This window comes from Rosa rugosa, chromosome 2, assembly GCF_958449725.1.
Source record: "Rosa rugosa chromosome 2, drRosRugo1.1, whole genome shotgun sequence".
Classification (NCBI taxonomy): domain Eukaryota; kingdom Viridiplantae; phylum Streptophyta; class Magnoliopsida; order Rosales; family Rosaceae; genus Rosa; species Rosa rugosa.
In genome coordinates this window covers 70,498,514-70,570,602 of record NC_084821.1, presented here as the reverse complement: position 1 = coordinate 70,570,602, position 72,089 = coordinate 70,498,514, and the positions used below count along the sequence as shown (strand labels likewise).

General features: G+C 38.1%; 2 protein-coding genes, 5 long non-coding RNA genes and 2 pseudogenes across 8 annotated transcripts in view; 7 read left to right on the top strand and 2 right to left on the bottom strand.

The window, feature by feature from the left end:
* The window catches only part of LOC133731432 (uncharacterized), a 2,849-nt gene extending 2,527 nt beyond the window's left edge, over positions 1-322 (top strand). The window contains exons 4-5 of the mRNA XM_062158805.1: positions 1-69; positions 140-322. The exon at positions 1-69 is cut by the window's left edge and continues 9 nt beyond it. Of these exons, the coding sequence (XP_062014789.1) occupies positions 1-69; positions 140-322 (252 nt within the window). The remainder of the gene's footprint in view (positions 70-139) is intronic.
* Positions 323-3,917: 3,595 nt separating this feature from the next.
* Positions 3,918-6,949, top strand: LOC133729830 (cysteine-rich receptor-like protein kinase 25). Its single transcript, XM_062157403.1, has 7 exons — positions 3,918-4,884; positions 4,987-5,118; positions 5,205-5,326; positions 5,438-5,648; positions 5,778-6,015; positions 6,121-6,271; positions 6,395-6,949. The coding sequence occupies exons 1-7, from the start codon at positions 4,053-4,055 to the stop codon at positions 6,728-6,730; spliced, it is 2,022 nt and encodes a 673-aa protein (XP_062013387.1). The 5' UTR covers positions 3,918-4,052; the 3' UTR covers positions 6,731-6,949.
* A 9,963-nt stretch (positions 6,950-16,912) lies between these two features.
* Positions 16,913-17,568, bottom strand: LOC133729829 (uncharacterized). The gene is made up of 3 exons (XR_009856516.1): positions 17,317-17,568; positions 17,165-17,196; positions 16,913-17,094 (listed from the first exon to the last, which is right to left on the bottom strand). It is a non-coding gene; the product is annotated as an uncharacterized LOC133729829 (long non-coding RNA).
* An 8,368-nt stretch (positions 17,569-25,936) lies between these two features.
* Positions 25,937-29,319, bottom strand: LOC133729826 (uncharacterized). Of its 2 annotated transcripts, XR_009856513.1 has the most exons (4): positions 29,035-29,319; positions 27,365-28,180; positions 26,644-27,042; positions 25,937-26,549 (listed from the first exon to the last, which is right to left on the bottom strand). It is a non-coding gene; the product is annotated as an uncharacterized LOC133729826 (long non-coding RNA). The 2 variants fall into 2 exon arrangements; XR_009856512.1 differs by having other exon boundaries at positions 27,365-29,314.
* Positions 29,320-29,655: 336 nt separating this feature from the next.
* On the top strand, positions 29,656-32,602 carry LOC133729824 (cysteine-rich receptor-like protein kinase 25; annotated as a pseudogene).
* A 5,681-nt stretch (positions 32,603-38,283) lies between these two features.
* Positions 38,284-41,133, top strand: LOC133729828 (uncharacterized). Its single transcript, XR_009856515.1, has 3 exons — positions 38,284-39,055; positions 39,730-39,805; positions 40,852-41,133. It is a non-coding gene; the product is annotated as an uncharacterized LOC133729828 (long non-coding RNA).
* Positions 41,134-45,511: 4,378 nt separating this feature from the next.
* LOC133729827 (uncharacterized) lies at positions 45,512-48,507 on the top strand. The gene is made up of 3 exons (XR_009856514.1): positions 45,512-46,283; positions 46,958-47,033; positions 48,230-48,507. It is a non-coding gene; the product is annotated as an uncharacterized LOC133729827 (long non-coding RNA).
* A 1,355-nt stretch (positions 48,508-49,862) lies between these two features.
* On the top strand, positions 49,863-63,447 carry LOC133731431 (cysteine-rich receptor-like protein kinase 25; annotated as a pseudogene).
* Positions 63,448-70,123: 6,676 nt separating this feature from the next.
* The window catches only part of LOC133733636 (uncharacterized), a 2,260-nt gene continuing 294 nt past the window's right edge, over positions 70,124-72,089 (top strand). Inside the window, exons 1-4 of the long non-coding RNA XR_009857809.1 lie at positions 70,124-70,947; positions 71,248-71,300; positions 71,433-71,597; positions 71,727-72,089. The exon at positions 71,727-72,089 is cut by the window's right edge and continues 294 nt beyond it. This is a non-coding gene — a long non-coding RNA (uncharacterized LOC133733636). The remainder of the gene's footprint in view (positions 70,948-71,247; positions 71,301-71,432; positions 71,598-71,726) is intronic.

Below are 72,089 nucleotides of genomic sequence, written 5' to 3'. Positions count from 1 at the left end.
AGCAAAAAGCAGCCGAATACCAAAAATGAGCTTAGACAATCGGCAAAGAGAAGAGCTGAACAACAGAAGGTAAACTTATGCAACTAGTCATTTGGTTATTCATTGGTTTTCTAAGTTATTTTTCTTCTCATTATTGTAGAAAACGAGGGATGAAAAGAGGGCAGCAGCAAGGGCATCAAAAGCATCAACAACTACAGCTGCTTCAAGCAAGGCCAGACCTCCAAAAGCTCCTTCAAGCAAGGGAAGACCAGCTGCTTCTTCACAAGCTTCATCAAGGTCATCTGCAAGGATCCGGGCAAATGCAAACAATGGTGGAAAATAGAACAGGAGCTGTATGGGTTAGCAACCAAGGTTAAGTTATTATTTAGAGATGCATGTTGCAATTTTTTGTGCAACCTTGTGCTATGGCAGAAGGTTGCTAGGTCTAATATTTTGTTTAGATTATTAGACCTATGATTTTGTGCAACAGAGGATCCAAGCTTTATTTTTTGTTGGTTTGGATGTAAAACACTTTGATGCATCTATTTGGTTGCTACAACAATTTCTGGCAATTTATGCATTCCATTTTATGCTCAGTTTCAGGTTTTGGTAATTTTCTAGCCATTTTCTAGTCTTCTTCATGTGTTGGTAGTTTTATAGTCATTTTCTGGTCTTGTTCATGTTTTGGTAATTTTCTGGTCTTGTTCATGTGTTGGTTGAGGTTTTGGTACTTTTCTGGTCATGTTCATTATTTGTTGTTAAGCAGGTATATTTGGAGGTTTGGACCTCATTTTGGAACCCTTTTTTTGGTTAAAAAGGGATTAGATTATGTAAATTATATTTTGGAGGGAAAATATTGTGAAATGTCCGTTATGCCCTTTTAGGGGTGATTAAATCTGACAAATGGGGCCATGCTGTCTGGTCCAGCTCAGCCAATGACGTCACATTTCGAGCCATTTTTGAATTTTGGAGGCTTGTGATGAAAAATAGAAGTACGAGGACCATCATGATTAAAAAAAAAGGTCAGGGACCAAACTGATGTTTGCCCCAAAGTTTGAGGGGGCAAACTGAATTTAGTCCTATTACACAGTATGTCAGTACATATTAATACGCGTTAAATACATGTGTAATGTCAAATCTATCAATTTTCAATTTTTTTGACGATTGCTAGGAAAGTAGGAATACCTATTAGTGTTGTGTAACTTGTACATTGCTTACATAGTGATGCACACTTATCAAAAATGACAAGAATGAGGAAATTGAATTTTGACAAACCAACCGTTGGATGAGATGATTGAAATATTATATTTTTATTATAAAAAAGCAACAAATTTCATCATTGTTTTGACTTCGATCCATATGGTCAACCAATGATACATTTACAACACTATATTTATTAAATTTATTAGGGGAAATGATCATTTACCCAATTTCAGCTTAAAAATTGTCCACTTGCTCCACTAACAGTTTTTTAACCCCATTTACCCAAAACACTCTAAGAGATTATTTCCCTAATACCCAATTAATTATTTTTTTATTCTTTTTATTTATTTTTGGGACTTTTTTGCCCTCTCCTTCTTTCTCACTTAGAGAGAGAAGTCATCCTCCACCTTGATGTGCTCCGGTGACCAGTGGCCGGCCGCGGTCTCCGGCGACCGGTGACCGGACTCCGGCGTCCAGTGACCGGAATCCGACAACCAGTCATCGGAATTCCGAATCCGACTGCCGGACTGGTGACCGGATTCCGGCGTCTGATTTTATTACCCCCCAATAATCATATTATTGCTCCCCAATAAACTTGTTATTGGGGATCAATAATTAATGAAAAATGAAGATGTTTTGAATTTTGAAAGCTTTCGAAGGTTTATCCAAATAAATAATTTTATTATTGCCCCCCAATAATCTTATTATTGCCCCAATAAACATTTTATTGCCCCTCAGTAATCTTATTATTGCCCTCCAATAATCATATTATTTGCCCTCAAGTGAATTGCATAAACTCCCAAAATCAAAATGAATACACTACAGACACAATTGATCAATTTATATGTTCAATTGTACAAGTTCACTTTTTTTTTTCTTCCCCATTCTCGGAACTCAAAGTATATAAAAAAAAAAAAAAAGCTCTGGGCACCAGATCGGATCGACCAGGGACGAAGACACCGGCGATTGCTCTCGGATCGACCAGATTTGTGAAATTGCAGGTCCGAAATCGCCAGACCTTGAAGCTGCAGAATCGATTGGGTTTGGGACAAGAGGTAGATGGTGGAGTCGGGTTCACATGCACTCGGTGTTCGGATTCGGATTGTCCTCATTCTTCCCTCTCTTCTTCGCCACCACGAATTTCCTCTCCCGGATCTTCTTTCGAGGCGACTGAAAAACCGGGTTTGGGTTGTTCAGATTCTTGGAACCTGATTTCTGGGACTTCACCGATTTCAAGCCAGGAGAGACGTTGGGGTTCAAATTCTCAGAGCTTGGATTGGCAGCCGTGTTGTTCTTTGATCGGAGTCGCCGCTCTGGCGCTCTTGCCGACCGAGTCCATCGGAAAGTGACTACAATTGGGTTTTGATTAAGAAATTGGGTTTTTCAGATTTGGGTGTTTTGATTAAGAAATCGAAGAGGGGAGGAGGAGGAGAGAGAGAAGAGATCGAAGAGGAGAGAGAGAGATATGATTGTAATTTATAAATTAAAATGAGGGCAATACTGTCAAACACTGTTAGATTGGGTAAATGGGGTTAAAAAACTCTTGCTGGAGTAAGTGGGCAATTCTTAGGCTAAAATTGGGTAAGTGGTCACGGCCCCAATTTATTAAATACATTCCTCCAAGGGCAACCCCATTAAGTCATAAGACTATGGGGAAACCGACCGTTGGATGAAATTGTCGATATATTTTATGCTCATTTTCAAAATATTATCCGCTTTTGACTTCGTTTCAACAAAGATTCACTCGGTCAACCACAATATCTTTATTATTACTAACACTAAAGCACCATTTGTCAATCCGTCATCAAAACTATTAGAGCAATTTTCATGACCATTTCTCATATGGTATACCCCTACTACTCATGTATAAAAACTCGAGGACTTGATATTCGCGATTAGTTTTTCTAAACACTTAAATTGTATAATTAAAATGTAATCAAGTCAGAGTCTACTAGAAAATTTAATTTAATTTTACTTTCAAATTTTTTCTTTCCAATTCATTTTTAGGTTATAACAATCCAAATTTAAAAAAAAAAAAAAACGTTAAACAAATTAAATTGCCTTTTGACAATAAACACCAAATAAATTTGTAACAAAATATTAAAAACAAAATAAAATTGTAATCCACATGGCTTGAAGCTTTGCTGCCAACGCAACTGCTACTCTGCTACGCCAACCAATCTTAATTAACATTTCTTGTTCCCTTTATAAAAAAAAAAAAAGAAAAAAAAAAAAAGAGAAACATCTCGTTTAATTGAGATACATTCATATATGCACTATGCCAACCAATCTTAATTAACATTTCTTGCACAAACGACACCTCGTCTTGGTCGAAGGCGGCGGAGGAGGGCGAGTATCTGATCAGTTACCCAAATATGTGAGCAATTACTCATAACGGCTTGGTTTTGACTTTTAATGATAGTTAAGTGAGCAATTACTACTGTACCCTTCTCATCCAAATATGTGGACGAGATGCTGGCCCCACTGGGGACGCACGGTACACAGGGCGTGTATTCCAGATTTCCAGCCGCCCCCCATAATACACCCATAATATGCAGTATGAGCCCTGTGAGGATAGTCTAGTCCTAACTAATGCAGAAAACGTATCAAGTATGGTGATGCTTTTTCTCCAGAACTGTGTGTCTGAAAATTGCGACCGAGTCTAAATCGTCCTCCTCTGTCCCACATTTCATCAATCAATGACTTTATTACCTTCACACGACTCTTAGTGGAGTCATCTTCCAACAGTTGACCGCCGAGTCTGAGACGATTGCAACCTCACAACTCCTGCCAATTTATAGCAACATCTCAAACAGGGCAGCTGTACCTTCCTTATGCATATGTAAGAGGAAGCGATCATCAGAAAGGAGATGATTATCATAATGTCTTCTAATCTGTTCACGGCCCTTGTGGTGCTCTCCATTCTTGGCTTCCTTAGCGCTAGCGTTGAAGCTCAAGCACCAACTTACCGGTATCATTTCTGTTCAAACACAACCAATTTCACTCCCAACGGCTCCTACCAGTCTAATCTCAATCTCCTCCTCTCTTCTCTCACATCCAACGCCACACGTGATATTGGATTTTACTACACCACCGCGGGCGTGCAAGGCTCCACTGCAGAAGTAGTTTACGGTTCTTTCCTATGCCGTGGAGATCTCACCCCCAAGTTGTGCCAAGAATGTGTTACTACTGTAGCCAAAGATGTTGTCCAACAGTACTGCCCCTTGGGAAAAATCGCAATAATATGGTACGACGAGTGCATGTTGCGCTACGCAAACCAGTCTTACTTGAACAGAATGGACGAAGCTCCTCGAGTTTCCATGTGGAACACTGGGAATATCACTGACCCTACCCGCTTTACGCAGCTGGTGGCAGAAACAATCAATGGCTTGGTGGCTCCGGCTTCAAATGAACCCTCCGGTGCTAAAAAGTATGCAACAAAAGAAGCAGCTTTCAATGGGTTTCAGCAGTTGTACAGCCTTGTGCAGTGCACACCAGACCTATCAAGCACAAGTTGTGTTACATGTCTTCGAGGAGCTATTGCGCAACTTCCAGGTTGTTGTACTGGAAAGCAAGGCGGTAGAGTTTTATATCCTAGTTGTAATGTTCGATATGAAGTTTATCCATTTTATACAGCTGAAGCAGCCACACCTTCACCACCGCCACAACCTTTGACTCTTCCTCCCCCACCTCCACCTCCAGGTTCAGTATTGAGATATTGAGACTTAGTAGCAGGGCATATATTATGTACTTGGTCTTATTAATTTTTACTGTTACATAAACCTTATTATTGACTCTATGCAGGAAACGACAAAATCTCATCCCTAATCATAGTGGCCATTGTTGTTCCAATTGCCATAGTGCTTTTCTTGGTAGGCTGCTTTTTTCTAAGAAGAAATGCAAGAAAAACGTATGATGCTTTACAAGAACAAAATGGTAATATTCATGTTTTTTCTTTGCTCTTGCACGGTATAAGTTTTAGTTGTGCATATTATTAATTTACTACATTTGTTGATGTGTAGTGGGGAATGAAATTTCTACTGTGGAGTCATTGCAGTTTGATTTTGCTACAATTGAAGCAGCCACAAACCAGTTCTCTCTTAATAATAGATTAGGGGAAGGTGGCTTTGGAGAGGTTTACAAGGTAATAATGACGTACGTTTGATTCATAAACGTGCTGTATATAAAATATATATGAGAGAGTTCATGATGGTTAATTAATTAGGTCTTTGTTTGTTTCTATATTAATTTTCAGGGAACACTTCCTAATGGGCAAGAAATAGCTGTGAAGAGGTTATCTAGAAGCTCCGGGCAAGGTGTTGAGGAGTTTAAAAATGAGGTGGTTTTGGTCGCCAAGCTTCAGCACAGAAATTTAGTGAGGCTACTGGGATTTTGCTCTGAAGGAGTAGAAAAGATACTTATCTATGAATTTGTGCAGAACAAAAGCCTTGACCACTTTTTATTTGGTATGTGCCTTCTAACATTTGCATACATAAACATGATGGGGGAATTGATGAAATGAGTTATTATGTAAGCAAACCAAGTAACTTATTCAAACTTGTATGTATACTTTCTTTTGACAAACATGTAAGCAGACTCGGATATTCAAGTAAAGTTGGATTGGTCAAGCAGATACAAGATTATAGGTGGGATTGCTAGAGGCATTCTCTATCTCCATCAAGATTCTCGGGTTAAAATCATACATCGCGATCTCAAAGCAAGCAACATATTGTTAGATGGAGAAATGAACCCAAAAATATCAGATTTTGGAATGGCAAGAATATTTGGAGTTGATCAAACTCAAGGAAGCACCAGAAGGATTGTCGGAACTTAGTAAGTGCAGAACTTTGTTTAATTATTTTTGTATATGCAAGTGATACCAATATTCTCACACCATATTTGTACTAACATAGCCTTATTGATGCTGCCGGTTTAAAGTGGTTACATGTCCCCAGAGTATGCAATGCATGGACAGTTCTCAGAGAAGTCTGATGTGTACAGTCTTGGTGTCTTAATCTTAGAGATTGTAACAGGCAATAAAAACACTAGTTTCTATCAATCAGACCGTGGCGAAGATCTCTTAACATATGTAAGTAAAAGACTATAAGTTAGACATTCTAAATAATTTTATGCATTTATGGGTTAATTCTTTTAATGATATTACATTCGAATGGCTACAACAACTTGAGGGATTTATACAAAACAATTGCAGGCTTGGAAACATTGGAGAGAAGGGACGGTGGAAGAATTGTTGGATTCAAATCTGAGATGTTCTTATTCAAGAAATGAAGTAATCAGATGTATCCATATTGGTTTACTGTGTGTTCAGGAAGATGCAAAGGAGAGACCTACTATGCAAACCATTGTTCTCATGCTAAGCAGTTACTCAGTTACTATGCCTTTGCCTGAAAAGCCAGCGTTTTTCCTGCATAGTAAGGCAGAGTTGAACATGCCATCAGTAGCCTCTGGATCATCATATCAACCCACTAGCAGCTCAGTCTCATATTCTGTTAACGAAGTTTCAATTACTGAATTATTCCCTCGATAATGTGAGTAATATATAGCACTACAAACTGTGGAGAAGGGACAGCTTTCGTACTGTTGGCTTCGAGTCTCAGAGATTCTTATTCCATAAGTGAAGATTATCAAACTCTTGTCACTGTTAGGCCTTATTTAGTAGTTTTCTGATGTTTAAGGTGAGGTTTTGATGTATGAAATTTCCAACTTTAGATAATCAATAAACAATCTTTTCTTGCAAAAAAATGTATCCATACTGGCTCACTTGCTGCTCAAGAAGATCCATTTGTTAAGGGTATAATAGGTATTAGATAAGAGTGGCTATTTTGGAATAGTATAAAAGTCTTCACTCTGTAATATTCATGATCAGTTCAGTAAAAATGTAGCCCTCACAAGTTTCTCTCCCTTTCTCTTCTCTCTTCACCTTCCTTCTTCAATGTTTTTCATGTTTTGCTTTCATGGTATTAGAGCCAGGTTGACATGTGACCAAGATGTTCTTGCTTCCTCTATCTCCTGCTTCCGCGTTATCTGTTTCATTCAATTCAATTTTGATTTTCCCGAATTCCAAACCCTAACCCCCAAATGCACTTTCTCCCTCTGCCATGGATCCTTGCTTCAAGCTCGAGCGCTTGTTTTTCACACAGATATGTTGCTCCAATTGCTTACACTTTCGGTAATTTGGCTTTTACACTTTCGGTAATTGTTATTCACACAGATATGTTGATTCAATCCTTGTTGTAAAATGCATAATTATGTGTTTGGAAATATGGTTTCTGGCGATTGAGCTACCATCTATCATGGAATCTTGACTAATTTACTTGGTTGTTAAGTCATTTCTTTCGTCCATTTTGAATGTTATCATGAAGTATATTGAATGAATTTTTTTAAGAAGAGAATTGTTTGGATTTGAACAAGTAGAAGAATTAGTTGTAAATATATTTGTGGAGAAGTCAATTTTGAAGAAGAAGAAGAATTAGTTGAATACTGCAGTTTGTTGGTTGAATTTTGAACAAGTAGGTGAATTAGTTGTATATAGTTTGAAGAACATGAATTGAATGAAGTCATAACTATGACGGAATTGTCCGAATTTTGAACTTTAAGCCTAAAATAATGTACTTGTCACATCTAAAAGTTGATTTTCCAAGTATACAATCGATAACGCCCTTGCCCTTTGAAGCTTGTAGTGAAAAAAAAAAAAAAGATTTTTATGCCTTAGTCGGTTGACCGGGTAGATCGAAATCATAGCTACGACGAAATTGTCCGAATTTTGAACCTGAATCCTAAAATAATGTACTTGGCATATCTAACAGATGGTGTCTCAAGTGTACGATATGATGAAGCCCTTGCCTTTTAAAGCTTGTGGTGAAAAAAAATAGGGTTACTAAGCCTTAATCGGTTTCTCGAGTGGATCGAAGTCATAACTATATGGAATTGTCCAAATTTTAAATCCGAAGCGTAAAATACTATACATGTGACATCTAACGGACGGTATCTCAAGTGTACGATCCGATGACGCCCTTACCCTTTGAAGCTTGTAGTGGAAAAAAAAAAAGTTATTAAACCTTAATCGGTTGTCTGATTGGATCGAAGTCATAACTATGGTGGAATTGTCCGAGTTTTGAACCTGAGCCTAAAATAATATACCTGTCACATCTAAAAGTCGGTGTCTCAAGTGTGCGATTCGATGACGTCTTTACTCTTTGACACTTGTAGTGAACTAAAATAGGCGAAATTGGAAATTGATAAATTTGACATTAACCATCTATTTATAGCATATTAACAGGTAGGATAAAATTTAACTTGATTTGCCGTCATTTCGACATCAAACAAAGCGGTCAACCCTTTATATACTTATACTTCCCTAAGGGAAGCTAAACCATAAGGAGATAAACTTCCTGAAATTTTTACATATGTTGATATAACTCATGTTCACGAGAGTGTGAGAGCTGACAAGTCAAAAAAAAGTTAATTGATATAGCTCATACTCACGAGAGTGTGAGAACTAACAGATCAAAAAAAATAAGTTGCGAATGAGCGGTTATTAGCATATTAGTTTTATGTGGTATTTAGGATTTAGGGTTGACCTAGTAGATCGAAACCTAAACGACGACGAAAATAGCTGAAATTTTGACCACACCCATTTCTTATTGTCATGATAACATCCAATGGTCGGTTTTGATAAATTCTATTTCCTCCACCTTGTTGGTTATGGAAGATATACTTTTTCATATAACTAATAAACAAGTTAGACTACATTAGTAAGCATATAGAGATTTTGTGCGATCCAAATAATCAAAATTGGGAACCGATAAATTTGACATTACCAAAATATTTACCATCTAGTCTTAGATACTATGTAAAAATTAACCCTGTTTGCCGTTGTTTTGACATAGGTTAAAACGGTCAACCCTATATATGCATATACACCTTCTATTTGTGGATTTTGATAAACTACGCGATGCGCGGAGTCCGTGAGAATTTGGGGAGAATTTTTCGGACACCTGAACTATTTATTACAATTTTTTGAATGTTTCAGAATTTTGAAAATTGTTTTAAGGAAATAGAAAATCCACACGGGGTAAGCCGTCTATTTGTCCATTGCTTGATCATGGCGGAAATTTTTATCTTATGTCCATGCACATCTATCGATTGAGTATTTATAGACGTGGTGTGAAAAAATAAGCACGTTTCGCGGTCGTCACTTCATCGGTCAACCAAGAGGGCATACAAGTTACTACGGTTGACCAATCTGATCGGGTTCGTAACTACAATGAAATTAACTAAATTTTGTACCACACGCATAATTTATTGTAATAATCTCATCCAACAGTTAGCTTCCCCAATTTCTTTGAATTGATAGAGGCTACCCTTTGGAGTCCATGGTATATAAATATAAGGTTATAAAAGTAACTATGTTTGACTTAGGTGATCGAATTCGAAACGAGACCGAATCGGCTGAATTTGTGACAACCATCATAAAATGTTATAATCTTTCCATCGAGCGGTTGCTTTCTCCAAATTCGTTTTCCACCTCATCATTGCTTTAGAATGGACCTCAACAACTTAAATAGAATGTATATATAAGTCATACAACCTTAGTGGGCAAATTGGTATAAGTCAAGGTCTTTATAATTAAAATTAAATTTTTTATCTTATGTCCACGCATATCTACTGACGGAGTATTTATAGACGTGGTGTGAAAAAATAAGCACGTTTCGCGATCGTCACACTATCGATCAACCAAGAGGATGTATAAGTGACTACGGTTTACCAATCCGATCAGGTTCGAAACTACGGTGAAATTGACTAAATTTTTTGACCACACGCATAATTTATCATATTCTCATCTAAAGTAGGTTTCCCCCATTTCTTTGAATTGATAGAGATTGCCCTTTGGAGTCTACGGTATATAAATATATGTTTATAAAAGTAATCCACTTTAAGATTTAGACTAAAATAACTCTAAATATCTCATAATTAAACTCAATAACCTGTCATTGTTCAATTCCCTTATACAACTCTAATAAATTATTAGTAACAAGGATGAAAATTTAGATTTCGGTATCTAAAGTTGAAGGTTTAATATCTTCAAGTCAAATCTAATTTGAGTTTAAATGAAATTTTGGTGTAAAACAAACACCTGACAATAAATTAATAAAATGCTCATATTATTGTCGTTACATTGTTACAAGCTCAATATAGTGTTCAAAGAAAACAACTATATCCGTAACTCATCATTGATTTCCATAGAGTTTTTCTATTGAAACCTCCAAATATACTCACTTGACCTCTTATGCTTTTTACATCTTCTATCAAATTTTCAAATACTAAATTTACTTACTTAACCTCACTAAAGTTCTTCAAATAACCGCACTCATATAATTTGCAAAAAAACTATTATCTTTAAAATAAAAAACTTAGTCATTTCAATGATTTAATTACTCTATAAATCTTAATTGCATATTCATTCCTTAATCAGACAACATAAATCTCTTTTTCAATTAAAAAAAATTCAAATACAAGGTATTGAGTTTCAAAAATTAATTTGGGCTAATGATAAAAAAGGTCATTTTAAAGTGTCTTATTATAATTCAGGACACATAAATGTCCTCATGATAATTAAGGTCACCTGTTTACAACCTGACACTGAATATATGAATAATTACAAAACCTGCCACTGGCAGTCATGTTATAAAACCTCTCTCTGTCTCTCTCACTCTCCAACTCCGATCTATCTCCTCACGCTCCTCCCATCTAGTGCTCTCCGCCTTTCCACCCAACACCCTCGCCGTCTCCAGAGTCGGCGTCGTGTTGCCCGACCTTTTCTACTCTCGCCGCGTCGCCATGCCCGGCCTCGGAGGCATCGTCAGCCTCAACTCTCTCGTTCCCTACGGTTCTCATCATCGTCAGGCCAATCCTCCCGTTGCAAGCATCGGTGCCGATAAGGTTGCGCCCTTGAAAACTGTGTCCAACTGCACAGATTTCTCTTTGGCTGCATCGATGCCCTCATCAACAATGTCAGCGTTAGTGGTTGGTTACCTTTCATCTCTATCTAATTTTTTGCTTTTTTTTTTTTTTTAGCTTTACTCTTTGTTTACAGTTTCTAGAAAACTAATTGGCATCATTAATATTCATAATTTAGCTGCAGTTGCATGTTAGTTTTGATTCCGAGTGTTCTGCGGGTATGATTTTGGTTATCTTTCTGCATAAAGTGTATTGAGTACACGAGGTTTGATTAGTCTAAAATCTATGTTGGTTATAGATGTATAGTTGTTCTCCATTTTATTTTTTATTCTTTAGAAAGATCTTTATATTTTGAAGAGCTTGCTGATTCTTCTACCGTTGTTCCTTTTCAATTGTAACAAACGGTGCTAGATAACTATTTAAACTTGAATGCATTGCTTCCAACTCATGTAACATTATTTGGTGTAATATATATTTGTCATAGGGATGATTTTGCAACTCATATGGCAGAAGCCAGTTTCTTCAAGCCACTAGTGCAGTACCTTAAAGAAGGTAAATCACAGCTTTCTAACTCTCACTTTTGCATTTCTTTTGTTTTATGAATGTGTTTTTCATGATTAAATATGAGCTTTCTAATATTATTTAATAGCAAACTTGTGTAACCATAGCTAATTATCAATACAGCTTACAAGGCTTCCATACAAATTAATGGCAGGGACCAATGTAATCTAAAACCATAACATTGACATTTGATTTAATTTGTAACTTAATCATAGGTAAAGGAACTTTGTGTTGTTTTTAAGCATAACTTCAATCAATTATGTTCCCCATCATTTTACCTTTTAACTTGCATTTGGCCTTTGATTTATATTAATTTTTAGCATTTAGAAATATGTACAGTTAAACCTGAACTAACAGATTCAATACATTACAGTTTCATTAGGCTATCGTACAACTGAGCCATTTAGCAGATAACTAAGGGTCTTGGCAGATATAGATCAGTTGTCATTGGTCAATTATACCTATGATTATTTGAGTATTTATATAAGTTTCTTTTGAATTCCAGAACAGTTGCTAAATCAAGTGTGACTTAGTAAGAATTGCTAGCTCTGTTTTGGGTGACATAAAGCCTACAATGACATAGTTGGTTTTGTAGATGTCATATAACTTGTAAATTTTAGTTGGTTTTGGTTGGATTAAGTCACAGTTTGAAGTCATGGCCACTGGCCAGTGACATTGGCATTTGAGGTCACCTTTTAGGTGACAGTTAATGTTTAGTTTTTATGCTTTGAGCAAAGTAGATGTGATGGTGTTTATATTGGTGACGCTGTCTTATGCTTTGGTAAATTAGATGTGATGGTGTTGAGGTCCAATATATGCTGAACATGTTTCATATAATGTCACTAGCCAAGTCATTGTTAACCTCAAGTCACTAGCTATGTCACTGGCCAGGTCATTGTTAACCTTAAATCACTGGCCATGTCACTGTCTAGTGAAGTCACTGACCAGATCACTGTTAATCTCAAGTCAATAGCCATGTCACAGTCATGAATATGTCACTGATGATGATCTTATTTCACAACTTTGTACAGGATTTACAAACAGAAGACGTGCCGGGATAAAAAAAAACATATGGAATAAAGTGAGAAGAAGAAGAAGTTCCAGCAATGATAAAAGAAAAAATTAGGAAGAAAGTGATGAAGAACATTACTAAATTAATTAGTTTTTTTTTTGTATCTTTTTATGGCGTCACTGTTATATTTAGTTTTCCTTAATGAAAAATTCCTTTATAGATCTTTTGTAACAATTCAAGTTTTAGGCATCTTATAAATTGGCCAAGTCACTGGCCATTTCCAATGTTAATCACTAGTAAGTAGAAAAGTCACTATTAACCTCAAGTAACTAGTCGAGTCACTGACCAGGTAACTGTTAACCTCAATCTCCGACCAAGTCACTGGCTAGTGAAGTCAGTAGTCAGGTCAAGTCCCTAGTTAGTGAGGTCACTAATGTGGTGACCCGAGAGGGGGGGGTCCCACAGTGCCGCGACTCCGGGCCAATGAGAAACCGACATGTCACGAATGACATCCCGATAACTCATCAACCCGAAATCGCAAGGCCTTTTGGGTTTGGACTGTTGGTTCACAAAACACTTTCTTGGACAAATCATTCTAGAAACCTAACAACATATTTTCAAAAGCGGAATTTAAAGTGGGCTAAAGGATTTGGGCTTACAATAGGAGCCCAATTTGGAAAATAACAAATCACCAAGTAAATACAAGTATGAGAGACGCGCCCCAGGGTTACGGGTCTCTCGAAATTTTGGTAAACGATTAGGAAATAGATAAAAAGTAAATAAACAAGCTACTTCAAAATCCGATTAAGGACCAAAACCTTCTTTTGATAAAGTCAAGAAGAATATGCCAAGCCGAGCCATGTGCCTCCCCTGTACGCTCCCTAACTGAAGGAATGGATGGATTTCAAAACTTTTTAATTAGTGCGGAATAAGTTTAACAATTAAACTACTAACTAAACATAAAATCCATTCCTTTAACCCATGATCTTGGCTTATTGTGATATGTATATAAACATAGCATGCATGGTAAGGAAGAACAAAGAGGGAGTTTATGTTCTACTCACCCTTGGAGCGTGATTTTAATCCGATCCAAGTGAACCACCAAAGTTCCTCTCCTTGATCTCTCCTTGTGTGTGTTTCCTCCACCTTGAAGCACCTTGAATTAAGAACTCCTTCTTATACTCCTTCTTGTGCTTGTAATCTCCTCCTTGATGTAACAAGTAAAGCCACAAAAATATATGGCCTCTAAGGATCTTCACCAAGTGAATCAAGAGATGAAGAAAGATGAAAGAAAAGAAGAAATTATGCAAGTGTTCTTCTTTCCTTTAATTTCTGAAAAATGGACCAAGAGAGAACTCTCTTTCTCTCTCTCTAATCTGAAAATAATAGTGTGGAGACACACACTTTTCTTTGTCCATGCTTTCCCTTTTATATAATAGGAAATAACTCCAATTACTAAAAGAAAAATATTGACTTTCATAAAGCCAATATTTTGGCTGGTCCATACATGTTATTGGGCACTAAAAATGTGTCTTGGGCTTTCATTTAAATCTCATTTAGTGAAGCCCAAGTCCACACCAAAAAACCCGACAATCGTTTAGGCCCAATAGGTTCGGTTTTACCCGAAAATCCTAATTATGTTCAAATAATAAATCTAATTAATTATTTGCTCATAACCAACTCTTGTTTAATCTTCTTCATATATAATCTCAATGATCCACTTATATGGTGTGCGATCTCTTAGGTTCTAATTAACAAGGCAGTGAAGTTTATAGAAACCATTCTATTTTGTTTACGAATCAAAAACTCCATTTTTGATTCTCCCTTGTTATTAGGATAATAAATGTTTATTAATCCTCGGGGACTTCACAAGTCATGAGTGACGTCTTGCAACATATCATGACTACCCTAGTTAATGTAGAATGACAAAGAACCTATTCAATTGGAATTACAATACAATACGGTCCTTCTCTTACACTATGTTCTAAATCACATCATCGGGGTATGGAATTGATATGTCAATCCCCTAATGTGATTTTCATTCTTATGTGATTCTTAGAATGTGATTAAAAACTCCTTTTTAAATCTCATTCAATGCTTTGGCCAAAGACTCATTGAATCACATCTTTGAACATACACCTTATTTACTTAAGGATAGAGATTCCTTGTTGTACACTCACATGTCTCCATGACCGAATTGATTATACCAATGAATGCATCTATTATATCCATTAAGGGACACAATGTTATTGCATCATCAAGAGATAATCCATTCACTCATAAGACAACTATGGTGTCTCAGGTCAAAGGACTAATTTGTATTATTGCAATTTAGAGTTCAAGTTTGACATGTAAGTAAGACTCCATACAAGAACTCTAATGATCGCGTTCAGTATACTCTTTAAGTTAAGAGCACCCACATACTTGTATTAGTGTCTCTACACAAATGACAAGAGACATATCATCCTCCATATTGAGAATACATAGTATGTGCTAGTCTTTCCGGATTATCAATGTCCAAGTGATAATCCTATGACTAGGAACCTTTTAGGATAAGAGTGTGAAAGAGTAAATGTCTCACACATCTAACTCTTTAGATTACTTTCTCTTTAACTCATATTCCTTGGACCTTGTTCAATCAAATATTAAGTATAAGCAATGAACAATAAACTTGCCCTTTTGAATAATAATAATTACAATAATAATTACATCAAAATGATTGTTTTAGGACACAATTCCTTCACCAACCACGTAACCTGCACACTATTGTAGGGGTGAGCTTTCGTCCTCGCATGCCCAGTAAGGGCCGACCCAACCATGCTAGGTTTGAAAAATAATATACTTGAAAATATTTACTACATAATATTGTGCACGTTTATCGAAAAATGCTTTAAGAAAAGAGGCAACCACAAACATTTGTTTCTTTTAATAAGCATATGCAGTATGCTTCACACAATTTGGAGCTCCGAGATACTTACCTGCCGGCTAAAATAAAACAAATCGGTGACCGACCTGGTTCGTCCTGAATTCGAGAACCAGCCAACTACTCTGTAGTGCTTTCGACTACAAGTAGCGAAAGTGTCCATTTCCTGGCCCTGAGTCTCCTATGACTGGTTCACTGTTTATACTCACTTTTTCTCGACAAACATAGGAGCACGGCCCCCTCCGAAGGTTCACGGTTATCGACACTGTGGGATCCCTAGGAATCTACGCGTCTAGGTCCCATTCACTTTCAGGTCACAAGTACAAACATACAGTTGGTACAGTATCTCAACATGCAAGTCTAGCCTCGGTTTTCACAATAAGCAATTATCAGCTATGGAAACACGGATATCACGAGGCATCGACCAATGAACAACCAAAAACGTACTTGCAGGCAACATATTAATATACTAGAGCATTCCACATATAGAAAAGCCTCTAACAAGGAAGGGACAGCTCACCCTACCTGAAAATGTCGGCGTATTCCACTCTAGTGCTTTCCGCTTAAGCTTTCTTAACGATCGTGTTTCCTAAACCATTACTTAGTTTGTAAGTAATTATCCAGGTAAACATCATGATCAACTCTAAGTATTCCTTTTTATTTCAATGAGGCCATTAATTACTTCTTTTAACCTTTACCAATTTTGGAAACTAACTTCTTTCTTAAAAAGGAAAAACGTCCTTATCGCTCCGCTAAACTATCGCCAATCCGAGCGACCAAAGTCGAGTCGATCCTCACGTTTTACGAGGTCGGTCAACCCTGGTCAACACTCGGAGTTGACTTTTGACTTTTGACCAAATAATTTCTTTATTTACCATTATCTCTTATTTATTAAAAATAAATAAGTAAATAATTATAAATAAAGTTTTACTTTCACTTTTACCAATTTACTTCTCCTTTTTCACCTTTTCACTTTTACCATGAATTTCACCTCCACACTTACACTTTTATCTTTTACCTCCTTTTTACCGAATTTACCTTTACTTTCACCTTCTTCACTTTTTTACCAATTTACCAAGGTAAAACTCATTTAATCAACTTTTACTCTTTTCTTCATTTTCTTTATTTTCTTCCAAAAATAAAGCCATTTCTTTTCTCTTCCTTTTCTTTTTCTTTTGGCCAAAACTACACAACAATACTCACCAAAATCTTCAACACCAATTTCGAATCCTTTGAAAATTAGACCAATAAAATCCTACTAATTAAACTCTCTTCAAATATCTAATTTTCACAATTTTTCCAACAACAACAATATCTCAACAAAATCAAAATCAACCAATTAAATTCCAAAAATTCTAGGGTTTGTCCAAAACTCATTCCTTACCCTTTCTTCTTCAAAACTCATGGCCTAAGCTTCCTCCTTGGCCTTCTTCACCTACAAATCCGTCCAACATCAATACCACAACCAAAAATCTCGAAACAAGGTTGCATGGATAGATCCTTACCACAAATCCTTGCCAAACCCATAGCCTAGCCTCTTGATTTAGGGAAAATCGGGTTCATGCACCAAAAATCAAAAATGGAAATCAAAAAATCGAATTTGATAAGAAAGATGTATAGATCGAAGGAATAGAGGCTAGATTAGGATGGATAATACCTTGATTTGAACTTGGAAAGAAGAAATCACAAAAAGCCCCAATTTAGCTTCGGGTTCTAAGGTTTTTTGGAGGGTTGGATGGCCAAATTTCTTGATTTTGGTTGGAGAAATGGAAAGAGGGAAGGAAGAGAAGAAAATCTGGAAATTTTGGTAAAGGATGGGGTTCCGGCGACGGCGGCAGCGGCAGCGGCGATTTCCGGCGAGAGGGTAGAGAGAGAGAGTCTCGGGTAGAGAGAGAGAGGAAAGGGAGAAAATGAGGAAGAGGCTAAGGTTTTGAGAGAAGGTTTTCCTTTTATACCTCTCCCTAAATTTAATTATGAAATGTCTAAGTTGCCCCTCCTGTTGGGCTAATGGGCTTGGGCTGCTCCATTTTCATTTTCCTTTTAATTTCCTCAAGCCCAATTCGAAAATACATCTTCATTTTCATTTCTCCGACACTTCACCTAATCCATTCGGGAAATTTTTCCGGGCTTGTCCTAAGCCTCGATACTTTAAAAATAGTTTCCTAGACCAAAATTGGATTTTCTCTAATTTCTTAATCCTTTTAATGGCCTCAAAATCTTAATCTAATCTCGAATACATTCGTACCTTACGAATACGTAATTTCATACGTTATGAGACAAATTAAAATAACAAGAAAAAGTACGAAGTTAAAATGTTCTCCTTTCAAATTTGCTTCGGCGATCTTTTGCTTCAATGAACTTTAGTAACCTTCTAGGCCCAAAACGAAGGACGTTGGCCCAAACTTAAATCGTAAGGCCCAATAGGTGGTCTCGACACCAAAACAATTTCCAAAATCGATTTCTTCACTTAAATCACCTTGCAAAAATCTTATTGGCGAAAAATTACTTTCGGAAACTAACTAAAATTTTCAGGGGCTCACAACTAACCAAGTAACTGTTAACCTCAAGTCACTAACTATGTCATTGGCCATGTCACAGTCATGAACATGTCATTGACCATATCACTGTCAATCCCTGACTAAGTCACTGTTAACCTCAAGTTACTGACCATGTCACTGTCAATTCCTGACCATGTCACTGACCATGTAACTGATCATGTAACTTACAATGTATGTAACTGACCATGTAACTGACATTGTCATTGACATGGCCTGTGACTTTACTGGTCAGATCAGTAGCTGGCCAAGTTACTGGTCATGTAACTTGCGAGCTCAATGCTAACCTTCTTATTTTAAAAATTTTGAACAGAATTTAAACATCAGAAATGTCTAGACCTAGGGGTCGTCAACGGGCCGGGCCCGGCCCATTCATAGCGGGCTTGGGCCGGGCCGGGCCGGGCCTTGCTATATTTTTAAATAATGGCGGGCCGGGCTTTATTAAAAATCGAAGGATCCAAGCCCGTCCATATAAAGCGGGCCTTGCGGGCTTTTTCGGGCCGGGCCGGGCTTGGCCTTGCGGGCTTTTTTGGGCCGGGCCTTGCGGACTTTATTTATAAATAAATATTTAAAGACACAAATATTATTATTTTTTAATCAAGCTTTGGAAATTCATTGGATAATGATCAAATACAACCAAAGATAACAAATCTATATTGTACCCAAAAAAATCTATATTTATATATAGATACTAATTTATTGATAAATAAATTTTTAAAGACACTAATTTTTTATAAATCTATATTTATACATCATACACTCCAAAGAGCAACATATAGCAATTCAAAGAAAATGAGAAAACCGACCGTTGGATGTGATTATTACAATAAATTATACGTGTGGTTAAAAATTTAGTCAATTTCACCGTAGTTTCGAACCCGATCGAATTGGTCAACCGTAGTCACTTGCATGTTTTCTTGGTTGACTGATGGCGTGATGACCGCAAAACTTGCTTATTTTTTTACATCACGTTTGTAAATATTTCATCGATGGATGTGCGTGGACATAAGATAAAAAAATTCAATTTTAATTACAAATACATTGGCCTATACCAATTTGCCTCTTATAGTTGTATGACTTGGTACATTGCATTTAAATTGTTGAGGTTCATTCTAAAGCAAACATGAAGTGGAAAATGAATTTGGAAAAACCAACCGTTTGATGGAGAGATTGTAATATTTTATGGTGGTTGTAAAAAATCCAGCCAATTTGGTTTTCGTTTCGAATTCGATCAACTAGGTCAAACCTAGTTACTCTTATAAACCTATATTTATATCACACACTCCAAAGAGCAACCTCTATCAATTCAAAGAAAATGGGAAAACCGACCGTTGGATGTGATTATTACAATAAATTATGAGTGTGGTTAAAAATTTAGGCAATTTCACCATAGGTTCGAACCCGATCGGATTGGTCAACTGTAGTCACTTGCATGTTTTCTTGGTTGACCGATGGCGTGATGACTGCAAAACTTGCTTATTTTTTTACATCACGTTTGTAAATATTTCATCGATGGATGTGCGTAGATATAAGATACAAATTTCAATTTTAATTACAAATACATTGACCTATACTAATTTGCCTCTTAAAGTTGTATGACTTATACATTGCATTTAAATTGTTGAGGTTCATTCTAAAGCAACCATGAAGTGGAAAATGAATTTGGAAAAACCAACCGTTTGATTGAGAGATTGTAATATTTTATGGTGGTTGTAAAAATTCCAGCCAATTTGGTTCTCATTTCAAATTCGATCAACTAGGTCAAACTTAGTTACTCTTACAAACCTATATTTATACATCACACACTCCAAAGAGCAACCTCTACCAATTCAAAGAAAATGGGAAAACCGACCGTTGGATGTGATTATTACAATAAATTATGAGTGTGATTAAAAATTTAGTCAATTTCACCATAGTTTCGAACCCGATCGGATTGGTCAACCGTAATCGCTTGCATGTTTTCTTGATTGACCGATGGCGTGATGACCACAAAACTTACTTATTTTTTTACATCACGTTTGTAAATATTTCATCGATGGATGTACGTGGACATAAGATAAATATGTGTGTGTGTGTCTATATAAATATGTAAACACACACACATATATATCTATATATATATGTACATATATTATATCTATATATATATATATATATACAGATCCTATCCAGAGCGAGGCATCACTTTGAAATTTCAGAGCGAGGTTAGGGTTTAGGGTCACTTTTCGATCGCATATCCACATCTCAACCGTTCAGTTTCTAGGTACTAATGTATAGATCATCTCTACAAAATTTCAGCCAAATTGATGGTCGTTAAGGCATTGATAACTGCCTTAAAGCTAGTACGGTTCAGGTTGGACAGATTCAGTTCGTCCATTGGCTTAAGCGAGTTAGATACCTTAAAGACCATCAATTTCGTTGAAATTTTGCAGAGATGATCTGTCCAACCTAAACCGTACTAGCTTTAAGGCAATTATCAATGCCTTAACGACCATAAATTTGGTTGAAATTTTGCAGAGATGATCTATACATTAGTAGCTAAAAACTGAACGGTCGAGATGTGGAAATGCGACCGAAAAGTGACCCTAAACCCTAACATCGCTCTGAAATTTCAGAGCGAGGCATCGCTCTGGATAGGATCTGTATATATATAAACACACACATGTATATATATCTATAAACACACACATATATATCTATATAAACCTAAATATATAAACACACACACATACATACATATATATATATATATATATATATATATATATATATATATAACACACACACACACACACACATATATATATAATTTTATATAATATATATTTATTTGCGGGCTTTTACGGGCCGGGCCGGGCCTATGGGCCGGGCCGGGTTTCTAACCCCTAAACCAAGCCCGGCCCTCTACCCACCGGGCCGGGCCTATAGCGGGCTTTTTGGAGGGCCGGGCCGGGCTTTTGGCCCTGCGGGCCGGCGGGCCTCCATCGGCCCACTAGGCCCACGGGCTAAATGATGACCCCTATCTAGACCAAAATGCCATGTCAAATCAAATCAAGTCACTGTTATGAGTAGTTTCTCTTTGAGATTATTATTCATTTTGTTGTGGATAGGTGAATGTTGATCTAAACTTGTAATTGTTAGGTGATTTAGCTTCCGTGATATATAAATCTGCCCAAAAGGCCTAAAGTTTACTCCATGATATATAAAGTTGTTGACCAATATTGTAGCTGTAATGATGTATTTTTAGTTGCATTTGACATAATAATTGCTTTGCCAATGACTTTACTGGCTAGTAACTTGGCCAATGACTTCAATTAGTGTGTATAAATAATAGTTACATGGCCAATGACAATGCCAGTAATTTGGCCAGTGACTTAAAGTTAACAGTAACTTGGCCAGAGATTGACAGTGACATGACCAGTAACTTGGCCACTGACTTGAGGTTAATAGTGACTTTGCCAGTGATTTGACCAGGAATTAACCGTGACATAGTCAGTGACATGTTCATGACTATGGCATGATCAGTAACTTGACTAGTGATATAACCCGTGATTTGAGGTTAATAATGACTTGGCCAGCAACTCCCTCTTGCACCGAAGCCCATATTCCCCAACAAGCTTCAGCTCAGCATCCAAATGTTCCTTCTCATGAGAACGTCTTGCCTTCTTATAAGCCTTTCCATCTAATCAACAGAGGAAAAAAAAAAGGCAGAACACACTTAGCAGACTTCACAAACAACAATATAAACTCACTTCTCAATACACACCCAAATACAAATTTACAAATTAAACTGATCAAAACGCCAACAAGTTAACAAAACAAATTCCATCATTCTTTCATGTTTCAGCATCATATCAGCTTGGCTCAAATGGCCAACACATGTATTGGGAGTCAAGTATAGCATCTATTCTAACTTTAGAATGACGCTGTAGACCAAGGGTAGTACCATTGGTCTGCCTTTTTAAAAAAATTTGAAAGCAGAAAAGAAAAGGAAATGTATCTTACACATTGTTAATTTTAAGCAGACCAAGGGTAGTACCATTAGTTGAGACCATAGAGTACACATCTGAATGACATATGCATGTACTTAAAAACGTATTTGTATAGCTAAGTTACTTTCTCTTTCAAATAAAAGTTCTCTGATAGGTAAAGTACATGTGAAGCTATCACCAAGTTAGAAAATGTGCTATTCAAAACCAAACATATATGTTCAAATGCTATAGAGCTACCCATGAAATGCATGTAAAAACTGAAAATCAAGATGAACTCAACATTGGGAAAAAGCCAGAAATCTCACTCTAGGTCTTACATGCATTGGAAACCAAGTGCTTACTTGTTTTTCTTTAGTTGGAGGTCTCTGTCTAGTTCATGGAAAAACCTGCCTCTCAAGCACACAGACACACTTTCTATTTTTATCAAAGGAAAGTATTCATACCCGGGAGAACTAGTCTTGCTTCTTATAGTGCTTTTAATGATTCACATGTGCATATCCTACCACCGCAATCATAATTTTTTTTTGTTTTCAGTAACATCTGCATTGGATCGAGTTGTAACAATAATAGAATGTAAAGGTGGGAAAATCAATATAGGTATCTACTAGGCCAGTTCTGTGGTTCAAAAAGTCCACTCTCCAAAGCCATTGTTCTCTTCCCAACAAGAAGTCATATGGTTGCTACGTACAATGCTTACCATTACTTGTCAAATATAAACTATTGTTATTACTGTGCAGTCGGTATATTAATGCGAAAAAAAAATTATTGAAACACTAGATAAATTGATAATATCTCAATGACTCCACACCCACTGACGACCTACCCATGTTAATAGGGTAGTATAGAGTGATGAGTAAAAGTTTAAACATATCTAGTAACTAAAAAATAACGATATGGCAGAGAGAAGGTGTAGAGAGGACACCGTGGGTTGTAGCACGCGTTCTCGAATCCTTGATCTTGATGCAATCTTTGGCCTCCACTCCAGCTTCTACTCCCAAATCCATGAAAACAACGCAAAATATCAACAAATTAGCATCGAAACAAAAGAAACAGCAACAGAAACAAAATTAACAAGTGGAACACGTAAAAATGGTTCAAGAAATTAAAGGAAAAATAGGTCTGCAATTGAAAATTGAGAGGACTCACCGACACTGGAGAAGCCGACGCCGCGGCGTTTCTTAGGCTAGAAGAGTGTCGTCAGCAGGGGGTCCTTTCTTCTGGCCCATTGTTTATTTGGGTTAGGGTTTTGGGAGCGGGAAATGAGAACAAAATCTGCGATGAGGAAGAAGAAGTTGTAGGTACAGATCGAGTCTCGAGCACCGAATCTCAACCGCAGCTCCCGTCGTCTTCATGATTGTCGTCGACTTCCAATTCGTCTCTAGGTCGCTTTCCAGTCGGATATGGAGGTCCAATGGTCACCGACGACTCGGCTCCAGCCGGAGAAGGATCGGTGCAAAACGACATCGACTTCGGAGACGGCGAGGGGGTCGATGGAGAGTCGGAGAGTAGCGTGGGGAGGAGAGAGAGAACTGATCTGGTTTTGAAATTGAAACACAAATCGGGTAGGTTACTAATAGGGGTAAAATCGGAAACGAAAATATCACAAACGGACCTTTTTTAACATCACCTCATTATTAACAAGGACTAAATTAATATTACTAACAATTCATGATAGACCTTTTTATCAAGTGGGAAACTAGGTGACATTTTTATCATTTCATACTCTAATTTGACCTTTTCCATAATTTTCCTAATTAATTTCTAATCGACAAGAAAATAACATGAACTATTCTGTGGTTTTTTTTTAAATATTTTTTTTTTCTGTTTTAGCTTTGCAAAAAAAAAAAAAAAAAAAAAAAAAGATTAATCAGTTTTGTTTAATGTTTATTTTATTTTCTCTATTTTCTATACCTCATGATTAATTATTTAAATATTTTTTTAATTGCTAACTCATTTTTTGTTTTTTGTTTTTTTTTGCAAATATAATGGATAGACTTAGATTTAGGTCATAATATGATTTATTTTGATTTCCCTCACCAATATGCATTCATCATGTATATCATACATTTTTAAGTCATATGATCTTAATCATAATTTTAATTCTTATTAAATATATATAAATGATTTAATGAGTATGTAGTGAAATTGGAAAATGAAAATAGATAAGAAAAATAATAAAGAATGTAATATAATATTATTGAATTGAAAAGTGTAGAGAAAATGAATGTAATATTTTTTTGATATAATTATTATCTTTAATAGTTATTTTATAATATATTATATATGTTATTTAATAATTTATAATAAAGTGAGATTAAGTGACAAATTTAAAAATTCCAATAGAAATTCTCATTTCCATATAACTCTAAAAAGATAGTCCAAAAGAAAATTCCCGCCCTTCATGGCGGCAAAATTTTCACCTCAACTTAAAAGCCCCGCCCTCTTTAGTTTCATGTTTCCCTCATCGATTCAATGATAATAAAAGAAAATAGTTTCCTCTATTGCTGTGATTCTCTCTCTCTCTCTCTCTCTCTCTCTCTCTCTCTTCCTCCCGTCCTGCCTATCGAAGAGCTCAAATCCAAAGTCCGAGCAAAGCAAATTCGCTCAGCACGAATGGGTAATCCTTCTCTCCATTTCAATTTGCAGGTAATGGGTAAAACCAAATTGGAGTTTCTTTCTGAGTTTGATTTTGGGATTTCTTTTAGATCCGAGGATGAACACGCACGAAGTTTTCAAGAGGCGAGCCCATCACCTACAGTCGTAGTAGTAGTCATCGTAATCGACGGTGGTGGAGTTTTCATGTTATTGTGCATTATCAGAACTAGCATAGGTGGTCATATTCATATTTGCTAGTTTAGTGAGGGAAACTGAAACCTTTTTTTTCCTCTGAAGTAAGAAAGTTACTTGCCCTGTTTTGCATGAAGCATGATGAGAATGAATATGGAGAGGGAACAAACTACAAGTTGAGGAGCCTTGTTAGTCCTCATGGCCTCAATATTGCAAAAACTATTGCTGAAGAAAGCCATATATATACTAGTACCTGCTGAAACTGAAACCTTATCACATCAAGATCCTTAGCTCTTTATGTAGTAAATGTTTATTTCAATAATATGTATGATGTATGATTGGTACTTATGAGTTATATATTTAAGTTTGTGCAGTAGCAAGCATGTTTTTGTACCACTTGATCTCTAATATTATTCAATATTTGCAGTTTGATACTGCCTTCATTGCCTTGGATATGAAAGAACCTAAACTGTGGGAAGGCAACTTTAGGGAGACGAGATGGTGTTGTTCAATTTCTGCGTAGACAGAGCAATGTTTTGAAGACCGTATTGATCAATCTTTGCTCAGACTACTTTAAATCATTTGGAGATGGTCATGAGAATATGAGACCGCATTGACATTGTCTTAGTGATATGATCTACTGAGCTTTTCTTATTGATGCTTCACTGGTATTGTTTCAGCTGTTCCATTCGAAGGCCATATATTGATCATCTTACGATTGGCTACTATGAATCATGCTCAAAAGTTTAGTTCCTTTGAAGAATGAATTTCTGCGTCTTTATATACATATGACAATATATTGTTAGTGAGCTTTTTTTCTTGCCTGAGAAAGATAAAATTTAGAATTTCTAAACCGATTCTCAAGCTCAATATTCTTGCCACAAGTCCCTTGGCAAAAAACCAGAGAATCATATCACTCATAATTTGAAAACAGAGCTGAACATCAACAGAAAGGATAAATAGTTGCATTATATTTTCAGCCTTTTGAAGTAATTCTTGAAATAAGGATGTACTATAGAACTTCATATCCTACAACTTGACGTCGCACTAAAATCAAGGGGTGAAGTTATTTTCACCCTGCTAAATGTTTTCTTCACCATGAAACTAAAATATGACACTACAGTTCCAAGTGCACTCTCAATTACAATTATTCAGAGCATAACACAGAGCATGTGTCTTGGAATATGGAGGCATAAAACAAATCTACAACACTTTCCCATCTGCAGTATATGATGATCCTCAGATGGTCAGTCATTACAAATTTGGAGTGCTAAAGTACAAACCAACTTTCAGTTCTCACACTAAGTCTGGTACTTCAACTATTTTTTGTGTCAATATCCCAATATTGGGTTCCAAACATCCAACCGTTGGTCTGAGCCTCCCCACATCAGATTTTACAGCAGCTACTTCGGACTTCAACAAAGAAATACCTTCAAACACACTAATGTGGAATCCAGTCGTAACATGAATCGATTTGTTGGTAGCAAACCTTTCTCTGAGTGTTTTTCTCTTCTCCCACCATTGTTGTCACTTGAGGCCTTATTTGACGCCATCACCTGCATGCATATATGTCCAATCGTAACTGAACAAGCGAGCCTGAACTCAAAATATCACTACTACGCCGTAAAGGAAATTATAAAACTTGAATACCTGAAATAATGAGCTGTTGCACACAAAGTTTCCAAAACTTTTGAAGAACCGATGCATCTGGAGAATATCAAATGTGAGTTGCAACAATATCGAAAGCAGATTAAGGAGATTTCTTGAAAAACACCCGAAGACGTTTTCCCAAGTTGGACTTCAACTTCTGTACCAAATGAAATATTACTGGCCAGGGATTTGAGAGGATCCACAGTAGGATCAACAGAAAGCAAGCTAGGGATCTCTGGTGCATACACTAGCCTCCACCTAGCCTGACCAAAACTCTCCGTTCCCTTCTATCATCCGCATTAGTTTTTCAAGTGTTGTAGTTGCAAGCTTTTGAAATGCAAGTTGCCCATCACCTTCCAAGATGGACTCTGCCAATTGACTTTCAAAAACTCTAGCAGCCTGTGTATAATGAACATATGGATCAGATTAAATTGTCTTCCAGGTTATTAAAACTTTAACTAACTTCTGCAACTCCAAGTTATTAACTAACGCAGAACTTCAGGAGAAACAAAAGATTCTGAAACTGATAGAAATGAACGAAAAAGGATAGCTTGTGCTTGAACAAATCCAGTCATTCCAGCAACATACTTTACATGCAGCTTTCTATGTCCATCTTATATAGTTATATCCAATTACATAGGGCAAATCAAATATTGGACTCATCGTTTCATGCATTACAAAAGGAACTGAAAAATGAATTGCCAACATGAAAAGATATTACCTCAGCAAGTTAGAGGGCGTCCTTTCCACAGAACGGGTAGAGGTCACAACCAATTTTTCCTGCCAGTTGCTGGCTCGACTTTAAATCCTGAATTGCCACTCAGATCCCAGTAAAACTAGATTGGATCTAATCCATGTTTGGACCCCACTCATTCCAGCAACATAATTTACCCATAAACTGGAATCAGAACTTATTCGAAACCTTTACTATATAAGCCAAAATTAGCCTAAAAATTAAAACGCTGAAGAACCAAACACCAATTCCTCAAACCAAGTCTTTAAGAACCTTGAAACTGCAGAACAATGCATCTTTTCTTTACTAATTGCCTGCAAAAATCTGCAAGAACCCACTAAATCTTCTGGCAAAACTGACCTGCAACGTTACCTGTAGATATAATAGAACAAATTGAATTCCTGAATTCCTCCACAAACCCAGTTCTGAATCCTTGAAAAATCTCTAGAACAACTCCACTAAAGTACACCCACCTCCCAAAAGAAACCCAAATCTGAAACCAGAACCCCACTAACTAGTCCAGCCAAAAGCCCCTTCAAAACCTATACTATCTAAAACTTATTTGAAACCACACCAAAACCCCACTTACTAGTCCAGCCAAAAAACCCTTCGAAACCCATACTATCTAAAACTTATTTGAAACCACACTATCAACAGCTTCTAATTGACACTAGGTTCCTTCATAGTGGATTGCTCACTTTATTTCTTCTCAAGATTCCATTCACAAATGTTTCCAACAGGCACAGTGAGTTTGATTGGTCACAATTATAGTCCAAGTTGTTGGAGCTCCACCAGATAAAGATCCTATTAAGATACAATTCTTACATAATTGGGATGACAATAAGTATCCGTACTTTTAGATCTAACTGAGGATATAGAGTAGTTCATTTCCACTTTAATACAAGTTCCTAAATCATACAAGAACTAAGACCATTGAACTGAGATTTGGGTAAAGCTCCGTGACACTTTCTCAATAACATAACTGTCAGTGAGTTCCGGCAGTTCAACATACTAGAGTTCACGAGAATTATGCAAGCAATACTTGAGACAAAACTCCTAATTATATCATTACAGTTGAAAACATATTAAATCAGCTTTATAATCATCGTCTGAAATCTATAAATACAAGGTTGCATTAGACAGAAACATCAAAGGCTGGTATCATGAAACAGAAAATGAACTCACAAGTCAGTCTATGCGATAAGAAGCAGCATGCGAAGCTAGAAATTTCACTTATCAAGTTCACACTTGACAAATTCCTTACCCAGAAATCTGGTTGTAATTCAAAGACCAAGCATAAATTTTATCAATGCATCTCCAATAAGTTATAACAAGTCATCATAAAAACATATAGATGCAATAAAAAGACAGAGAAATGGAGACCCTGCATGCATACTTTCATCTGAGTTTAAAAGAAAGACAGTTGTTTAAATCAAGTAACAAATTTTTAGCAATCCTACGAGAATCCCTTTCCATGACCTCATTAAGTGGATTAAGCAATAGAATGAGAGAGCAGTAGCTAACTTTACCTAAAATTAAGATGCAATGCTTGTTCTCAAAACCAAGACTAACAATCAGTCTCATCAAGAATCCACAGATATACACACAAAACTCAAAATTTTCAACATCATATCCCCAGTGTAGAAGCACACACATACCTGATTGAGCTGCTGAGGATGATAAGACTGAGGCGAGATTGGGTGCGCAAAATAAGGAGGAGGCAGTGGCGGAGGATAACAGCCTGGTGGGCTGGAGGCAAAAGTTTGGGTTGATGAGATTCAAACTCCTTGAGACACTCACTCTCCAACAGTTAGTGTGAAGTGTGAAGTGTGAAGTGTGAACTCCTCCCGGCCAAAGCTGCTCGGAAACACGTGCACTGCATGTGATTGCAGCTAAACATAAATTTACTGGCCTCAGAGTTGTTTTTTGGTATTCCATTGCTAACAATAGGCTAACATCAACAGAGCGTGAAACCCACGCCATTGTTACAAGCCAGTTGGACATTCACCCATCCACACGCTTTTGAAGATGCTACTTTTTGAGAAAAAAGCCATATAAGCATATGGTTTGGTTTGTCCCTCCCTACTTATTCAACGACTTTTTTCAGTCATCTTTGTTAACTCAATTTCCACAACTGTCTTACTCATTCTTAATGGATGGGACATTCTTCATTTTTTTTAGTCCGCGGCGACTTTCAACATCCCTGGTCTTCACTCCTGTCAATTTCTAGCTAATGCCTAAAACACGGCATTTTTAATTTATATATGGTAAGAGGGACTAAGGGAGTAATCATCATGGATCAGAAACAGATCAACATAATGCCTTGTTCTCATCATGTGTTCATGTCCTTTGTGTTGCTCTCCATTCTTGGTTTCCATAGCCTCAGCATCGAAGCTGAAGCTCAAGTTATAGCTGTAGTTGGTGGCTACTCCCGTTCCTGTTCAAACACAACAACTTTCACTCCCAACAGCACCTACCAGTTCAATCTCAATCTCCTCCTCTCCTATCTCACCTCCAACGCCACCAATGACCTCGGATTCCACAACGCCACAGTCGGCGCCCAAGACCCCGGCACGAGTACTGTTTACGGTTCATTTAGTTGCCTTGGCGATGTCGCCCCTGAAAAATGTCAAGAATGTGTGTCTGCTATAGCCAGAGAAGGAGTCCAAAAGTATTGCCCTTGAGCAAAATCTCAATAATATGGTATGCAGATTGCATGTTACGCTACTCAAACACATCCTTCTTTGGCAACTCGGAGACATCTCCTCGACTTTACTTTTTGAACACGGGGAATATCACTGAGCCTGACCGCTTCATGCCGCTGCTGGGACAAACTATGAAGAGCTTGGTGGGACCTGCTGCCAATGCACCTTCAGGTGTGAAAAAATTGAAAACAAAAGAAGTGAACTTCACAGATTTTCAGCCGTTGTACACCCTTGTGCAGTGCACACCAGACCTATCGAGCCTAGGCTGTGAAGGTTGTCTTACAGAAGCTATTGCAGCTATTCCAGTTTCTTTTTATGGAAAGCAAGGGGGAGTAGTCTTATTTCCTAGTTGCAATATTCGATATGAAATCTATCCATTTTACACAGATCAAGCTGCCACACCTCCACCAGCGCCATCGCCACCATCACCGCTTCTTCCTCCCCCTCCTCCAGGTTCAGTAACGAGATCTCAAGGTAAAATGATTAGCAAGAGTCCTATAGCTAATGTAATGTGTTTTGTCTCACCCCTTCAATTGCATTAATCTTAATATTGACTCTATGCAGGAAACGACAAAATCTCATCCTTGATCATAGTGGCCATTGTTGTTCCAATTGCCTTGGTGCTTTTCTTGGTAGGCTGTTTTTTCCTAAGAAGAAAGACAAGAGAAAAGTATGATGCTTTACAGGGACAGAATGGTAACATGAATGTTTTTTCTTTGCTCTTGTACGGTTTTAGTTTTAAGTATGCCTATTATTAATTTATTACATTTGTTGATGGTGTGTAGGGGATAATGAAATTACTAATGTGGAGTCATTGCAGTTTGATTTTGCTACAATTGAAGCAGCCACAAACCAGTTCTCTGTTAATAATAGATTAGGAGAAGGTGGCTTTGGAGAGGTTTACAAGGTAATAATGACGTTTGATTCATAAATGTACTGCATATAAAATATATATGAGAGATTTCAATCATTTCATGATGGTTAATTAATTAGGTCTTTGTTTGTTTTCATATTAATTCTCAGGGAACACTCCCTAATGGGCAAGAAATAGCTGTGAAGAGGTTATCTAGAAGCTCCGGGCAAGGTGTTGAGCAGTTTAAAAATGAGGTGGTTTTGGTCGCCAAGCTTCAGCACAGAAATTTAGTGAGGCTGCTGGGGTTTTGCTCTGAAGGAGAAGAAAAGATACTTGTTTATGAACTTGTGCAGAACAAAAGCCTTGACCACTTTTTATTCGGTATGTGCATTGTAAGATATGTAATCATCAAGGGTGAATTGATTAAATGAGCTGTTCTGTAATGAATTGATTTACTTATTCTAACCTGTATACTTCCTTCTGACAAACATGGAATTAGACTCGGACATTCAAGTAAAGTTGGATTGGTCAAGCAGATACAAGATTATCAGTGGGATTGCTAGAGGCATTCTCTATCTCCATCAAGATTCTCGGCTTAAAATCATACATCGAGATCTTAAAGCGAGCAACGTATTGTTAGATGGGGAAATGAACCCAAAAATAGCAGATTTTGGCATGGCAAGAATATTTGGAGGTGATCAAACACAAGGAAATACCATAAGGATTGTCGGAACTTAGTAAGTACAGAAATTTGATTGTCTTCATAGTTCATATATAAAAAATTGATATCACTGGTTTTATATTATGTCTCTGCTAAGTACTAACATTAGCTTTATTGTTGCTGCTGGTTTTAGTGGTTACATGCCTCCAGAATATGCAATGCACGGACAATTCTCGGTGAAGTCTGATGTGTACAGTCTTGGTGTCTTGATCTTGGAGATTGTAACTGGCGAGAAGAACACTAGCTTCTATCAATCAGACCGCGGCGAAGACCTCTTGACCTATGTGAGTATAAGACATTTGAGAAATTTTACAATTTTTTAATGATTTCAACATTTTGAGGGACTCATGAAAAAAATTCTAGGCTTGGAAACATTGGAGGGATGGGACGCCAGAAGAGTTGTTGGATTCAAATCTGAGAGGTTCTTATTCAAGAAATGAAGTAATCAGATGTATCCATATTGGTTTATTGTGTGTTCAAGAAAATCCAGATGAGAGACCTACAATGCAAACTATAAATCTCATGCTAAGCAGTTACTCAGTTACTGCGCCATCGCCTCAAAAGCCAGCATTTTGCCTGCATAGTAGAGAAGAGATGAGAATGCCATCAGTAACGTCTGAATCATCAAATCAACACACTAGCACCTCAAACTGTTCAGTTAATGAAGCATCAATTACTGAATTATACCCTCGTTAGTGTTGGTTTATAGCAAACGATAGTGTCACTATGCTTGCACATCAAATACTGCATGTCAAACTTTATTAATTTTTTTCATCAGACGCATAGCCGCCCTATTCTTTCCTCCACCAGATCACAGAGTTTTACAAGGTAGTGCAAATTTAGTCAAATAAATGGCTTCTCGTGCCTTCGAAAACTATATGAAACTCTGTATTGGCTGCCTTAGAGGCTTGAAAACTATATGGGAACTCTATATATTGGCTTTCTTAGAGGCTTGAATTGATATTAAGATCCGAGCTCGAATTATATGGTGTACTAAGTAGGCGTAAAGTCCCAGCAATCCAGAAGGAAAACATATGATATAGCCTGGCTATCACATGAACAAGCTCAAAAGCCAATATCATTCTTATCAGTATATATAAAAAGATCAGTAGATTAAGTACCGTTAACATATTTGAATGTTTAGGGACTTTTTTTTTTTTTCCCTCTATTGCAGTGTTTAGGATATAGGATTTGTGGAGGGAATGTTAGGCTGTTAGCCATGAAATCTATCAAGATTATTTTTATTGATTGAATAAGATTGAATATTTACCATGAGTAGACCATTGTGATTTGTGAACAAAATAGTGCTTTAGCATTAGTTGATCAAAATACATAGGTCTACCTCAAGGTTTTTAAGTCCAAATTTCAGTGTTTGTTTTTCTGTGTCCGAAAAGCCCATACTGTTAGGTTGGCTCACATAAGTTTTTTATTTTGGGCCCAAACATAGTGGGCCTATACTCAGACCAAAGAGTTGAGCTCACCTAGGTCTCCGGTATCGATCGAGCCACCTCTGCTCCATCTTCAACACTTTTTTGTATTTGAGCCAATGCCTTGACTTGCAGAGCTCTCAATCAAGGTACGAATTGCTTCCTTTCCACTAGCTCTTGCATATGTGACTCAATCAACTGTTTCCATATAAATAACAGTAAATCTTTCTTGATATTTAGCTCCCAAGGAACAGATAGGTAAAATCTTTCTGGGTCTTTAGCTTTCTGCCAAGTTTTTCTTCCAGGAAAATCAACGGCCGGGTTAATGTAAAACAGAGGCTGTGGAAGGTTTTCTACAATTATTAAAATTAAAAAAAAAAAAAAAAGAACAACTAGTGAGGCTTAGAGGGATTTCTACATCAGGCTATAGCAGAGATATCACTGGAAGATTAATTATTTTCCTCAGGAGTGGCCTTACCAATTCAAACACAAAATCTACAATTTTAAGTCACATCAAACCCTAACTAGTCTGTGACTTGCTTCACAAGCCAAAATTGTTGACAGTTATTTCAATTTATGATATTTTTATTAATACATAAACTATGAATTGAGTCTCAGTACTGCTGCAACAATATATGGATTGCTAAATCCACTGTTTATATAACTGAATGCTTGAGCGGGGTTATAGACCAATATGAGACTGATGCTATAGCCGATCTAGCTAGCTCCTAACTAAGCTGAAAAGCTAAAATTAGTTTATATCTATTATATAACCGATGCATAAATAGAATGGAAATTATTAAGATCTAAGCATAGTGATGTGTCAAGAATCACCAAGACAGGACTGACCTCGAAATTGATTCGGGTACAGAATTGCAGCCCTATTAGTGATTTAGCCTCTCAATATTTTGTCACTGAATCCGACTACCAATAGCTAGCTAGTAGTTGATTTAATTAAGAAAAGAAAGGGAAACTATATGGTGAAACACTTTAGTTTATCAAATGATTGATGGACAATTTACTTCTTATATATGGAGTTGCTTCCATGAAATTCAAGTCAGTTATGCAAAGTGCATTGAACGTTATAGCTTAGTTGAGATACTCGAGGCCAAAAATGGTGCCACATTATCACCGCTCTAAAACTGTCACGCCCCGAATTTTGAATAACAATTTCAAAATCTGAAACATGAATTAAAACAACTCCTACAAATAACATCCTGAATTTTTTTCTCCTCAGAACAGCACACCTCACGCTACTCAATTAATGTTACATAACTCAATTCCTCAAGTTACATATTACAACGCACTCTCACCAAATTAAATTACAATACTCAAAAGAGCATAACAAACCTCACAATATAAATCCAGATTTACACAAAGCAATTACTCTACGCAGCTTGATCACCTTCCCGATTTTCCTGACCTGTAGGATTTCCCGCTACACCGTTTGAATAGTGTACCGGGATTGCAACAATACAAACCCGGTAAGCTTTTTTGCAAAGCTCGTATGAGTAAATGAAAGGATTGCACGATTTAAAGTAACAAAATCAACTCAAGCATTTTTTTTTTTTGCATAATAATAGAAGTGTACAACGTCACTTCAAACATCAATCATCTCACATCTCACAATGACCACCACAACTCAACTACACGTTCTCTCTCCAATACACAAATGTATACTCATGGGCATACGATTCTTATTTTAATCCCCCATGCAGAATATTATACTCCAGGGCATACGATAACTCACGTTATCCCCCTAGCAGTATAGTGTACTCAAGGGCATACGATAACTCAAGGTTATCCCCCAAGCAGTACAAAGGCAGACAGACTAGAGCTCTAACTGAATCGTAATGTGTCACCTTGGCCAAGGTTCACCCTTACGATAATATTTGCCTCAATCACCAACACGATAAGCACTCGACTCCTCATTTAATTCATCTACCCAACTCAACTATCGCACTTTACTCAATTACTCATTATCATAAACAACACAACATCATATATTCCAAAGGGTAATGCTCGAATAATAACTCAGTAAATCACATCAATACTTCACCCGATGTCACACCAACCAACATATATTCCACGTAAATATATATATACGTAGTCACCCACACAAGAATGACCACTAATACCAACTATAGTTCACATGCATTAAAATCAAGAAATTCATTTTTATAGTTTAAATACATTTTACTTACCTATGGACCGTAGTTGAGCAGGTCCATATAATTTAAAACAAATATTTATTTTCATAAAACAATTTCCACAATTTCACAATTAAATAAAATCACCGAATTTCGGTTCGTAAATGAACCATGTGCGATTTACTCACCTCGATATTCCCACTGCGTCTTCAATTTAACACAATACACCCCGAAACCTCTCACCCAAGGAAGACCGTCAATCACCTAATCAAACATGACCTTAACTTAGCCTATAACTCAAAAACACACTCAAACGACAATCCAACGGTCGGATCGAAATTAAATGATGATCCAACGGTCGGATCCTCACGGATCGCCTTTAGGTTCACCCTCCAAAAATCATCACTAAGATCCAACGGTCAGATCTTCCTGAATCGTCCTTACTAACATCTTCACAAATTTATACGAAAATCCGACGGACGGATTCTCACGAATCGCCTCCTTAATCACTGTTTAGCAATTATACGAAGATCCAACGGTCGGATCTTCGCCCATGACCACACAAAGCCACTGGGACAGTCATAAGATCAACATATCAAAACAACAAGTCCATCAGACGGTCCGATCTTCACAGATCATGGATCAAACGATCGAAATCAATCGAAACGTAAAAATTCATAACTTAATCATACGATATCCAAAAATTGCGTATAATATATCGAAATGATCGTATAGAAATGTAGAATCTAAAAATGTACAGAAACTGTATTTTTGACCCCCGGAGGTGGCCGGAAATTTCCGCCGGAGTTAGTGGCAGAGCCGCCGCCAACCACAGCCAATGGTGTCGGGGCCGGGCTTACCTTCTTCATCTCAACAAGCTTAACCGTTTTACTAACTAGCATGAAGTCTGAAAACGAAAGGAAGTGGTCGGAAATTACCTAGAACAGTTGGGTGTGGCCGGAAATTTTCCAGAAACCGGCGAAGCTCCGATCAACGTAAAAACTTCAACAAATCGCTCCGGTTCCTTCTGGATATTCGTTCAGAAACTCAAGTTGAACTCACTGGTTCAAGAATCACCGAAAAATGTGGTCTGTAACTCGAGAAATATCGATCAAAGGGTTGATTTTCGATCAAGAACAAGTCGAGCTCCGACGAACGTGAAATCTTTCTACCCAGGTCTGGTACTTCTTGGTGCTTGTTCATAAACTTGAGACGAGTCCGATGAGCCAAAAATCAAGAGAATTGGTGGCCTGTAGCTCAAGATATCGAGATCGAACCAAAACGAGCTCAAAACGGAACCGTGTCCTCCACCGCCACTGCCGGCCGTGTTGCGGTGCAAGGATGCCACTGGAAGCTGAGAAAGGACGAGGCGAGAGCGTGGGATGTGGTCTGGTGCCTTGAGGTGGCCTGAGGTGGGAGAGATGAGTTGATGAAGATTGCTCTGTTTTTGGTTTTGTTTCGGCCGAGAGAGAGAGAGAGAGCCTTTGCTCTGTTCTGGTGTCGGTCGAGCGAGAGAGAGAGAGATAATGATGCTTTCGGACGAGAGAGAGATAAATGATGGCATGGTCTGCTGAAATCATGAGATCCTCCCCACGAGGATCGTATTATTCCTCCAACGAGGTCGTACTGCAATCATGAGATCCTCCCTACGAGGATCGTATTATTCCTCTAATCCTCTAACGAGGTTATTACAAAAACCTGTTTAGCTCTTGCAATCATTTCTTGTATATTGCTGCTAGATGTACATCTTTTTTGCCCAGACCCAGAAGAATTTTACTGCTTTGACGAATCCCCAAACAATTTATTTCAATACAATATTGCTGTTCTTGTCTAGAATCACGCCTTGAAAACATATAAATCCAGCTTTTACAGTTCCACTTCTGGAACAGGCATTCAGAATGTGAATGGCCAGTACCTTTGTCCAGGGCTTCTTAGTACCTGTTACCCAGCAAGACTGCTGTGATTGCATTGGCTCTGCAGTCGGATATCTCACTCCCACCTGCGTCCATTATAGAGCAGATATTGTAAGGTACGAGGATTGTCTGTTAAGATATTCAGGCTATTATGTTTCCTCAGTTGAAGACCATGCTTTTGGACATTATGATTGCAATCCACCACATCCGTCCGATATGGATCAGTCCCGTCTCAAATGATCAGTGTTGGCTGATGGTATCTTTGGCAACGCTGCTTATGGTAGTGGAAACCTCAGTTTTGCTACAGGGGAAGTGAAAATCAGTGATGCTGAAACAATATATGGATTTGCTCAATGTACTTCTGATATTAATGGAGATGAATGTAACCGATGCTTAAGGGCGGCTATAAACCAGTCCAACACGGAGTGCAACGAGAAACCACTGCCAAGGGCTTACTTGCTTAGTTGTCAAATGAGGTTCGAGTTGTTCCTTTCTAGCTACTAGCTATTGCTTATAGCGCTCAACAAATCTTTGGTACATGTCTCTCAAAGTAAAGGTGCTATGCCTATTGTTGTTGTTGTTGATAGAAATGCATAAATAAATAGAGTAAAAGCATGGTTGAATGACTAAACTTTGTTTGGGAACTCTGTGTTTCATTCAATACGTGAACTTTACAATTTGGTGTCTATTATACAAGCTAGAGTGCCTAGTGAAGGCTGTAATGGACCTATTGCAATTCGTCTCTGTATTGACACTTGATTGATCTTAATTACATTAGTAATATGGCAACACAGGTCTGGTCTCTGCTACATTGCACCATGGCAATGTGTCTATTGGCTTTATTTTGCAGAGTTGTATGTAGTTGTATGGTGTCTCTGAGCTCCATTTGAACTGTACGGGGAATCCTTATCCTGAGCTCTGTCTTGTTGAGCATGCTTTGGTTTTGATTGTTTTTGACACTTCAACAGCTGATTGGTTTGGTAATTCATTGTAATACCCCGAAAAATCTAAATTAAATTCCGTGGATTTTTAGAAATGATTTCACGATAGTGGGAGCGAGTACGAGGATTGGAGAAGTTGTGGAATTAGTTCGAACGATTAATTTTCGAAAACGACGTTATTTAGGGGCTCGCGAAAGTTGACTTTTTATACGTTCAAAATTTGGGAAAACTTCCTTCATGAAAGTTGTAGAGCTCGTCGATACGATCGCGGGCATATGCGGAACGCAAAAATCGGAGTTCGTATGAATTAGTTATGATTTTTTGAAAAAGTTTCCAATTTAGTATAAAGCTTCCATTTTCGGAAATTTCCGAAAATATTTTCAGAATTTCCAAAAATGGAAACCGGCTGCAGATTTCCTCCCGAAGACGGAAATCGCCTCCAAACTTCCACCGGCCATATCTTCCTCCACCGGCCACCGATCCTCACCAAACTTCTTCCATTGGCTTCGTATGGTCCTTGCGCACACGTCTGTGGAAGCCTTGCACGACGGCGCGGCCTGTAGCGGCGGCGGCAAGCTTGGTCCGATTTGAGTTCGATTTTGAGTCAACGCCGATATCTTGAGTTTCCGGCCACCTTTCTTTGTGATTCTTGGCTTGATGAACTCGCCTCAACCTTCTGATCATCATTCTAGAAGGATCGCACCTGGAGTGATCGGATTCACGTTCGTCGGAGCTCGCCGGATTCTGGAAATTTTCCACCACCACCGAAGCTTTTGATAGGTATATCTCGAGCTGCAGTGCATCGTTTTGATTGATTCTTGAACCAGTGAGTTCTCCTTGATGTTCTTAACAACTTTCTAGAAGGGATCGAAGCCTGAAATTGAAGTTTTGACGTCGAAATCAAGCCTTGCCGGATTCTGCAAATTTCGCCGGATTCTGGAAATTTTCCGGCCACCTCGACTGTTTTAGGTAATTTCAACCACTTCCGGTCATTTTCAGCTTACATGATAGTTATGAAAGTTGTTAAGCATGATGAGAGGAAGAGGAGCAGCCCGGCCCCGACACCATTGGCGGTGGTCGGCGGCGGCTCTGCCACTAACTCCGGCGGCCCTTTTCCGGCCACCTCCGGGGGTCAAAAATATAGTTTCTGTGCATTTTTAGATTCTATATTTCAATACGATCATTTCGATATATTATACGCAATTTTTGGATATCGTATGATTAAGTTATGAATTTTACGATTTCGATCGATTTCAATCGTTCGATTTGTGATCTGTGGAGATCGTACCGTCCGATGGATTTGTAGTTTTGATATGATGATCGTATGACTGTCCCAGTGACTTTGTGTGGTCATGGGCGAAGATCCGACCGTTGGATCTTCGTATATTTGTAAAAAGATGATTCGGAATGCGATTTGTGAGAATCCGACCGTCGGATTTTCGTATAAATTTGTGAAGATGTTAGTAAGGACGATTCAGGAAGATCCGACCGTTGGATTTTCGTGATGATTTTTGGAGGGTGATCCTAAGGGCGATCCGTGAGGATCCGACCGTTGGATCATCATTTAATTTCGATCCGACCGTTGGATTGTCGTTTGAATATGTTTTTGAGTTATTGGCTAAGTTAAGGTCATGTGTGATTAGGTGATTGACGGTCTCCCTTGGGTGAGCGATTTCGGTGTGTATTGTGTTGAATTGAAGACGCAGCGGGAATATCGAGGTGAGTAAAATCGCACATGGTTCATTTACGAACCGAAATTCAGTGATTGAATTCTATAGTGATTTTGTGGAAACTGTTTTAAGAAAATCAATATTTGTTTTAAATTATATGGACTTGATCGACTACGGTCCATAGGTAAGTAAAATGTATTTAAACTATAAAAATGAATTTCCTGATTTTAATGCATGTGAACTATAGTTGGTATTAGTGGTCATTCTTGTGTGGGTGACTACGTATATATATATTTACGTGGAATATATATTGGATGTGTGGTATTTGGTGAAGTGTGGAATTGATGCGATTGATTTACAATTCGAGCATTACTCTCTAGAAGATATAATTTATCTTATAGGTTGAGTTGAGTGTGATAAAGAGTAATTGAGTAAAGTGCTATAGTTGAGTCGTTGAGATGAGTTAAATGAGGAGTCGAGTGATTTGAGGCAAATATTTTCGTAAGGGTGAACCTTGGCCAAGGTGACACTCTACGATTCAGTTAGAGCTCTAGTCTGTCTGCCATCATACTGAATGGGGTGATTAATATATTTAATCATAAGCCTGTAAGTATGATATACGTACTGAATGGGGTGATTAATATATTTAATCATAAGCCTGTAAGTATGATATACGTACTGAATGGGGTGATTAATATATTTAATCATAAGCCTGTAAGTATGATATACGTACTGAATGGGGTGATTAATATATTTAATCATAAGCCTGTAAGTATGATATACTGAATGGGGTGATTAATATAATTAATCATAAGCCTGTAAGTATAATATACTGCATGGGATGATTTATATAAATAAATCATAAGCCTGTGAGTATATATTGAGTAAACAGTTGTTTGTTTTTGAGTAGTCATGATGAGACGTGTGTTGATTGATGCTTGAAGTGACGTTGTGCACTTCAATTATTATGCTAAGAGATACTGAAATTGAATTGTTACTTTAAAATCGTGCAATTCCTTGTTTACTCATACGGGCTGTCAAAAGCTTACCGGGTTTGTGTTGTTGCAATCCCGGTACACTATTCAAATTGTGTAGCGGGTAATCCTGCAGGTCAGGAGAATCAGGACGGTGATCGTGCGGGTTAGAGCATTTGTTTTAGTTTTACAGCAATTGTAATTGTGAGGTGAGTTATGCTCATTTGAGCCTTGCAATATAATTTGGTGAGAGTGTGCTGTAATAAACAAATTTGAGATTTGGTTTATGTAATATCGAGCGATGTGAGGTGTGGTTGTTTTGAGAAAAAAATTCAGGTTGTATTTATGTGAGTTGTATTAATTCATGTTTCGGATTTGAATTTGTTATTCAAAATTCGGGGCGTGACAGTTTGGTATCAAAGCGTAAGGTACATATTTGGTGATAATCAGTACTCCCCGAGTGATGGCCCGTCTGCAGCGGATCCCCATCATATACTCTTCGGTACTGGTATAATCATTGGGTATGTCTTAGTATGGGGTCTAGACAGTGTGTAAGTCCGTAGGACGGTAGAATTGTCTTGTAGGTTCGTTTTAGAATAAGTTTTGCTTCCGAGAGTTGCAATCTTCGAGGAATGGAAACCTCCGGATTTAACTCTGATGAGTCGGTGAGGATTGTTTATGGAAATGAGTTTCTTTTGTACGTAGAAGTGTTTGGTTGAAGGCATGATGTTGACCTATGCATGTACCTAGGTTGGATACGAGTATAAATTGATAGAGATTTTTCCTTCTTAAGTTGGATATACAGATGTTTTTGGATGGGATGTACGTATCAATGATTAAATATATTGTTTTGTAATGAGATGTCCTTGTGGAGTTTGTTAGTAGGGTTGAGGTTAGGGAAGAAATTATTGTGGTTACTTCTTCCTTGTGCTTGTAAGTTGTTAAGCAGGGTTTAAGGTGCGAGACAAGAATTTTATTTTGTGCTCGATGGTTAGAGATGAGAGACCATTGTTTTGGGTTGTCGTTGAGTACTATAATTCCTTCAGAATCAGGATTGTTGGTAGAATTGGAATTAGTAGTAGTTTTGGTGATTCGGAATTTGAATTGAGTTCGCGAGATGTGTCTTATATACGTGGTTGATGTTGCTTGCATCATTTTGGAACGATACGTTACGATTCACAAGGAAAACTGGATTTGAAATTTATTCATTTGAACACCATGGGTTGATGACCTGACCGTGACTTGTGAATATAGTTTTGTTCAAGTGAATGAAATTGAATTTTGTGGCCTTTGTGTGGTGAACTAGTTTTCTTAAGTTTTGGATCATAGTATGGAGATGGACTGCAGTGAATTTGAATTGTTGTGTGTTTTAAGTTTAAGTAGGCGGGACACTTAAAGTTTTGCAATGGAGTTGATTTTGGTGTAATTAATTGGGAGAGTTAGAATCAGTTCTTGTGAATGATGTTGGATGAGAGTGTGTGCCTTTGGTGATTGATTTTAGGTGATATAGTTAAACGCAATTTCGGATATTGATTTTAGTGACTTTGTTAGGTATCCATAGTGGTTCAAGTGAATTACTATGTGATATGGAGTTTGATTCGATTTCTGAATCGCTAAATGTTAGGGATTGAATTGTGGTGAGTTTTTGTTGAAGCAATTGATAGATGGAATTATCGAGATTCTATAAGAGTTGTAAGAGTAACTCTAAAGACGTGGGTTTTTCCTAGCTAACTCAGGATGTGTTTAGCTTTATAAATCCCTAATCCTATCGATGAAATTGTTTGTGTTTGGTTTGACTCAGAGGATACTAGCTAGACCTCGATGCGACTTAATTGATTGTTGGATTCTTTTTGAGTGATTGTTTTTATTGCATCATTATGAAAGATGTGTGCAGTAGAGTTGTTTATGGTTTTGAAAATAGTATTGGGTGACCAAGGTTCGATCCTTGGTGTTGTTGTTGGTTAAACAAAAAGAAAAGAAAACATGCACACCATCTTATTGATTTAATATTACAAAAAGGAAATTGGAACTACGCTATACTAAGCCTAATCAGTAGCTCCGGATGGGTTGAGGCTGAGCTCAAGAGAAACGTGAGAGCCACCGTTGTAGCCGCCTGAGCCACCGGAATAGTAGCCATAGCCGCTACCTCCCTCGGAAGTAGTCTTCAGGCCACCAAGGACGTCCTCACCGTGCATGGGGAACAGAGGAAGAGTTTCAATCTCCTGGTGATCTTCCCTTCGCTGTTCCATGAAAGTTTGTCCTCCTTTTGTGCCAAAGGAGGAAGTACTAGTATTAGTGTTGAAGGGTGAGGAGGAATACCGGTCAACACTGCAGTCGACCCGTGGCCCAAAATTGATGTCAATGGATCCACCAGCTGGTCCAAAATTGATGTCGATGGATCCACCAGCACCAGTAGGACTAGTGGACCCAAAATTAATATCAATGGATCCACCAGTACCAGTAGAACTAGTTCCCACGGGCACTTGAGCAGCCTGATTGCACCTCTTCATCTGCTTCTCTCGAGCCCTGACATTCTGGAACCAAAAATAAATGTTCTTGCCCTCAACCTGTCCATACTGTTGCAGCTGGAGACAGATCTCGTGAATATGCTCTGTAGTTGGGGTCTTAACTCCCTTGTCGTAGTAAAGATCCTTGAGGATTCTTATTTGATCTGGAGTAGGAATCCACCTGGTACGGCTTCGCCAGAAATCCGTGTTGGCACTACTCCCGGCTGCTTGGTTGTTTCCTCCATCCTCGATTTGTTGCTGGGTTTGTAGCTCCATTAGTTGCAGAGTTCGTGGTTCCATGGTGATGGGTTGAGAGGAAGTGAAAATTGAAGAACGATGATGTTGAGTGTTTGAGGGAGATTGTTGTTCGAAGGATTGCAGTTGATGAAGTGGTGTTGGAGATCTGAAAGTTCAGAGAAAAGAAGAGATTGAATCTACCAGATGGAAGAGAAGATCGGGAGGAGAAGGATTGAAATTGATGAAGAAAAGATTTGAGTTTCGAGAGGAAGGCTAAAGAGTTTGAGAGAGAATGGCTGGGGAAAATTTCTTTTCTTTGGTGTGAACAGTTTTTCTCCAGAATGCACCTATTTATAGAACAAGGTGAGCAGATCTCCACCGTTGGATGGACGATCTCTGAGATTCAATCTACGCGTTGGATTAAAGTCACCCGAAAACACGGAAAAGCTGTTGGCGCGTGGAGAGCGTGTAAGGGGACCGAGCGAATCTCGAGATGCTGTGGCAGACAGCTTTCGCCGAAAGTGATCTGCTTTCCGTAAATCACGGAAGAGACGTGTCGTGGCACGTGGAGTGTACCGACAGTTTGTTTTTATTCTATCGCTTATGATAGAATAAATAAAAGGAGTTGCATGGATAGTAACGAGAGCAGCTGGTGCTCTAGTGGTTGAAGAGCAAAGCTCTTGTACAAGAGGTCAGAGGTTCGACCCTTGCCTCGTTTATTTTTATTATGTTCGCTTATGACATAATAAGTATAACATTTGTACACATTATATTAAGCACAGCTTGTGCTCCAGTGGTTGGGGACAAAGGTTTCGTGCAGCAGGTTGAGGTTTCGAACCTTGCCTCCCCCGTTATTTTATTTATGTCGCTTATGACATAATAAATATAACACGTGAGCATATATTAATGAAGGCAGCTCTTGCTTCAGTGGTTGGGAGCAAAACCTTCGTGTTCGAGGTCGGGAGTTCGAACCTTACCTCTTACAAATATTTTTGGATCCCGTATATGCTTGATATACGGACGTATATACGGTATGTACGGTATGCATATGTATATACGGTCTGTACGGTATGCATATATATATACAGTTTGTACGGTATACATATGTATATACGGTCTATACGGTATGCATACATACATACGGTATACCTACGGTATGTACAATTTCATACCGTAGTCGAGCTGAAAGTTGGTGGGCCGATTGGTAGGCCCAAATAGTAAGCCCAATTGTTCGGCCCGAATGGTAGGCCCAAATGTTAAGCCCAATTGTTCGGCCCGAATGGTAGGCCCAAATGTTAAACCCAAATTGGTTTGGGCCGGTTCGAAATGTGGATGGTTCGGTTCCTTCGGCCCAATTGGCCAGCCCTAATGCTTAGCCCAATGATTGAGCAAGCCCAAGTCATCATCACTGGGTGACATATTTTATTGGTGTACTTTTGGGGATGATTTGTTTTGAGTGATGCATCTCTATTGTTGTGTAGAATAGTGCATGCTTAAGTTTTACTATAGAGATTTACCGTGATGCTAATGGAGTAGCGAAACGCTTTGTGGGAGTCTTTACTGTGCTTGTATGCCAGTACAGGGTGATGATCTATGTGAGGATCTATGAGATAATCTCTGTGAAGATCTAAGTGATGATCTATGTGATGATCCACGTGATGATTTTGTGTAATTGATGTGGAGTGATGTTGAGCAGTTATTTTGTGAATTTACATCGTGATGAAAGGATTTAGTGGCCATAGGAATGTATTTTTATACAAAGGGCTGTGGCTTTGTAGATTACTACAACTTTGGGAATGATGGAGATTCGATGGTTAGGTCAACCTTAGTCAAGAGGAATTGACTTACGCTTAAATTTCGGGACGAAATTTCTTTAAGGAGGGTGGATTGTAATACCCCGAAAAATCTAAATTAAATTCCGTGGATTTTTAGAAATGATTTCACGATAGTGGGAGCGAGTACGAGGATTGGAGAAGTTGTGGAATTAGTTCGAACGATTAATTTTCGAAAACGACGTTATTTAGGGGCTCGCGAAAGTTGACTTTTTATACGTTCAAAATTTGGGAAAACTTCCTTCATGAAAGTTGTAGAGCTCGTCGATACGATCGCGGGCATATGCGGAACGCAAAAATCGGAGTTCGTATGAATTAGTTATGATTTTTTGAAAAAGTTTCCAATTTAGTATAAAGCTTCCATTTTCGGAAATTTCCGAAAATATTTTCAGAATTTCCAAAAATGGAAACCGGCTGCAGATTTCCTCCCGAAGACGGAAATCGCCTCCAAACTTCCACCGGCCATATCTTCCTCCACCGGCCACCGATCCTCACCAAACTTCTTCCATTGGCTTCGTATGGTCCTTGCGCACACGTCTGTGGAAGCCTTGCACGACGGCGCGGCCTGTAGCGGCGGCGGCAAGCTTGGTCCGATTTGAGTTCGATTTTGAGTCAACGCCGATATCTTGAGTTTCCGGCCACCTTTCTTTGTGATTCTTGGCTTGATGAACTCGCCTCAACCTTCTGATCATCATTCTAGAAGGATCGCACCTGGAGTGATCGGATTCACGTTCGTCGGAGCTCGCCGGATTCTGGAAATTTTCCACCACCACCGAAGCTTTTGATAGGTATATCTCGAGCTGCAGTGCATCGTTTTGATTGATTCTTGAACCAGTGAGTTCTCCTTGATGTTCTTAACAACTTTCTAGAAGGGATCGAAGCCTGAAATTGAAGTTTTGACGTCGAAATCAAGCCTTGCCGGATTCTGCAAATTTCGCCGGATTCTGGAAATTTTCCGGCCACCTCGACTGTTTTAGGTAATTTCAACCACTTCCGGTCATTTTCAGCTTACATGATAGTTATGAAAGTTGTTAAGCATGATGAGAGGAAGAGGAGCAGCCCGGCCCCGACACCATTGGCGGTGGTCGGCGGCGGCTCTGCCACTAACTCCGGCGGCCCTTTTCCGGCCACCTCCGGGGGTCAAAAATATAGTTTCTGTGCATTTTTAGATTCTATATTTCAATACGATCATTTCGATATATTATACGCAATTTTTGGATATCGTATGATTAAGTTATGAATTTTACGATTTCGATCGATTTCAATCGTTCGATTTGTGATCTGTGGAGATCGTACCGTCCGATGGATTTGTAGTTTTGATATGATGATCGTATGACTGTCCCAGTGACTTTGTGTGGTCATGGGCGAAGATCCGACCGTTGGATCTTCGTATATTTGTAAAAAGATGATTCGGAATGCGATTTGTGAGAATCCGACCGTCGGATTTTCGTATAAATTTGTGAAGATGTTAGTAAGGACGATTCAGGAAGATCCGACCGTTGGATTTTCGTGATGATTTTTGGAGGGTGATCCTAAGGGCGATCCGTGAGGATCCGACCGTTGGATCATCATTTAATTTCGATCCGACCGTTGGATTGTCGTTTGAATATGTTTTTGAGTTATTGGCTAAGTTAAGGTCATGTGTGATTAGGTGATTGACGGTCTCCCTTGGGTGAGCGATTTCGGTGTGTATTGTGTTGAATTGAAGACGCAGCGGGAATATCGAGGTGAGTAAAATCGCACATGGTTCATTTACGAACCGAAATTCAGTGATTGAATTCTATAGTGATTTTGTGGAAACTGTTTTAAGAAAATCAATATTTGTTTTAAATTATATGGACTTGATCGACTACGGTCCATAGGTAAGTAAAATGTATTTAAACTATAAAAATGAATTTCCTGATTTTAATGCATGTGAACTATAGTTGGTATTAGTGATCATTCTTGTGTGGGTGACTACGTATATATATATTTACGTGGAATATATATTGGATGTGTGGTATTTGGTGAAGTGTGGAATTGATGCGATTGATTTACAATTCGAGCATTACTCTCTAGAAGATATAATTTATCTTATAGGTTGAGTTGAGTGTGATAAAGAGTAATTGAGTAAAGTGCTATAGTTGAGTCGTTGAGATGAGTTAAATGAGGAGTCGAGTGATTTGAGGCAAATATTTTCGTAAGGGTGAACCTTGGCCAAGGTGACACTCTACGATTCAGTTAGAGCTCTAGTCTGTCTGCCATCATACTGAATGGGGTGATTAATATATTTAATCATAAGCCTGTAAGTATGATATACGTACTGAATGGGGTGATTAATATATTTAATCATAAGCCTGTAAGTATGATATACGTACTGAATGGGGTGATTAATATATTTAATCATAAGCCTGTAAGTATGATATACTGAATGGGGTGATTAATATAATTAATCATAAGCCTGTAAGTATAATATACTGCATGGGATGATTTATATAAATAAATCATAAGCCTGTGAGTATATATTGAGTAAACAGTTGTTTGTTTTTGCGTAGTCATGTTGAGACGTGAGTATAATATACGGTATGGGATGATTAATATATTTAATCATAAGCCTGTAAGTATGATATACTGAATGGGGTGATTAATATAATTAATCATAAGCCTGTAAGTATAATATACTGCATGGGATGATTTATATAAATAAATCATAAGCCTGTGAGTATATATTGAGTAAACAGTTGTTTGTTTTTGAGTAGTCATGATGAGACGTGTGTTGATTGATGCTTGAAGTGACGTTGTGCACTTCAATTATTATGCTAAGAGATACTGAAATTGAATTGTTACTTTAAAATCGTGCAATTCCTTGTTTACTCATACGGGCTGTCAAAAGCTTACCGGGTTTGTGTTGTTGCAATCCCGGTACACTATTCAAATTGTGTAGCGGGTAATCCTGCAGGTCAGGAGAATCAGGACGGTGATCGTGCGGGTTAGAGCATTTGTTTTAGTTTTACAGCAATTGTAATTGTGAGGTGAGTTATGCTCATTTGAGCCTTGCAATATAATTTGGTGAGAGTGTGCTGTAATAAACAAATTTGAGATTTGGTTTATGTAATATCGAGCGATGTGAGGTGTGGTTGTTTTGAGAAAAAAATTCAGGTTGTATTTATGTGAGTTGTATTAATTCATGTTTCGGATTTGAATTTGTTATTCAAAATTCGGGGCGTGACATTCATCTTGAGGGATTCATACAAAACAATTGCAGGCTTGGAAACATTTGAGAGATGCGACGGAGGAAGAATTGTTGGATTCAAATGTGAGATGTTCTTATTCAAGAAATGAAGTAATCAGATGTATCCATATTAGTTTACTGTGTGTTCAGGAAGATCCAAAGGAGAGACCTATTATGCAAACCATAGTTCTCATGCTAAACAGTACTCAGTTACTATGCCATTGCCTCAAAAGCCAGCGTTTTTCCTGCATAGTAAAGCAGAATTAATTGAACTTGCCATCAGTAGCCACTGGATCATCATATCAACCCACTAGCAGCTCAGTCTCATGTTCCGTTAATGAAGCTTCAATTACTGAATTATTCCCTCGATAATGTGAGTAATATATAGCACAACAACCCGTGGAGAAGGGACAGCTTTCGTATTGTTGCCTTCGAGTCTCAGAGATTCACCAGACTCTTGTTAGGCCTTATTTGGTAGTTTTCTGATGTATAAGGTTGAGCTTTTGATGTATGCAATTTCCAACTTTGGATAATCGATAAACTATCTTCTCTTGAAAAATAGAAATGTATCCATATTGGCTTACTTGCTGCTCAAGAAGATCCATTTGACAGGGCTACAGTGCAATTACTTATCTACCTATCAATCGATCTATGTTTGGTGTATAGATGTTTCTTGAATTCTTTGACGAATATGACTGTTGTTAGGTTTTGGAAATTTCAAATGAAGTTTCTGTTTTCTGAGTTTCAATATCGATCTCTATTTTGAGCATGAATAGGATCTCTAAGTACAGTTGAAAATCAAAGAAAAACCTTTTCCCACAAAACGTGATTGACAGGGTCTGGCCTTCATCTCTGTATATTGGAAAAGATTTCTCTGGCTTTTAAATATTCTAAAGTATATCTCACATTCTGTCTTGTATTTATAGCTAGCTGGAGTTTTATATTACAAATCGGTACATCAAATATAGACCAACCCTCTCATTATAGTCGTAGATCAACTCCCTACATGAACGTAGCCTAGTTCAAGTCTGGCTAAGTCAGTTTACCAATGCAAAGTCACTCTACCTTTTGAAGAATAGCTACTTGAGAAAATAAACAAAAGTAGAACATGGTTTTGCTGAAGGCACGACCTTCTTTGTCCCTACTTTCCACAACTCATTCTTAATGGGTTCGGACCTTCTTCATTTTTTCTTTAATATGGACAAAGTTTGACCCGCCAACTGAGAGTCGGCGGCGACTTTCAACATCCCTGGAATTCACTCCTGTACGTCCATTTCTTGCTACACCTGAAACACGGCAGGTAAACATTTTTTTTATATATGGTAAAAAGGATTGATTAATTAATATGGATCAGAAACAGATTATCATAATGCCTTGTTCTCACATATCCTTTGTGTTGCTTTCCATTCTTGGTTTCCTTTGCCTCAACATCGACGCTGAAGTTCTCTACAGGTACAGTTCCTGTTCAGACACAACTTTCACTCCGAACAGCACTTACCAGTTCAATCTCAATCTCCTCCTCTCCTATCTCACCTCCAACGCCACCAACGACCTCGGATTCCACAACACCACGGCCGGCGCCAAAGACCCCGACACCACTGTCTACGGTTCATTTAGTTGCCATGGCTATGTCACCCCTGAAATGTGTCAAGAATGTGTGTCTACTATAACCAGAGAAGGAGTCCAAAAGTATTGCCCCTTGAGAAAAATCTCAATAATATGGTATGACCTGTGCATGTTACGCTACTCAAACGCATCCTTCTTTGGTAACTTAGAGGAATCTCCTGAAGTTTACTTATCGAACACGGGGAATATCACTGAGCCTGACCGCTTCATGCAGCTGCTGGGACAAACTATGGACAGCTTGGTGGTTCCTGCTGCTATGCACCTTCAGGTGCGAAAAAATTCGCAACAAAAAAAGTGAACTTCACAGATTTTCAGCCGTTGTACACCTTTGTGCAGTGCACACCGGACCTGTCGAGCCTAGGTTGTGATCGTTGTCTTCGAGGAGCTATTGGAGCTCTTCCAGATTGTTGTAATGGAAAGCAAGGGGGAACTGTCTTACTTCCTAGTTGCGATATTCGACATGAAATCTATCCATTTTACACAGCTCAAGCTACCACACCTCCACCAGCGGCATCGCCACCATCACTGCTTCTTCCTCCCCCTCCTCCAGGTTCAGTAACGAGATCTCAAGGTAAAATGAATAGCAGGAGTGTATAGCTTATGTGATGTGTTTTGTCTCACTTGTACAGTTGCATTAATCTTAATATTGACTCTATGCAGGAAATGACCAAATCTCATCCTTAACCATAGTGGCCATTGTTGTTCCAATTGCCATAGTTCTTTTCTTGGTAGGCTGTTTTTTCTTAAAAAGAAAGGCAAGGAAGGAGTATGATGCTATACAAGAGCAAAATGGTAACATGTACTGTCTTTTCAATTATTCAATTTCATTTTTAATTGTTCCACTAATTAATTATTACTGACACATTTTGTTTGAAATGACTACTGTAGAGTCTTTGCAGTTTGATTTGGCTACCATTGAAGTAGCCACAAACCGGTTCTCTGTTAATAACAGGTTAGGCGAAGGAGGCTTTGGACAGGTCTACAAGGTAACAATTAATGATTTGAATTCACGAACATGATGATTTTGAAAATGAGAGAATCTAAAATAGGGTGTGTTGAACTCATATAAGAGTGCTTGAGATATTGGTTAATACATTTTCAGGGCACATTACCTAATGGGCAAGAGAGAGCTGTGAAGAGGCTATCTAGAAGCTCCGGGCAAGGTGTCATGGAGTTTAAGAATGAGGTTGTGTTAGAAAGTAGAGCAAAATTAGCTTGATATAGCTGTCAACATTCAACACAATCATTATGTATCATCACAGTTAATTCTATATAATTAGGCATTAATAGGCCACGAATAGTTTTCCTTTTTGTATCCTAGAATCAAGCTATATCTTTGTATATATGATATACAGATCAATACAGCAATCATCACTTCCTGAAAATCTGTTTCTGTTGTTTTTCATGGTATCAGAGCAGGACGCATAATCCTGACTCTTCTCTAGTCTTCTCAACATCAAATCCACAAAGCCATAATCACAATGGCTGGTGATAACGTCCCACCATCACCATCCAATCCCAGCAAATCAGATAATTCAAAATCTGATGTCTCAAATCCATTCTTCACTCATCATTCAGACCACCCTGGATTGGTCCTAGTCTCCAAGCCTTTGAATGGAGACAATTACACAGGTTGGAAGAGGGCTATGACATTGGCTCTTAATTCTAAAAACAAACTCGGCTTTGTGAATGGTTCAATCAAAGCTCCATCATCCGAAGCTGATCCTGAAGGATATGCAACTTGGTCAAGATGCAATGACATGGTCCATTCATGGATCGTTAACACTGTCAGTTCTGAAATTGCTGACAGTATCATCTACTATCCTACAGCTCATGAGGTATGGGAAGATCTAAGTGAGCGTTTTTCACAAGGCAATGCACCTCGCATATTTGAAATTCAGCGAGACATCGCTTCACTCAGGCAAGAACAACAATCAGTTTCAGCATACTACACGAAATTGAAGAGTTTATGGGATGAATTGGCAACCTATTCAGAAGCATCACAAGGAGCCCAGGCAGATCAACAGAAACTTATGCAGTTCTTGATGGGATTAAATGAGACTTACAGCGCAACCCGCGGTCAAATCCTCTTGATGAATCCCCTTCCAAGTATCAGACAAGCGTATGCTGCCGTTGCCCAAGAAGAGAAGCAACGTTTCATTGCAGCAGCGGAGTCTGGTTCAAGCGCTGCTGCCATGGCAGATCGAAGTGGCGGCCGGTCGAACCAGATCGGCAGCAGAGGCGGTCGTGGTGACCGACTGAATTTTCGGACCGGTCAGGATGCAGAACGCGGCTTCACCCCGCGTTTTGGTTCAGGTCGAGGAAGGGGAAGGCCGCATTGTACCTATTGTGGTGATCCTGGACATTGGGTCCAAACATGCTTTCACTTGATTGGTTTTCCTCCAGGTCATCCCAAAGCAAAGCAAGGATCAGGAAATTTCCCCAAGAAGCACACTGCTTCACCAGTCGCGCCCTCTCCTTCTGCTCACCAGGTTAGTGCGACAGGCATCGTAGAAGAGGAGAAAGGATCAGCAATTACTTTATCTGAGGCCCAATTCCAGCAGTTTTTAGCTGCTCTTCAACAAGCCCAAAAGCCCAATCCAAATACTGACTCGAGTTCCAAAGCAAATGCAGTAACGCAGCCAGGTTTGTCTAGAGTTGCTTCCCGCAATTGGATTATTGATAGCGGGGCGACAGATCATATTACTTCGTGCTCTAAATTGTTGAATAAAAATAAAAAAATATGCATTACCGCCTGTTTTGCTACCTAGTGGAGAAAAAATGCATATTGAAGCCACAGGTTCTATGCCTCTGAGTACCGCATATTATCTACATGATGTACTGTTTGTGCCAAAGTTTAAGGTTGATTTAATGTCGGTTAGCCGTTTGACAAGAGGTCTGAATTGTTCAGTGACATTCTATCCTTATTGGTGTGTTTTACAGGATCTGGCTACGAAGAGGACGATTGGTTTGGGTAAAGAACGTGATGGGCTATACTATTTGGTGGCACTGGCGACGGAGCAAACCAAACATTCCATTACTAAACCTTCCAGATCATCTTGCAACCTTGCCATTTCCGCTACCAACCTTTGGCATCATCGCTTGGGTCATGTTTCTTCTCCATGTTTAAGTCACATAGCAAAACAGTTTCTGCATTTTTCCATTCAGCCATTTAATAATTGCCATGTATGTCCATTGGCTAAACAGAGTCGTTTACCATTCGGTTCTAGTTCTATTTCTTCTACAAGACCTTTTGAAATGATTCATTGTGATATTTGGGGTCGTTATCGACACCCTTCTCTTTCTGGTGCCTTTTATTTTCTTACCATTGTGGATGATTTCACCCGATTTACTTGGGTTTTCTTAATGAGGCACAAAGATGAAACACAACCACTTTTAAAGCATTTTTTTGCTCACATTCTCACTCAATTTGACTCTCGCATTAAAACTTTCCGAAGTGATAATGGTAGTGAATTTATTTCCCTTCGCTCCTTTTTTCAAGATCATGGCGTTGTCTTCCAACATTCTTGTGTTTACACGCCTCAACAAAATGGGGTTGTGGAGCGCAAGCATCGTCATATTCTACAGGTAGCTCGTGCTTTAAAATTTCAAGCTCACCTCCCTTCACAATTCTGGGGGGAGTGTGTCCTCACAGCCGTCCATATAATCAATCGCTTGCCCTCGCCCATCCTTTCTTACAAAACTCCATTTGACCTTCTTTACTCCAAACCGCCTTCTTTTTCTCATCTTCGAGTTTTTGGTTGCTTAGCTTATGCAACTAATGTGCACCCTACTCATAAATTTGACACTCGAGCCATACCTTCCATTTTCATTGGTTACCCGGTCGGTCAAAAAGCCTTCAAATTGTTTAACTTATCGACTAAGAAAATTTTTACGAGTCGAGATGTTAGATTTCATGAAGATGTGTTTCCTTATGCCTCCAATCCGCCCACTATTCCTTCTGCCTCGTTGGCCCATGACCCAGGCCCAGGCCCCATTCCACTTCTCTCTAACTCCTTTTTTGACTCAGCTTTTGACTCTCAGATGCCTCCCACACCAGTTCGGCCTCCCACACCAGTTCCTTCTTCTCCGCCATCCCCAACCACGCGATCTTCTCCGCCAATCCCAGACCCACGATCTTGTCCGCTACCGCCACCTCCGCCTCCGCCTCCACCAGTCCGGCCCCCCGTCACCCTTCGCCAGTATTCCCGTCGACCCAGGCCGCCTGCTCCACCCCCGCTCGTCCCTCCTCTTCCTACCCCACCATCTTCTCCGTCTCCTTCTCCCTCACCTCCACCCGTCGCTCTTTCCGACCAGCCTCCTCCCGGCCCACCACTGCTCCGTCGCTCCACCCGCTCCGCTGCGCCACCTGCTCGGTTCGCCGATCTCGACTTCTCCAAGCCTCAGTCCAATGCTTGCACTTACCAATCGCCCTCCTTCCCGCCAGGTCCTTCCAAAGGTACGCGGTATCCATTGGCCAATTATGTCTCTTATCATCGTTACACTCCTGCCTACTCCTCTTTTGTGGCTCAGCTCAGTGCCGTCCATGAACCAAATTCCTATTCTGAGGCAGCTGCTGTCCCCGAATGGCAGGATGCCATGAGAGCCGAGTTGGAGGCCTTGCAGGCCAACGGTACATGGACACTCACCATGCTGCCCCCTGGGAAGTCCCCCATTGGTTGTCGATGGGTTTATAAAGTCAAGCACAAGTCTGATGGTTCCATTGAACGATACAAGGCCCGGTTGGTGGCCAAGGGCTTCACGCAGATGGCAGGTATTGACTATCAGGACACCTTTTCTCCTACTGCTAAAATAGTTACAGTCCGTTGTCTACTTGCATTGGCTGCGTCCCGTGGCTGGTCCCTTTCTCAACTCGATGTCAACAATGCCTTCCTCCATGGCAATCTGGATGAAGAGATTTATATGTCTCCACCGCCAGGGCTTCGGAGACAGGGGGAGGAGCATTTGGTTTGTCGGTTGCATAAATCCTTGTATGGTCTAAAACAAGCTTCAAGGCAGTGGTTTTCTAGATTTTCAGAAGTTATTCGATCTGCTGGTTTTGTGCAATCTAGAGCGGACTACTCTCTTTTTACCAGAAGGCAAGGCAAGTCATTTACAGTCTTATTGATATATGTTGATGACATCTTAATTACTGGCAATGATCCTGTGAGTATTGCTGATGTTAAGAATTTTCTGCATAAAACATTTCGTTTGAAAGATCTTGGCTGCGTAAAGTATTTTCTTGGCATTGAGGTTTCTGCATCCAAGAGAGGAATTTTTATTTGTCAGCGCAAGTATGCGTTAGAAATTATAAAAGATGCAGGATTATTGGGCGCTGCCCCTGTTGATACACCCATGGAACGTGGTTTAAAGCTGTCAGATAAGACTGAGTTACTCAAAGATCCAGAGAAGTATAGGCGTTTGGTTGGAAGATTGATCTATCTCACAGTGTCAAGGCCAGATATTACATATCCTGTTTATATATTAAGCAGGTTTATGCATCAGCCTCGAAAAGCCCATTGGGAGGCAGCCTTGCGAGTGGTACGCTACCTCAAGTCAGCTCCTGGTCAAGGCTTATTCTTTTCCTCAAATAGTGATCTTCGGCTACGAGCCTTTTGTGACTCAGATTGGGCCGGGTGTCCACTTACAAGAAGGTCTACTACAGGGTATTGTGTGTTCTTAGGACCTTCTTTAATCTCATGGAGGTCTAAACGTCAGAAAACAGTCTCTCTTTCTTCAGCTGAAGCTGAGTATCGTGCTATGACAGGAGTTTGTTGTGAGTTGACTTGGCTACGTTATTTACTTCAAGACTTGGGGATTTTACACCAGGAAACGGCATTGCTTTATTGTGACAACAAGGCTGCTTTACATATAGCAGCAAATCCAGTGTTTCATGAACGTACAAGACATATAGAAATGGATTGTCACTATATCAGGGATAAGATCCAAGATGGTTCAGTGGAGACACGGTTTGTGAGTTCTGGAAATCAATTGGCTGATGTTTTGACTAAAGCTCTTGGCAAGGAAGACTTCATGCTTATGATTCGCAAGTTGGGCGTACAAGATATCCACTCTCCAACTTGAGGGGGAGTGTTAGAAAGTAGAGCAAAATTAGCTTGATATAGCTGTCAACATTCAACACAATCATTATGTATCATCACAGTTAATTCTATATAATTAGGCATTAATAGGCCACGAATAGTTTTCCTTTTTGTATCCTAGAATCAAGCTATATCTTTGTATATATGATATACAGATCAATATGAAAGTTTGGAGAGAAAAGAGAGAAAGCAAACTGGTATACGATTCTATTTCATCAATCTGAGAGAGTTAGGTACAAGAACAACTTATATACTTCTACAGTAGTGAGCAGATTTGCTCCACGTGTACTCTATCTAGAGGCTTCCAGCTAACTAATCATGCACTGTAACTAATTAACAATTAACAGCTAATTAACGACTAATAGCTAATTAACAGAATTAACAGCTATTAGCACCAGTCTTCTAACACCCCTCCTCAGCTTGATGTGAGGGAACCAACATCAAGCTGTTGCAGAGATAAGAGTGTTGAGGGAAGCAGAGCCCTTTAGTAAACACATCAGCAAGTTGCTCTTTGGAGGCAATAAATTGTAGTCTGAGAGTCCCGGCTTTTACTTTGTTCCTAGTAAAATGCACATCCACTTCAATATGTTTAAGTTTGGAGTGATGAACAGGATTAGTAACAAGTGCTAGTGCTGAGATATTATCACAATGGAGAGTAGGTATAGTCTCAAGTTCAATATGCAGATCTTGAAGCAAGTGTATAAGCCACTGGAGCTCAGAAGTAGTATCTGCCATACTTCGATATTCTGCCTCAGTTGATGATCTGGATACAGCAGCTTGCTTTTTACTACACCAAGAAATGGGGGATTGGTTGAGTAAAATAACAAACCCTGTGGTAGACTTGCGGTCATTAGGATCTCCAGCCCAGTCTGCATCACTATAGGCTTGAAGGTTTACAGGGAGATCAACATTACCATGTGCTTGCAGTGTCAATGGAAGCCCTGGACTCACACCCCTCCTGAAGACAATGCCATGATCCAAAGTGCCCTTGATATATCGAAGTACACGTTTGGCTGCATGAAGATGATCCTCAGTTGGTGCATGTAGAAATTGGCAGATGCTATTAACACTATAAGCTATATCTGGTCTAGTGAAAGTAAGGTATTGTAGGCAGCCAACTAAACTTCTAAAATGAGCAGTATCCTGAGAAGATAGAGGAGTGCCAACATCTCGCAGTAGCTTAACACCAGATTGACATGGAGTGAGATGAGTGTGACAATCATCTAGACCAGCTTTGTGTAACAGATCCTTGGCATATTTATACTGAGAAACAAATAGACCATTTTTGACATACTTGATCTCCAGACCCAAGAAATAATGGAGATCACCCAAATCCTTCATTTCAAACTCAGTTTGCAACTGTGTCTTGACCTCTGCAATTAGAGCTTCACTATTTCCAGTGATAATGATATCATCCACATACAGAAGCAGGTAGACTTTGGATGAACCAGTAATCTTGACAAAAAGAGAAGGGTCTGCATAAGAAGATGTGAAGCCTAGGGCAGGAAGAAAAGCAGTGAACTTATCATTCCAAGCTCTAGGAGCCTGCTTTAAGCCATATAGAGATTTGTTCAGTTTGCACACATGATTGGGATACTCAGGATGTTCAAATCCTCCAGGCTGCTGCATATAGACCTCCTCATGTAATTCTCCATGCAAAAAGGCATTCTTGACATCCATTTGATGCAATTTCCAACCATAATATGCAGCTAATCCAAGAATGAGTCGAACAGTAGTGTGTCTCACAACTGGAGAAAATGTTTCTTCATAATCAACCCCATATTCTTGGCTAAACCCCCTGGCAACCAGTCTGGCTTTATGCCTTGACACAGTACCATCAGCATTTCTTTTGATTTTAAAAATCCATTTGCAAGAGACAAGATTTTTATCAGGTGGAAGAGGAATCAAGGTCCAGGTATTCTGATGCATAAGAGCATCATATTCTTCTTGCATGGCTTGATGCCAAACTGGAATGTGTAAGGCTGACTTGTAATTTGTAGGCTCAGTTTGATCAGAGTTAGCAGCTGTTTTGGTCAAGATTGACAGACAACAGGTTTTCTGCTTCACAATACCTCTCTTAATTACTTCGAGTGAGCATGGAATGATCATTAATAGTAGATGTTTCCAATCCAGCAATGGGATGCAAAATATTAGAAGTTGAAATGTGATGTGTAGGTCTATCAGGTGCACAATCTAAGACAATAGAAAGACCATTTCCAGGCTGAGTATTAACAGACACAGTTCCATTTTCTTCACCAAAGTGTATCAGTGTGTGTGTGTCCATGACATCTGAAGAATGATTTGGAGAAACAGTAATGTCTTGTGACTGATTGGTCAAGGATAGAGTGTCTGACTGGGATGCAGGGTTGATTGCAGAAACATTGTGATTTTCATTAGGAGACAGCTGATGTACACTTGTAGCAGAAGAAAAGGACTGACCTGAAGGAGATGGAGCTGTTGCAGTGAACTGAGGACTTGTGTGTTGGACAGGTGAGGGCAATACTGTTTGAGTTGTGGACTGAGTAATATGGAGAGATTGTGAGCAAGGTTGCATTGTTACAGCTGGAACTGTCCTTGACTGGAGATTGCTTGGTGGAGAAGTGGACTGTCTTGCATATGGGAAAGAAGCTTCTTCAAAGACAACATGCCTTGAGACAATATATTTCTTGGAAACTGGATTGTAACATATATATCCCTTATAACCAGTAGCAAATCCTATGAAAACACACTTAACAGTCTTTGGTTGAAGCTTATTGGACCTATATGGAGTCATTAATGGATAGCAAGCACACCCAAACACCTTAAGAATATCGAGTGATGGACTGGTGTTATATAATTTTTCAAATGGAGCCAATTGGTCAAGTACTGGTGTTGGCATTCTATTGATAAGATATACTGATAAAGCACAGGCATGATACCAAAACTCTGAAGGAAGTGAAGCATTTTGCAGTAAAGTCACAGCTGTTTCTCTAACATGTCTGTTCTTTCTTTCAGCTATGCCATTCTGCTCTGGAGTATATGGACAGGACACTTGATGCATTATTCCTTTTGAGCTCAGAAACTCTTTGAATCTATTGTTCAGATACTCACCTCCTCCATCTGTTCTAAGTGCTTTAATTGTAGTTGAGAATTGATTTGAAACAAAGGCACACAAAGAAGCAAAATGAGTGAAAACTTCACTTTTATTTTTCATTGGAAACATCCAAGTGTACCTTGTACAATCATCTATGAATAGTACATAATACTTGAAACCATCTAGAGACAAGTAGGGAGATGGCCCCCAAACATCTGAGTGTATCAGTTCAAAAGGCAATTGACACCTAGAAGTTGAACTAGAGAAAGGTAATTTGTGAAATTTTCCTAAAAGACAGGCTTCACAAGTTGTTGTGGTTTCAAGGTCTAGAGAAGTACTGTCAAGATTACATTTATTCAACATCTGCTTTACTATTTCATTTGAAGGGTGGCCAAACCTCTGATGCCAAAGAGAACACTTCACATGCTTCCCAAGATATGCAGAATGTGTTTTCTCTGTTGATGATTGACTTGAAACTGTTGAATGCTGCTGGAGTCTCTTAGGCAAATCAAAGGGAATGGGGTACAACCCTTCTTTACTCAGTCCTTTGTACAGTATTTTGCCCCACACCTTGTCCTGTATCACACACATGAATTCATCAAACCAAACAGAACAATTGTTCTGTTTGCATAGCTGATATATGGAAAGTAGATGAGCAGCAAGTTCAGGAATTAATAAGACATCATCAAGTTTAAGTAGTCCAAGTATAGCTTTACCAACATGAGTAATACTAAGTTTGTTACCATTTCCAATCTGAACAGTGTCTGAGGCAGTATATGGAGCAACATTATTGAGAAGTTGCACTTCAGATGTCATGTGGTTGGATGCTCCAGAGTCTGCAAGCCAAAATTGAGGTCCAGAAGTTGAGGCTGCAAACATTGCATTCCCAGAAGATGTGTTATTTGAAGCAACATGATTCAGTGGTTGATTTTGTTGTCCAGGGAAGCCAATAAGATGATAGCATCTATCTGCAGTGTGATTCATCTTTCCACAATACTGACAACCTCCATTGTTTGAGAAGATGTTGCCCTGCTGAAAGTTCTGCAGAGACCTACAAGTCTTGGCCCCATGACCATTCCTTCCACACAGTTGGCATTGCAGAGAATTATTGCCATTTCTGAAAAAGGAAGTGTTTCCATTTTGACTGCCAGTGTTGTTAAATGCATTGAAACCACCATTGAGACCATTTCCTGCAGTATTGTTATTTGAGTTGAAGCCATTTCCTCCAAAGTTGTTAAAATTGCCATTTGTTCTGCCACCAAAGTTATATGGCCTGTTTCCACTACCATTTCCAAAGCGATTCTGCCCCCTTCCTGCATAGAATCCTGTCATGGTAAAACCATTCTCTGGAGTCATCATTGGATTAAAGCCATAAGGAATAGCTGGGATTGGCACATATGCAGCCTGAGGTGACACAGAAGCAGGAATAGCTTGAGGAGCAAAACCAGGTGGTGTGGTGAGTGTAGGTGAAGCAGATACTTGTGATGACTGATTCTGAATAGATGCAGATGATGAGCTAGCACCAGAAGATTGTTGAGCCACCATAGCAGTGAGTGGTAGAACTGATGATGATGCTTCATTCTCAATGTCCATCTCAGCTGCCTTGAGTAAGGTCTTCAGTTCTCCCATGGAACAACTCACAAACTGTGCTCTAATAACAGTCTTTATTGCTGCAAATTCAAATGGAAGCCCCCTAAGAACTGTGACAACCACATCTTCATCTTCAAGAAACACACCTACAGTTTCTAGTGCATCTCTAGCAGCCTTGATCTTATCCAAGTAAGTCTCAATGTTATCAGTTCCTTTCTTGAGATTTTGAAGATTTGATTTCAGTTGCAGAATGTTCTGCCTATTAGGAGCAGCAAATTTCATTTTCAGATTATTCCACATTTCTTGAGCAGATCTACTACCAACAGCACAAGACATTGCAATAGGACTCAAAGTCTGGCCTAACACATTCACAATACTCTGATCTTGAGCTTTCCAAGCAATATAATCAGCAGATGCAACATTAGTGCCATCAGATGTAGTAACAAACTGTGGAGGACAAGGCAGAGTTCCATCCACAAAACCAAATAGATTTTGACCTTTCAGAAAGGACTCAAGCCTGAACAGCCAAGTAGCATAGTTCGATTCATCAAGCAAAATGTTTGGGAGATAAACTGTGGTTTGTGTAGTAGCCTGAGTATTCTGAGTCGGTGCCATAGTGATTTTTCACAGTAATCAAGTATCGAAAGATGTAGATCAAGATTTTTGAGGTATTTTGAAGTAGATCTAGGGTTTATGGTAGCAATAAGCTACAATTTTCCAGAGAATTCAGAGATTTCTATATCCTTTGCTACAATTTCCAGTAATCACAGGTATAAAACTGAAAACCAAAGCTTCGATTGTATGAACTGAGATGAAAACACTTCAACTAATTCTTCGTAAAGATGAAGAAGAACTTATCTGAGATTCTTGAACAAAGTTGATGAATCGAATGCACTACTGTGTTGAGCAACTGAGAAACTTCAATCGTTGATGAATTTCTTGAGCAAAAATCTAGGTCACCGATCGACCTGAGCTCTTGATACCATGAAAGTTTGGAGAGAAAAGAGAGAAAGCAAACTGGTATACGATTCTATTTCATCAATCTGAGAGAGTTAGGTACAAGAACAACTTATATACTTCTACAGTAGTGAGCAGATTTGCTCCACGTGTACTCTATCTAGAGGCTTCCAGCTAACTAATCATGCACTGTAACTAATTAACAATTAACAGCTAATTAACGACTAATAGCTAATTAACAGAATTAACAGCTATTAGCACCAGTCTTCTAACACAATACAGCAATCATCACTTCCTGAAAATCTGTTTCTGTTGTTTTTCAGGTTGTTTTGGTAGCCAAGCTTCAGCACAGAAATTTAGTGAGGCTGCTGGGGTTTTGCTCTGAAGGAGAAGAAAAGATACTTGTTTATGAACTTGTGCAGAACAAAAGCCTTGACCACTTTTTATTCGGTATGTGCCTTGTAAGATATGCAATTAATCATCAAGGGTGAATTGATTAAATGAGCTGTTCTGTAAGTGAATTGATTTACTTATTCTAACCTGTATACTTTCTTCTGACAAACATGGAATTAGACTCGTACATTCGAGTAAAATTGGATTGGTCAAGCAGATACAAAATTATCGGTGGCATTGCTAGAGGGATTCTCTATCTCCATCAAGATTCTCGACTTAAAATCATACATCGAGATCTTAAAGCGAGCAACGTATTGTTAGATGGAGAAATGAACCCAAAAATAGCAGATTTTGGCATGGCAAGAATATTTGGAGGTGATCAAACACAAGGAAATACCAGAAGGATTGTCGGAACTTAGTAAGTACAGAAATTTGATTGTCTTCATAGTTCATATATGAAAATGATTAATATCACTGGTCTTATATTATGTCTCTGCTAAGTACTAATACATAGCTTTATTGATGCTGCCGGTTTTAACGGTTACATGCCTCCAGAGTATGCAATGCACGGAAAATTCTCGGTGAAGTCTGATGTGTACAGTCTTGGAGTCTTAATCTTGGAGATTGTAACTGGCGAGAAGAACACTAGCTTCTATCAATCAGACCGCGGCGAAGACCTCTTGACCTATGTGAGTATAAGACATATAAGTAATTTTACAATTTTTTAATGATTTCAACATTTTGAGGGACTCATGAAAAAAACTCTAGGCTTGGAAACATTGGAGGGATGGAACGCCAGAAGAGTTGTTGGATTCAAATCTGAGAGCTTCTTATTCAAGAAATGAAGTAATCAGATGTATCCATATTGGTTTATTGTGTGTTCAAGAAAATCCAGAGGAGAGACCTACAATGCAAACGATAATTCTCATGCTAAGCAGTTACTCAGTTACTATGCCATCGCCTCAAAAGCCAGCATTTTGCCCGCATAGTACAGGAGAGATGAGAATACCATCAGTAACATCTGAATCATCAAATCAACACACTACGAACTTAGTCTGTTCAGTTAATGAAGCATCAATTACTGAATTGTACCCTCGTTAGTGTTGGTTTATAGAAAAGGACCGTGTCCCTAATTGCTTGCACATCAAATACTGCATGTCAAACTTATTAATTTTTTTTTATCAGATGCATAGCCGGCCTATTCTTTCCTCCACCAAATCAGAGTTTTACAAGGTACGTAGTGCAAATTTAGTCAAATAAATGGCTTCTCGTGCCTTTGAAAACTATATGAAACTCTGTATTGGCTGCCTTAGAGGCTTGAAAACTATATGGGAACTCTATATATTGGCTTTCTTGGAGGCTTATCAAGCTCGAATTATATGGTGTACTAAGTAGGCGTAAAGTTCCAGCAATTCAGAAGGAAAACATAAGTCATATAATATAGCCTAGCTATCATATGACCAAGCTCGAAAGCCAATATATATCATTCTTATCCGTATATATAAAAAGATCAGTAGATTAAGTACTGTTACCATATGTGAATGTTTAATTAGGGGCTTTTTTTTTCCTCTCTCTATTGTAGTATTTAGGATATAGGATTTGTGGAGGGAATGTAGCCATGAAGTCTATCAAGATTATTCTTATCAGTGGCGGCGTAGCCATAAATGTTAGCTAGGAGGGTCAGAATTAAATAGTAATGATTATACAAAAATGAACTTCATCAAATAACATAAAATTGTATATATTGATTGTTAAATAGTAATGATTATAGTAATGATTATACAAAAATGAACTTCATCAAATAACATAAAATTGTATATATTGATTGTTAAAAAAAAATTATATATATTCGTCTATATGTCATTCTTTTGATAGAAAAAAAAAATCATAAGTCATAAAATACTCAAAAATAACAATTTTTTTTTTTATAAAACAATTATAATTAAGATTTGATGAATTACCTTATTGATTAATGTTGCCTTGATTCATAAATCTACTAAAACTCAAAGAAAGAGTAGTAGACTTTGACAGTTCGACTTGCGTTTTGTAGGAGAAGAAGTGGAAAGACGAGAGAAGACAGAACAGAGAATGAGCAAGAGAGAAGAAAATAAGTGTATAAACCTAAATATATATGTAACAAAACTGTCATTGATTAATTGATCAATGAAGAGCATATGAATAAAATATAATAAAAAAATTAAAAGATAGTGGAGTAGGTCCAAACTGAGGAGTTATGGGTGAATGGGACAAAAGTCCAAAAGCTTTACTATTTCTTTTCATTTTCTCATGTCAAACTAATATATTAAATATAAGTATGTATATAAATATCAAATGTTTCAACCAATGGCAGCTTAGTGAGAAGGGTCAATTGACCCTTCTCACCCTAGTGTCCCTATGCCCCTGATTCTTATTGATTGAATAAGATTGAATATTTACCATGAGCTCTTCTAAAAAAAAAAAGAATATTTACCATGAGCAGACCGTTGTGATTTGTAAACAAAGTAGTGCATGGAAGTGCTTTAGCATTAGTTGATCAAAACACATAGGTCTACGGTCTACCTCAAGGTTTCTAAGCCCAAATTCCAGTGTTTGTTTCTCTGTGTCCGAAAAGCCCAAACTGTTAAGTTGGCTCACAAAAACTTTTTATTTTGGGCCCAAACATAGTGGACCTATTCTCGGATCAACTCACCTAGGTCTCCGGTATCGATCGAGCCACCTCTGCTCCATGTTCGACACTTTTTTCAGTCTTTGAGCCAATGCCTTACTTGCAAAGCTATCAATCAAGGTACGAATTGCTTCCTTTCAACTAGCTCTTGCATATGTGACTCAATCAACTGTTTCCATATAATAACAGTAAATCTTTCTTGATCTTTAGCTCCCAAGGAACAAATAGATTAAATCTTTCTAGGTCTGTAGCTTTCTGCCAAATTTTTCTTGCAGGAAAATGAAGGGGTGAATGTAAAACAGGAACTATGGAAGGTTTTGTACAATTAAAAAAAAAAAAAACAACTAGTGAGAATTAGAGGGATTTCTAAATCTGGCTATAGCAGAGATTAATAAACTCAAACAAGATATGAATACTGAGTGTAAATTGAAGCACACTCAAAGCTTTGTTCATTCATTGATTTATAGGCTATACAACAGATGAGATAGGCTTTACATTAGACTTGGAGTCTTATCTCTTAGCAACAGAAAGAAGAGGGAAAACTCAACGTATGAATTCAAACAGAAGATGAATGAATTTAGGGGAATTTGATTCTACACCCAAATTCACACACCCCTTTTAGAATAAACCCATCCATAAGAGTGTTTTAATATACACCCAAACCAATTAATTAGGTTTATTCAAAATAAAAAAACCTATTAAATAGGGTAAATATTAAAACCCAATGTTGTTAAGAATTACTGAAGCTGCCATTATCAAATTCCCCATTCACCTATTAAATAGGATTAATAGCCAAAATCATCTAGCAAATATTATGGAGTTTGATTGACGTTATTGTTGGTATTACCTTCACTTTAGGTTTTTATCAGTACTTAATTTTAGGTGTTTACATTAATGTCATTATTATCATATAATGATGAATTTTTGGTATGTTTCTTCCTATATATAGAAGCTAGTGAATTCATTCGTCATTTTTTCTTTGGGTGGAGACCTTTCACAAAGTTGCATATGATTTCAAAGGATGATTTCAAACGACCTATTCATGAGGTTTATTTCATCATTTTCTTATGGGTTAAAGACTTTCTTTCAAATAGGTACATATATCATATTCGTAATTCAAATTACCTATTCATCAGATTTATTTAGTATAAAATCTTTGTTAATCTTTTGATTTTGTGTAAAGCTTAAATTGGATGGATTTTTAGTAATTAGAAATTTCAATTTATGAATCTGGTATAAAACTTAGTTTCATTCCTTCAAAATAGAATCGTTGTTTCTAATTACCTGATACTTAGATTGCTTTAATATGTAATACCTATGATTTAGATGTTTGTTTTTGTAGTTTTAAATTATTTGTGTGACTCTATATCATAGGTTGTTTATTCCATAACCTATAGTATTGACAATTAATATACCTATATTTTGGATAGATGTATTTAAATCCTAATAGAGTTTTACCTTTGAAATAGATCTATGAAGGTAATTTGCAATTGTATAAGGAATCACAACATGCAGGGCACTAGTAGTTGGGATTTATGAAGACTACATTGCAAAGTGCTAGTCGAGATGACGGATGAAGTGTTATAATGTTCTTTATATTAGGTTCGAAAATGTAAAGTTTATATTTCAATTGTAAAAACAAATTTAAAATTGTTTATTTCAATACTGGATGAACATCATTTATGGTTGTACTCATTGTCCCTATTTCAATAAATTTTTAGGTTTATTCCTTCAAAAAGAATGTGTATTTAAATTATATTGATATTAGAAATAAACTTCTTAATATTGTAAAGTTCAATTTCAATTGTAAAACAATGAATGATAATAATGAGTTTGCTAAATTATAGTGCAAAAACTCTTGCACATTCAAAATTATTCAATGTGCCAAAATTAAGGGATAATTATATATTAAGCAAACTCTACAGTTACACATAACTATTATGTGGTCCTTGACCACCTCATAGAATCAGGCACCTATGTGGAGAAAAATGTAGGGGCGGAAAAAAAAAAATCTTAAAGCAATCAATCTACATCAAGTACATTTTACACGGGCTAATTACATTAACTCGACCATTTTAGAAAATTAATGAATATGGAATGATTGTATAACTACACCTATTAGAACGGATAAGCAAAATAACATACCTTAATGAGAGGATGTTTAATCATGTCGAGAAAGAGAAATATTTATATAATAAGAATATAACAGAATCTGATGATACACAATAGCAAATATATAGATCACATCGGAAAGGAAGAAATATAGGATAATTAAGGCAATTAATCGTTTCAAATAAGAGAAAAATCAAGGATTAAATTGATTGTATTAAATTTTAAATATTTAAATTCAAAAAATAGTCAACAACTATATTTGAGTAATATTTTATTTATTCAATCAGAAGGGCAAAAAAGTCAAACTAAAAAATGTGAAAAATGTTAATTATAGATTTAAAACCTATAAGGAATGTTCAATTATGTGAATTGGGTGTAGATTAAAAGAAAATATAGGGATGAGTTTTTCTTAATAGGAGCTTTGTTTTTTGGGTTTTTATCTAATTTTCTCATGAATTTAACCTTAATTAAGTACAGCCTACTGAATAGGAGGATCAATACATAGGAGACCTAGGTAAGAGTGTTCTATCAAGTGGGAAAGGATAACAAACGTCTAATATCACTGGAAGATTGATTATTTCCCTCAGGAGAGGTCTTACCAATTCAAACGCAATCTACAAGCTCAAGTCACATCAAACCCTAACTAGTCTGTGACTTGCGTTACAAGCCAAAATAGTTGACAGTTATTTCAATTTATGATTTTTTATTAATACATAAACTATGAATTGAGTCTTAGTACTGCTGCAACAATATATGGATTGCTAAATCCACTGTTTATATAACTGAATGCTTGAGCGGGGTTATAGACCAATATGAGACTGATGCTATAGCCGATCTAGCTAGCTCCTAACTAAGCTGAAAAGCTAAAATTAGTTTATATCTATTATATAACCGATGCATAAATAGAATGGAAATTAATAAGATCTAAGCATAGTGATGTGTCAAGAATCACCAAGACAGGACTGATCGACCTCGAAATTGATTCGGGTACAGAATTATTGCAGCCCTATTAGTGATTTAGCCTCTCAGTATTGTATCACTGAATCCGACTACCAATAGCTAGCTAGTAGTTGATTTAATTAAGAAAAGAAAGGGAAACTATATGGTGAAACACTTTAGTTTATCAAATGATTGATGAGACAAGCTAGTGTACTGGTGGGTATGAGATACCCTCATTTACAACTATTTGAACAAAAATTTACAAGTATTTGAACCAAAATTACAACATTGAGAACAAAAGTTACCATATTCATTTACACTATTTACATATAGTTAAACAAAAATTATAACATTGACAACGAATTTGTTCAAAAGCTTGTAAAAATGTCGTAAGAGGTGTAATTACCATTATATAACTAAGATTACAACATTGACAACAAATTTGTTCAAAAACTTGTAAAATGTCGTAAGAGGTGTAATTACCATTATTAGAACTAAAATTACACAAAGTATGACTCAAATTACAACTTTGACAACAAAATTTGTTCTCACTTTTGTAAATGTGGGTATGAGATATGATACCCACCACTACACTAGAATTTCCCATGATTGATGGACAATTTACTTCTTATATATGGAGTTGCTTCCATGAAATTCAAGTCAGTTATGCAAAGTGCATTGAACGTTATAGCTTAGTTGAGATACTTTAGCTAGCTCCTGGCCTATTGCAATCATTTCTTGTATAATGCTGCTAGATGTACATCATTTTTGCCCAGACCCAGAAGAATTTTACTGCTTTGACGAATCCCCAGACAATTTATTTCAATACAATATTTCTGTTCTTCTCTAGAATCACACCTTGCAAGCATACAAATCCGGCTTTTAGAGTTCCACATCTGGTACAGGCATTCAGAATGTGAATGGCCTGTACCTTTGTCCAGGGCTTGTTAGTACCTCTTACCCAGCAAGACTGCTGTGATTGCATTGGCTCTGCAATCGGATATCTAACTGCAACCTACGTCCATTATAGAGCAGATATTGTAAGGTGTGAGGATTGTCTATTAAGATATTCAGGCTATGATGTTTCCTTAGTTGAAGACCATGCTTTTGGACATTATGATTGCAATCCACCACATGCATCCGATATGGATCAGTCCCATCTCAAATGATCAGTGTTGGCTGATGGTATCTTTGGCAACGCTGCTTATGGTAGTGGAAACCTCAGTTTTGCTACAGGGGAAGCGAAAATCAGTGATGCTGAAACAATATATGGATTTGCTCAATTAATGTTCTTCTGATATTAATGGATATGAATGTAACCGATGCTTAAGGGCGGCTATAAACCAGTACAACACTGAGTGCGACGAGAAACCACTGCCAAGGGCTTACTTGCTTAGTTGTCAAGTGAGGTTCGAGTTGTTCCTTTCTAGCTACTAGCTATTGCTTATAGCGCTCAACAAATCTTTGGTACAGGTTTCTCAAAGTAAAGGTGCTATGCCTGTTGTTGTTGTTGTTGATAGAAATGCATAAATAAATAGAGTAAAAGCATGGTTGAATGACTAAACTTTGTTTGAGAACTTTGTGTTTCATTCAATACGTGAACTTTACAATTTGGTGTCTATTATACAAGCTAGAGTGCCTTTTTTTTTTTTTTTTGGAACAATAAACCTCCCCTAGTTTACTAAAAAACATTATGCCAAAAAGGCCTCCAGACGACACACTTCAGACTACATAAGTAGTGTTTTATGTCGTCTGAGTTTTTCAGACAAACTCAGACGACATAATTTTTTTTTCTGTCGTCTGAATATAGACTAAAACCATACTGGTTTAATTTGGAAAAATGGTGAGTATTCAGACGACACATTTGTGTAGTTGTAAAAGATGATGATTTCCTATCTCAAAGATCGTTTCATTTTGAAAATATGATTAGATACAGACAACATGGGGATATTTCAAATCTAACCCTAAGAGAATATTTGGAATTCCCTCCAAAATGTTCTAGTCCTTTCCCTCTCAAAATGCTGAGACCCTAGCTGACTAGTCAATGGGGGTGATACTCAGACAACACAATTGTGTTGTGTGATGAAGGTGAGTTTCACTTTTTTTTTCTTTTTCCCAAGTCTTTTTTGGCATTACTACACATTAATTTACTCCATCCCATCTCGGCTCACTCTTTCAGCCACACAAAATCCCCATTTTCTCTCTCCACCTCTCGTTTGCTTCCCCGAAACCCAAAATCCCTAGAATCTCTCTCAATTAAATTCTCTTCGGAAATCATGTTCAGATCCAATCCCCGGAACCGGAATGCTTCTCTTCCAAAGACAATGGTTTCAATTTGGGCGTTTAGTGTTCTTTTACCTTTGGGGTTTGTCTGATGTCTCACATTTTGTTCATGATTTTTCTTCTTGCAGATTGATATTGGTTCCTCCTGCAGACTGTGAAACAGATAAACCCTAAATCATTATGTCCCAACAGGGGAGACGCAAACCCCTATCTCCTTCTCCGGGCGTATGCGGTTCCACGTCAGTGCTCATAAGCCAAACCACAGTGAAAACCTGCTCTAGTATATCACTCCTGACGGCTGGTTCGCTCTCTCCGGCTCCAATGACGGTGAGCTTCGTCTCCTAAAGATGGAAGCTTTCACCGAATCTTGGGTTTCTTCTTCAATCCAAGAAAAACCCAAAGGAGGAGGTATCGGTATCGACAGTAGCGATGGTGTGGCAAAGGGAAAACTGGTGGAAAGGAAGGCTTTATTGGCAAGTATGGACAATCACTCATATATATTTGACTACAACACGACAAATTTGTTGTTCTCCACAGAGCTTACTGCCCTCCATGTCTCAACAAGCTTCTCTTCACCACCAAGAATCCATTCTCGTTTGCTTTCGACTCCTTGTTCATTCTATGCACTTCTCTAGCTCTGGCTTTGTCCCTGTTCGTCGCCCATGTTGACTCGACCTCTGCTTTAGGCTAGGTAACCCGCTCGGACGCATATGTATCTCTCTCTGGCTTAATTAGTTTTCTGGTTCATTAGTTGATAGATCTGGTTTGTTTTCCTTTGATTTCTGGATATAAATTTGATTTGTTTTCAATTCAGTTTGCCTAGGGTTTATATGATTGCATTTGGGTTTCAAGATTGGGCTTTTTATTTAGGCATTGCCCTCTGTCTCGACCTCTCAAGCTTTATAAAGCTTCAATATTTTGAGTTGTATGTTTCACTGCTATAACATCTGTTTTGAATTTTTTTTTTCTTTTCTTTTTTGCTCGGTTGTAGGTTGAATTGTTCTAGTGATGCCGATTGAAATTACTCGTGAATACATATTTGAGGTATTGTAACAATATTTCGAGATTCCCCCATTTAATTCCATTTATTAGGCTAGATTTATGTTGCATTCTGAATTCTATCGTTTGTTCATAATGTTAATACTTATTAATTTATTGGTTGCATTTGAATTGCAGATGAGTTTAGATTATGTAGTTTTGATATGGGCTTGGATTATGCTAAGGGAATCAATGGAATTAGGAGTATAGATGGATATGGGATTGAGCAAAATGAAGCTGAAAGGGTATTGCATTTGGCACCAATAGGAAACTCTTGGGTTCTTCAGCTAAGGAAGTCAAAAGGTATTGCATTTGGCACTCTTGATGTATGTTTTATAATGTTTGTAGCAGCAGGTATAGGTTAATTAGAAGCTCTGCTTGTTGTGTTATTATTCTCTAAAATACTAGCCCTTCTTCCTTGCCCAACAATAGAACTAGTGGAGTCACTGAAAGCATAGCTTGTGCCCTATCAAAGTGGAAGAAGGGAAGGCTTCTTGGAAGGGGGACTTTGGTCATGTTTATGTTGGATTTAACATGTAAGTTTTGTTTCTATGCGGATCATGTAGTGTTTGATTGATGGTGTACATATAAATCATATCTGGCTGGTTTCATTTAGTGTTTCTATGCGGATCATGTAGTGTTTAATATAATACAAAAATCATATCTGGCTGGTTTCATGGTGTACATATAAATCAACATAGTTTTGGTTTTTTTTTTTCTCTCTCTCTCTCTATATTGTTACACCCCGGCAGTAGCTGGGTCTGGTATTCCAGAAATCAAGGTGTGTTTATATGG

Bases quoted from the DNA above. Each gene is read 5' to 3' on its own strand.
- LOC133729830 (XM_062157403.1), top strand. From the start codon at position 4,053: ATGATTATCATAATGTCTTCTAATCTGTTCACGGCCCTTGTGGTGCTC. The intron at 5,649-5,777 runs GTATGTGCCTTC...ACATGTAAGCAG, and splicing joins CCTTGACCACTTTTTATTTG to ACTCGGATATTCAAGTAAAG. The intron at 6,016-6,120 runs GTAAGTGCAGAA...GCCGGTTTAAAG, and splicing joins AGAAGGATTGTCGGAACTTA to TGGTTACATGTCCCCAGAGT.